General features: G+C 45.8%; 1 pseudogene; it reads left to right on the top strand.

Moving 5' to 3' along the window:
- The first annotated feature begins 33,893 nt into the window (after positions 1-33,893).
- Positions 33,894-49,916, top strand: LOC140454388 (beta-1,3-galactosyl-O-glycosyl-glycoprotein beta-1,6-N-acetylglucosaminyltransferase 3-like; annotated as a pseudogene).
- Positions 49,917-72,089: the final 22,173 nt, after the last annotated feature.

The following is a 72,089-nucleotide window of genomic DNA, read 5'->3' as shown; positions in this document are numbered from 1 at the left end:
GTTGGGCCTGGCACAAAGGAAGAAGGTTGTGATTGTTGGTGGTCAGTCATCACAACGAAAGAACATTTCTGTTGGAGTTCCTCAGGAGAATGTCCTCTGCCCAACAGTCTTCAACAGTTTATAAATGTACATCCCTCCATCTTTAGGATGTTAGCCAATGTTTGCACAATGTTCAACAGCATGTGTGACTACTCAGATACTGAAGCAGCCCTTGGCAAGTGCAGTAAAACCTGGATAATATCCACGACTAGGAAGAAAAGTGACATTCGTGCCACACAAATGCCAGACACTGATTATCTCCAACAACAGAGAATCAAACCATCATCCTTTGATATTCAATGGGATTACCGTTGCTGAATCCTCTCCTGTCAACACCTTGGGGTTACCATTGACCTGAAACTGAATTGTACAAGTGATATAAATACAGTGACAACAGACCAGGTCAGAGGCTCGGAATACTGCAGTGAATGACTCACCTCCTGATCCCCCACAGTCTGTCCACCATCTACAATACACCAGTCAGGATTGTGATGGAATACTCCCCACAGGCCTGGATGGGGGCAGCTCCAACAGTATTCCAGAAGCTTGACACCAGCCGGGATAAAAGACCCCACTTGATTGCCACGACATCCACAAACGTCCATGTTATTTTCCCCACTGACCCACAGGAGCAGCAATGTGCACCAGCGACAAGGTGCCCTGCAGAAATTCACAGAAGCTCCTTAGACAGCACTTTCCAAACCCACAACACATTCTCAACAACCACGAGGGATGAGCAATAATTGCCGGCCCAACCAGCGATGCCCAGGAATGGATTAGAATTCATTTAAAATGTTACCCAATCACAACCAACGGTGGGCACTGGGTTTTAGGTTTTGTGAGTGTAAGCTGTTTGGGTCCAGGCTGTAACTTGTTTGTTATGAAGACCTGAAGAGAAATGCTGTCTGGAACAATCTGTCAGTCTTTCAGAGACATGGCCTACATATGTAGCATCACACAGACACTGACATTCATGTACCAGATTACTCACACGGGAGAGAGGTGGAAGCAATTTAAAATGTATTTGTATCTGGACTGAAGAATATTTGGAAACACAATTAAAATATTGTCATGAAAACAATTTGATAAGGAAGTTATTTCCAAATTGGATATTTTCAAAGTGCTTGACCTTTATAATATTTTGATCTGGGTGTGATAACCAGGCATGTTTGTGCACTTTGTCTTCAACAGATTTGAGTCTGAAAATTAAACCAAACGAATGCGTGGCCCTGTGATTATTGGACAATTAAAGTGGACACGGTTAGGATTGAAGAACAATCATTGGACACAAAACAATTTCTCTTCACAGATGCTGCTGAGCTTTTCCAGCAAGTTTTGCTTTTGTTTCTAATATAAGCATCTGCAGTTTTTTTTGGATATGGTCAAAAGATTTATGACCTTGAATAATTAGACTTTGCTGTTGAAGGTCAGGACAATCTTGAAATCAGTGACATTCTGACTTGAGTCACACACAAAGATGTTGGCTGGGATTATGGCGGACATCAATGTAAATGCACAGTTCTGTTTGGACCCTGAAGTTGTGGAGCTGACATACACTGGATATGGTTGATGAGGGATTCAATGTAAGACCCCATGTGCTGCAGTATTCCATCACCTTTGTAACACCTTCATTAAGGATCTGGGGCAGAATTACAGAGGCTTTATTGGTCAGTACATTGAGTGTAGGAGTGTGGCTGTACATGACATTGGTTAGGCCACTTTGGGAATACTATATTCAATTCTGGTCTCCCTGCTATAGGAAAGATATTGTTAAACTTGAAATGTTGCGGATGAAATGTATAAAAATGTCACTGGGGCTCCAGGGTTTGAGCTATTGGAGGCTGAGAAGTGACCTGTTGGTGAACAAAGAGACCTTGGAGTGCAGGTTCATAGCTCTCTGAAAGTGGAGTCGCAGGTAGATAGGATAGTGAGGAAAGCTTTCCTTTATTATTCAGAGTATTGAGTACATGAGTGGGGAGGTCAATTTGCAGCTGTACAGGACATTGGGGAGGCCACTGTTGGAATACTGTGTGCAATTCTGGTCTCCTTCCTATCGGAAAGATGTTGTGAAACTTGAAAGGTTTCAGATAAAGTCTACAAGGATATTGCCAGCTTTGGAAGATTGGAGCTATAGGGAAAGGCTGAACAGGCTGGGGCTGTTTTCCCTGGAGTATTGGAGGCTGAGGTGTGAGCTTCTAGAGATTTATAAAATCATGAAAGGCATGGAAAGGATAAATAGACAAAGTATTTTCCCTGAGGTGGGGGAGTCCAGAACTAGAAGTTATAGGTTTAGGGTGAGAGGGGAAAGATATAAAAGAGACCGAAGGGGCAATTTTTTCATTCAGAGCTGGAGTGAGCTGCCAGGGAAAATGGTGGAGGCTGGTGCAATTGCAACATTGAAGAGGCATTTGGATGGGTGTATGAATAGGAAGGGTTTGGAGGGATATGGGCTGGGTGCTGGCAGGTGGGACTAGATTGGGTTGGGATGTCTGCTACACATCTTTCTGACTCTCTGACTCGATGACCTCAGAGACGTTTGCTAAATCATGAAGAGCGTGGATAGGGTGAAGAGCCAAGGTCTTTTCTATGGGGAAGAGGGGTCCATACTGGTGCACACAGGGTTAAGGTGAGATGGGAAAATTTAAGATGGACCTAAGGGGCAACTTTTCTCAAATACAAGTCAGTGCGTGCATGGAATGAGCTACAAGAGGAGGTGGTGGAAGCTGGTACAATGACAGCATTTGAAAGGCATCCGGATGGTTATATGAATAGGAAGGGTTCAGAGGGATTGGGGCCGTGTGCTGACAAATGGGACTAGATCTGTTCAGGGTGAATGGGTTTAACGGAGCGGTCTGTGTCCATGCTATGACAATTTAACTCTCAGTCATCAGCATAGAGAAAACGGTGAGACACGGTTGTTGGTAGATCATTTGTCTGAATGTTGAAAAGTGTTTAGATCAACCCTGTGTCCAACCCTTGGACAGTCTGCCCCATGCACTTTCTACCTTTCATAGAGTCATAGCGTCATAGAGATGTACAGCATGGAAACTGACCATTGGTTCAACCCTTCCATGTTGACCAGATACCCAACATTGTTCTAATCCCATTCGCCAGCACTTGCCCCACATCCCTCTGAACTTTTCCTATTAATATACCCACCCAAATGCCTTTTATAGGTTGTAAATGTACCAGTCTCCACCACTTCCTCTGGCAGTTCATTCCATACACACATCAATCTCTGCAAGAAAAAAACTGCCCTAAATTCCCTTTTAAGTCTTTCCCCTCACACCTTGTGCCCACAACTTCTCGTCTTGGAAATAGATACTTCCCCTGTCCATGCCCCTCTTGATTTTATAAATTTCTGCAAGGTCACCCCTCAAACTCCAACGTTCCAGGGAAAATAGCCCCAGCCTAGTCAGCCTCTTCCTGTAGCTCAAAACCTTCAATCCAACAACATCATTGTAAAGATTTTCAGAACCCTTTCAAGTTTTATAACCTTCATCCTACAGCAGGAATTGAATGCAGGATTTCACTAATGACCTAACCAATGTCATTGACAGTGACAACATGATCTCCCAACTCCAATATTCAATGCACTGATTATAAAATCAAGCAACCCCGGCATTGCAAAGTAGAGAGAGTGGGAACCGGCAGTATGACAGAAAGAGAGAGTGGGAGCAGGCAGTGTGAGGGAGAGAGAGTGGGAGCAGGCAGTGTGAGGGAGAGAGAGAGTGGGAGCGGGCAGTGTGAGGGAGAGAGAGAGTGGGAGCAGGCAGTATGAGGGAGAGAGAGAGTGGGAGCAGGCAGTGTGAGGGAGAGGGAGTGGGAGAGGGCAGTCTGAGGGAGATAGAGTGTGAGTTGGCAGTGTGAGGGAGAGAGAGTGGGAGAGGGCAGTGTGAGGGAGAGAGAGAGTGGGAGCTGGCAGTGTGATGGAGAGAGAGTGGGAGTGGGCAGTGTGAGGAAGAGAGAGTGGGAGAGGGCAGTGTGAGGGAGAGAGAGTGGGAGTTGGCAGTGTGAGGGAGAGAGAGTGGGAGAGGGCAGTGTGAGGGAGAGAGAGTGGGAGCGAGCAGTGTGAGGGAGGGAGAGAGTGGGAGCGGACATTGTGAGGGAGAGAGAGAGTGGGAGTGGGCAGTGTGAGGGAGAGAGAGTGGGAGCGGACATTGTGAGGGAGAGAGAGAGTCAGAGTGGGCAGTGTGAGGGAGAGAGAGTGGGAGCGGGCAGTGTGAGGCAGAGAGAGAGTGGGAGAGGGCAGTGTGAGGGAGAGAGAGAGTGAGAGCGGACATTGTGAGGGAGAGAGAGAGTGAGAGTGGGCATTGTGAGGGAGAGAGAGTGGGAGCCGGCAATGTGAGGAGGAGCCAGAGTGGGATCCTACATTGTGAGGGGGAGGGAGTAGGAGTGGGCAGTGTGAAGGAGAGAGAGTGGGAGTTGGCAGTGTGAGGGAGAGAGAGAGTCAGAGTGGGCAGCGTGAGGGAGAGAGAGTGGGAGCGGGCAGTGTGAGGCAGAGAGAGAGTGGGAGAGGGCAGTGTGAGGGAGAGAGAGAGTGAGAGCGGACATTGTGAGGGAGAGAGAGAGTGGGAGTGGGCAGTGTGAGGCAGAGAGAGAGTGGGATCGGACATTGTGAGGGGGAGGGAGTAGGAGTGGGCAGTGTGAGGGAGAGAGAGTGGGAGAGGGCAGTGTGAGGGAGAGAGAGTGGGAGAGGGCAGTGTGAGGGAGAGAGAGTTTGAGTGGGCAGTGTGAGGGAGAGAGAGTGGGAGAGGGCAGTGTGAGGGAGAGAGAGTGGGAGAGGGCAGTGTGAGGGAGAGAGAGTTTGAGTTGGCAGTGTGAGGGAGAGAGAGAGTGGGAGCGGGCAGTGTGATGGAGAGAGAGAGTGGGAGAAGGCAATGTGATGGAGAGAGAGAGTGGGAGACGGCAGTGTGAGGGAGAGAGAGTGGGAGTTGTCAGTGTGAAGGAGAGAGAGTGGGAGTTGGCAGTGTGAGGGATAGAGAGAGTGGGAGTTGGCAGTGTGAGGGAGAGAGAGTGGGAGCTGGCAGTGTGAAGGAGAGAGAGTGGGAGTTGGCAGTGTGAGGGAGGGAGAGAGAGAGTGGGAGCGGGCAGTGTGAGGGAGAGAGAGTGGGAGAGGGCAGTGTGAGGGAGAGAGAGTGGGAGAGGGCAGTGTGAGGGAGAGAGTGTGAGTTGGCAGTGTGAGGGAGAGGGAGAGTGGGAGCGGGCAGTGTGATGGAGAGAGAGTGGGAGAAGGCAGTGTGAGGGAGGGAGAGTGGGAGTTGGCAGTGTGAGGGAGAGGGAAGTGTGAGGCGACAGTGTGATGGAGAGAGTGTGAGTGGGCATTGCGAGTGAGAGAGAGTGGGAGAAGGCAGAGTGAGGGAGAGAGAGAGTGGGAGAGGGCAGTGTGAGGGAGAGAGAGTGGGAGCCTGCAGTGTGAGGGAGAGAGAGTGGGAGCGGGCAGTGTGAGGGAGGTAGAGAGTGGGAGCGGACATTGTGAGGGAGAGAGAGAGTGGGAGTGGGCAGTGTGAGGGAGAGAGAAAGTGGGAGCGGGCAGTGTGGGGGAGAGAGAGAGTGGGAGCGGACATTGTGAGGGAGAGAGAAGTGTGAGCCGGCAGTGTGAGGCAGAGAGAGAGTGGGAGAGGGCAGTGTGAGGGAGAGAGAGTGGGAGAGGGCAGTGTGAGGGAGAGAGAGTGGGAGCCGGCAATGTGAGGGAGAGCCAGAGTGGGAGCGGACATTGTGAGGGAGAGGGAAATGTGAGCCGGCAGTGTGAGGGAGAGAGAGTGGGAGCGGGCAGTGTGAGGGAGAGAGAGAGTGGGAGAGGGCAGTGTGAGGGAGAGAGAGGGTGGGAGCGGGCAGTGTGAGGGAGAGAGAAAGTGGGAGAGGGCAGTGTGAGGGATAGAGAGTGGGAGCGGGCAGTGTGAGGCAGAGAGAGAGTGGGAGAGGGCAGTGTGAGGGAGAGAGAGAGTGAGAGCGGACATTGTGAGGGAGAGAGAGAGTGGGAGTGGGCAGTGTGAGGGAGAGAGAGAGTGGGAGCCGGCAGTGTGAGGGAGAGAGAGAGTGGGAGAGGGCAGTGTGAGGGAGAGAGAGTGGGAGAGGGCAGTGTGAGGGAGAGAGAGTGGGAGCCGGCAATGTGAGGGAGAGAGAGTGGGAGAGGGCAGTGTGATGCAGAGAGAGAGTGGGAGCGGGCAGTGTGAGGGAGAGAGAGAGTGGGACTGGGCAGTGTGAGGGAGAGAGAGAGTGGGAGTGGGCTGTGTGAGGGAGAGAGAGTGGGAGCGGACAGTGTGAGGCAGAGAGAGAGTGGGAGAGGGCAGTGTGAGGGAGAGAGAGTGGGAGAGGGCAGTGTGAGGGAGAGAGAGAGTGGGAGAGGGCAGTGTGAGGGAGAGAGAGTGGGAGCCGGCAATGTGAGGGAGAGCCAGAGTGGGAGCGGACATTGTGAGGGAGAGGGAAATGTGAGCCGGCAGTGTGAGGGAGAGAGAGTGGGAGCGGGCAGTGTGAGGGAGAGAGAGAGTGGGAGAGGGCAGTGTGAGGGAGAGAGAGAGTGGGAGCCGGCAGTGTGAGGGAGAGCCAGAGTGGGAGCGGACATTGTGAGGGAGAGAGAGTGGGAGAGGGCAGTGTGAGGGAGAGAGAGTGGGAGCGGGCAGTGTGAGGCAGAGAGAGAGTGGGAGAGGGCAGTGTGAGGGAGGGAGAGTGGGAGCGGACATTGTGAGGGAGAGAGAGAGTGGGAGTCGGCAGTGTGAGGGAGAGAGTTTGGGAGCGGGCAGTGTGAGGGAGAGAGAGTGGGAGAGGGCAGTGTGAGGGAGAGAGAGAGTGGGAGCGGACTTTGTGAGGGAGAGAGAGAGTGGGAGCGGGCAGTGTGAGGGAGAGAGAGTGTAAGCGGGCAGTGTGAGGGAGAGAGAGAGTGGGAGCCGGCAGTGTGAGGGAGAGCCAGAGTGGGAGAGGGCAGTGTGAGGGAGAGAGAGTGGGAGCGGGCAGTGTGAGGGAGAGAGAGTGGGAGCGGGCAGTGTGAGGGAGAGAGAGTGGGTGCGGGCAGTGTGATGGAGAGAGAGAGTGGGAGCCGGCAGTGTGAGGGAGAGAGAATGGGAGTCGGCAGTGTGAGGGAGAGACAGAGTGGGAGCGGACAGTGTGAGGGAGAGAGAGAGTGGGAGCGGGCAGTGTGAGGGAGAGAGAGAGTGGGGGGGCAGTGTGAAGGAGAGAGAGAGTGGGAGCGGACATTGTGAGGGAGAGGGAAGTGTGAGCCGGCACTGTGAGGGAGAGAGAGTGGGAGCGGGCAGTGTGAGGGAGAGAGAGTGGGAGCGGACAGTGTGAGGGAGAGAGAGTAGGAGTTGGCAGTGTGAGGGAGAGAAAGTGGGAGCCGGCAGTGTGAGGGAGAGAGAGTGGGTGCGGGCAGTGTGAAGGAGAGAGAATGGGAGCCAGCAGTATGACGGAGAGCGACAACGGGAGTTGGCAGTGTGAGGGAGAGAGAGTGGGAGAGGACAGTGTGAGGGAGAGAGAGTGTGAGTTGGCAGTGTGAGGGAGAGAGAGAGTGGGAGTGGGCAGTGTGATGGAGAGAGAGAGTGGGAGTGGGCAGTGTGAGGGCCAGACAGAGTGGGAGCCGGCAGTGTGAGGGAGAGGGAGAGTGGGAGCGGACAGTGTGAGGGAGAGAGAGAGTGGGAGTGGGCAGTGTGAGGGGGAGAGAGAGTGGGAGCGGGCAGTGTGAGGGAGAGAGAGAGAGTGGGGGGGACAGTGTGAAGGAGAGAGAGAGTGGGAGCCGGCAGTGTGAGGGAGAGAAAATGGGAGCTGGTAGTGTGAGGCAGAGAGAGAGTGGGAGCGGGCAGTGTGAGGGGGAGATTGAGCAAGTTATCCAAAATTGTGGAACAGGCACATTCTGCCCATCTGCTCCAGGCTGGCCATTTTCCTTTCTCTCTCTCTCCTTGTAGTATGTATTTTCCTTCATTTCTGGAATTCTGTCGGGAGGCAGCAGTGGTGATGCATTGTGGGAAGTGTGCCAGTGGCTGTGGGTCCTGAGTGCTGTCGGATGGCCATCTGGGGTGTGACCATAAGACATAGGACGTAGGAGTGGAAGTAAGGCCATTCGGCCCATCGAGTTGTGGATGTGACTGTGGGCCCGAGACGAACATGGTCAGAGCAAGCCCAAAGTGGCAATGAGGGAGATACATAAATGATGAAAAGAGGTGGACCCAGCACCAATCAACGTGTCACACCACTGGTCACAGGTCTCACAGGTTTCCATCACCACCCTCTGTCTCCTACCTTCTGTATCCAAATGGCTAGTATTCTACTTGCATTCCACGTGACCTCATGTTTCTAAACAATTGACCATGCAGAACTTTGTTTTACTCGGTGAAAGTGAGGACTGCAGATGCTGGAGATCAGGGCTGAAAAATGTCTTGCTGGAAAAGCGCAGCAGGTCAGGCAGCATCAAAGGAGCAGGAGAATCGACGTTTCAGGCATAAGCCCTTCTTCAGGAATGAGAACTTTGTTTTATGCCTTACTGAAGTACATATCAATCACATTCACCACCCTGCCTTCATCAATCCTCTTCATGACATCCTTAAAAATCTCAATGCGGTTAATGAGACATGATTTCCCACCATGTTGACAAACTCTAATCTGTCCTTGCCTTTCCAAATTTATGTAAATCCCCAGGATCCCTCAGGATCTCCCCTCAATATATTGCCCACCACCAATGTCAGGCTCACCGATCTGTAATTCCCTGGCTTCTCCTTCCTACATTTCTTAAACAATGACAACACGTTCGCCAACCTCCAGTCTTCTGGCACCTTATCAGTGACTATTGATGATATAAATATCTCAGCAAGGGGCCCATATAATCCTTTCCCGAGCTTCTCACAGAGCTCTCGGGTACACATGGACAGGTCCTGGGGATATGTAAACTTTTATGTGTTTAAAGATGTCCAGCACCTCTTCTTCTGTTATATGGGCATTTTGAAGATGTCCTTATTACAGATATTTACTTCCCCAAGTTCTCTAGCTTCCATATCCTTCTTCACAATCAACACTGATGCAAGATGCTCATTTAGTGTCTCCCACATCTGCTGCAGTTCCACAGGTCGGTTTGTTGATCCACAGGTGGGTTTGTGGATCCACAGGTGGGTTTGTTGATCCACAGGTGGGTTTGTGGATCCACAGGTGGGTTTGTTGATCCACAGGTGGGTTTGTTGATCCACTGGTGGGTTTGTTGATCCACAGGTGGGTTTGTGGATCCACAGGTGGGTTTGTGGATCCACAGGTGGGTTTGTGGATCCACTGGTCGGTTTGTTGATCCACAGGTGGGTTTGTTGATCCATAGGTGGGTTTGTTGATCCACAGGTGGGTTTGTTGATCCACAGGTGGGTTTGTGGATCCACAGGTGGGTTTGTGGATCCACAGGTGGGTTTGTTGATCCACAGGTGGGTTTGTTGATCCACAGGTGGGTTTGTTGATCCACAGGTGGGTTTGTGGATCCACAGGTGGGTTTGTTGATCCACAGGTGGGTTTGTGGATCCACAGGTGGGTTTGTTGACCCACAGGTGGGTTTGTGGATCCACAGGTGGGTTTGTTGATCCACAGGTGGGTTTGTTGATCCACAGGTGGGTTTGTGGATCCACAGGTGGGTTTGTTGATCCACAGGTGGGTTTGTTGATCCACAGGTGGGTTTGTGGATCCACAGGTGGGTTTGTTGACCCACAGGTGGGTTTGTGGATCCACAGGTGGGTTTGTTGATCCACAGGTGGGTTTGTTGATCCACAGGTGGGTTTGTTGATCCACAGGTGGGTTTGTTGATCCACTGGTCGGTTTGTTGATCCACAGGTGGGTTTGTGGATCCACAGGTGGGTTTGTTGATCCACAGGTGGGTTTGTTGATCCACAGGTGGGTTTGTTGATCCACTGGTCGGTTTGTTGATCCACAGGTGGGTTTGTTGATCCACAGGTGGGTTTGTTGATCCACAGGTGGGTTTGTTGATCCACAGGTGGGTTTGTGGATCCACAGGTGGGTTTGTTGATCCACAGGTGGGTTTGTCGATCCACAGGTGGGTTTGTTGATCCATAAGTGGGTTTGTTGATCCACAGGTGGGTTTGTGGATCCACAGGTGGGTTTGTTGATCCACAGGTGGGTTTGTGGATCCACAGGTGGGTTTGTTGATCCACAGGTGGGCTTGTTGATCCACAGGTGGGTTTGTTAATCCACAGGTGGGTTTGTGGATCCACAGGTGGGTTTGTGGATCCACAGGTGGGTTTGTTGATCCACAGGTGGGTTTGTGGATCCACAGGTAGGTTTGTTGATCCACAGGTGGGTTTGTTGACCCACAGGTGGGTTTGTTGATCCACAGGTGGGCTTGTTGATCCACAGGTGGGCTTGTTGATCCATAAGTGGGCTTGTTGATCTTTCAGGGGGCCCTATTCTCTCCATAATTACCCTTTTGTATTTAATGTATTTATAAAATCCTTTTGGATTCTCCTTAGCCCTATTTGCCAAAGCTATCTCATGTCCCATTTTTTCCCTTCCTGATGTCCCTCTTATATATACTTCTCCTGCCTTTATACTCTTCTTGAGATTCTCCCGATCCCTGCTGTCAAAACCTGACATATGCTTCCTTCTTATTCTTGAACAAAACCTCATTTTCTCTAGTCATCTCTCATTCCCTACACCTACCAGCCTTGCCCTTCACTCTAACAGGAACGTACTGTCTCTGGACTCTCATTATCTCATTGTTGAAGGCTTCCAACTTTCCAGCCGTCCTTTACCTGTGAATACCCACCTCCAATCAATTTTTGAAAGTTCTTGTCTAATATCATCAAAATTGGCCTTCTTCTAAATTTAGAACTTTAACTTTTAGATCCAGTCTGTCTTTTTCCATCACTATTTTAAATCTAATAGGATTAGGGTCACTGGCCCTGAAGCACTTGCCCCACTGATAGCTCAGTCACCTGTCCTGCTTTATATCCCAAGAGTAGGTCAAGTTTTGCTCCTTCTTTCGTAAGTAATCCAAATACTGAATCAGAATATTTGCTTGTGCACACTTCACACATTCCTCTCCATCCAAACCCTTAACACTATGACAGTCCCAAGTCTCTGCTTTGGAAGAGATTCCAATGATCCAAAAATATGAATCCTTCTCCCCAATACTAGCTCCTCAGCCGCACATTCATCTGCTCTCCCCTCCTGTTCCTACTCCCACTGGGACACGGCACTGGGAGTAATCCAGATATTACTGCTGTAGGAGTGACCGCTGTCTCCGAGGCAAGAAGACTCTGAAGGCCTGGGCAATTCAGCAGGAACAGCAGTTTATTCCAGCGGGAATCGATTACAGCCAAGAGAGGAACTCCAGACCATCACACAGGACAATCGAGCTCTCTCTGTCAAACACCCACACAATACCAATCTTACACTTTCTGACATCAAAGTTATGTCAGTCTACAAGCTAACTGTTCGTGTGCAATTGATCATATCAAGTCCACAAGTCAATCAACTGGGCGATGATTCCATCAGGTCTGTAAATCAGTTGGCCAGGCAGTTAATTCCATCAGGTCTGTAAATTAATTACATCCAATTAATAATCCAATTAACTGGGCATTTTGATGACATCAGGTCAGTGTCTATTACATATCTCCCAGTCAGGGTCAAACACACGGGGCCTGTTCGCTGATGTGGTCACTTGTTTATCTTGTAACCTTTGTCCCTGAATACCCTGTGATCTGCTGAGGTTCTGCCCTGCTCCCCCATATCAGTTAATCATTACCAATGTCTCCGTGGGCTAGCTGGCGTGTCTTTACTGATGCAGAGAGTCAATCACCTTCAAACATCTTATTCTATGGTTTTGTGAGATATTGTACTATATGTTTCTTTATTTTTGTATTAAGGCCCTTTATTTACCAACCCACTCACAATCGCTCGGTATTTACACCTTCCGCATTTCATTCAGTCATTCATCAAACTGTGGTCTCCCCACTCCCCAGCGCACTATCTCACCCGAAACTATGAAAAGATGAGAATACTAATCCCCCTCAGAACCATCTACCGGGACTTGAACAGCTTGCAGGACACCAAACAAGTTGTCTCCATCAGCACGGACCTGTTAGATACAGATTGAATGGGGTCTCTGTCCCCTTTAAGAAAGTTACTGTCAAATCGCGCCTCCGTGAAATGGAATGAATGAGGGAGGAGACCGACAATAGGGAGTGAAATCTCAAAACCCAGCCTCGGGAATCCGTTTACTCACCCCTCTGCTTTTATTAAGTACATCTATAATTTCTGATTTGGTTAAATCATATAAGCCTGATATTCTTTCTCATACTCTCTACCCTAAAAGGACTCACACCCTCATCCCCCTCCTACAACTACCCTCGGGGATTGACTTTTTAAGTTCCCGCCTAAATTCCTATTTTCTCGCCCCAGAACCTCGTCCTTTTCCCATCCTGTATCATGGGTTCCAATGTGTACAGCAACATCCTGCTGGTCCCTCTCCCCTTTGGGAATATTCTGCACCCTCTCTGAGATAGTTCTGAATTGTCTGGAGTGAGGGGATATTTGAATAACTGCCTGGACCCAGTTTGGAAGCTCTCTGGACAGATTTCAGATCCCATCATTGACTCACTCTTTATTGGAGGGACAGTGAGGTGCAGCAGCACTATATTTGAATTCAGGCCTTTCCGAAGCCGTTTTCAATGTATTTGGTCGGGCAGTGTGTTGGGAAGGTGACCCAGCTGGTTACTGCAGTTATTGAATTGAGTTGTGTACTCGGCTTATTGAAGTGAAAAATAGTTAAATTGTCTTCAACTGAAAAAGATAGTTTGGTCCGGCCTGATTTTAAAATTGAAAGAAATCAAGACATGTTAACTTTTTATTGTAGAAAACATAAAATTGCCCTGCAGTCTATTCCTCACAGACTAATTGAGCAACAATCGAACATAATAGTCACACTCACAGAATCCCACTTTACAGACAATGTCCCAGACAACACAGTGACCATCTCAGGGCAGGTCCTGTCCCACTGGCAGGACAGAGCCAGCAGAGGGAACAGCTCCGTGGTATACAGTCAAGAGGGCTGTGCTCTGGAAGTGCTCAGCATTGATGGCAGACCCCATGAAGCCTCATGACATCAGGTTAAACATGGACACGGAAACATTCTGTTTGTCTTAAAAGGTATTCAGGTAAATAAGTCCCTGGGTCCTAATGGGATCGATCCCAGAATATTGAGGGAGACAAGAGAACAATTTGCTGCAGCATTGACAGACATCTCTCTATTCTCTCTGGCCACAGGTGAGGTCCCAGAGGACTGGAGACAAGCTGATGTTGTCCCATTGTTTAAGAAGGGTAGCAGGGATAACCCTGGGAATTACAGACCTGTGAGCCTTATGTCAGGGTAAGGGAAATGATTGGAAAACATTCACATGGACAAGATCTATTCGCATTTCGAAGAAAGTGGATTAGTGACAAACAGCATGGTTTTGTATGGGAGAGGTCGTGCCTTCCTAACTTGACCACGTTTTTTGAGGAGATGATGAAGATGATTGATGAGGGAAAACCAATTGATGTTGTCTACATTGACTTCAGTAAAACAAGGTCCCTCATGGCAGACTGGTACAAAAGGTGAAGTCACATGGTATCGGGGATGAGCTGGTAAGATGGATTTTCCTATTTAGAACTGACTCAATCATAGGAGACAGAGGGGAGTGGTGGAGGAAGCTTTTCAGAATGGAGGGCTGTGACTAGTGGTGTTCACAGGGATCAGAGCTGGGACCTCTACTGTTCATGGTCTTTATAAATAATTTGGAGGAAAACGTGATGAGTCGAATTGGTACATTTGTGGATGATACAAAGATTTGGACGATACAAAGATTGGTGGAGTTGCGGATAACGAGGAAGATTGTCAGAGGAACGTAGATCAGTTGGGCAGAAAAATGACAGATGGAGTTTAATCTCAACAAATGTGAGGTGATGCATTTTGAAATGTCAAATACAGCTGGCAATTATATCGTGAATGGCAGAACCCTTCAGAGCATCAACGTGCAGAGGGATCTGGGTGTACACATCCACAGATCACGAAAGGTGGCAGTGTCACAGTGTCATAGAGTCGTAGAGATATGCAGCATGGAAACAGTCCCTTCCATCCAACTCATCCATGCCATCCCAAAACAGTCTCGTCCCACCTGCCAGCACATGGCCCATATCCCTTCATTCCTGAAGAAGGGCTCATGCCCGAAACGTCGATTCTCCTGCTCCTTGGATGCTGCCTGACCTGCTGCATTTTTCCAGCAACACATTTTCAGCTCTGATCTCCAGCATCTGCAGTCCTCACTTTCTCCTCATATCCCTCCAAACCCTTCCTATTCACATACCCATCCAGATGCCTTTTCAATGTTGCAATTGTACTGGCCACCACCACTTACTCTGGCAGCTCATTCCATTTACAGAAAACCCTCTGAATAAAAAAATTGCCCCCTAGGTCTCTTTTATATCTTTCCCTTCTCACCCTAAACCCATGCCCTCTAGTTCTTTACTCCCACACCCCAGGGATAAGACTTTGTTTATTTATCCTATCCATGCCCCTCATGATTTTATAAACCTTCATAAGATCACCCCTCAGCCTTCGATGCTCTAGGGAAAGAAGTCCCAGCCTATTCAACCTCTCCCTATAGCTCAAATTCTCCAACCCTGGCAACATCCCTTCAAATCTTAACTTAATCCTTTCAAGTTTCACAACATCTTTCCAATAGGAAGGAGACTGGAATCGCACACAATATTCCAGCAGTGCCTTAACCAATGTCCTGTACTGCCACAACATGACCTCCCAACTCCTATATTTAATACTCTGACCAATAAAGGAAAGCATAACAAATGCCTTCTTCACTAACCTATCTACTTGAGATTACCCTTTCATAGAACTATGAACCTGCACTCCAAGGTCTCTTTGTTCAGCCAGACTCCCTCGGACCTTACCATGAATCTGTATGTCCGGCTAAGATTTGTTTTCCCAAAATGCTGCACCTCACATTTATCTAAATTAAACTCCATCTGCCATTCCTCGGGCCATTAGCCTCAGTGATCAAAATCCCATTGTAATCTTCACTGTCCACTACACCTCCAATTTTGGTGTCTTCAGCAAACTTACTAACTATACCTCTTATGCTCACATCCAAATCATTTATATAAATGTTGAAATGTAGTGGACCCAGCACTGATCCTTGTGGCACTCCACTGGTCACAGGCCTCCAGTCTGAAAAATAACCCTCATCCACCATCCTCTGTCTTCTACCTTTGAGCCAGTTCTGTATCCAAATGGCTAGTTCTCCCTGCATTCCATGAGATCTAACCTTGGTCACCAATCTCCCATGGGGAACCTTGTCGAACACCTTACTGAAGTCCATATAGATCACATCTACCGCTCTGCCCTCATCAATCCTCTGTTACTTCTTCAAAAATGATAAACAAGTTTGTAAGACATGATTTCCCATGCACAAAGCCATATTGACTATCCTTAATCAGTCCTTGCCTTTCCAAATACATGTACATCCTGTCCCTCAGGATTCCCTCCAACACCTTGCCCAACACCGACATCAGGCTCACTGGTCTATAGTTCCCTGGCTTGTCCTTACTACCCTTCTTAAACAGTGGCACCACGTTAGTCAACCTCCAGTCTTCCAGCACCTCACCTGTGACTATCGCTGATACAAATATCTCAGTAAGAGGCCCAGCAATCACTTCCCACAGATTTCTCAGGTATACCTGATCAGGTCCTGGGGATTTATCCACTTTTATGCATTTCAAGACATCCAGTACTTCCTCCTCTGTAATTTTTCAAGATGTCACCATTTATTTCCCTACATTCTATATCTTCCATGTCCTTTTCCATAGTAAATACTGATGCAAAATACTCGTTTAGTATCTGCCCCATCTCCTGCAGCTCCACACAATGGCCATCTTGCTGATCTTTGAGGGGCCCTATTCTCTCCCCAGTTACCCTTTTGTCCTTTAATGTATTTGTAAAAACCCTTTGGATTCTCCTTAATTCTATTTGCCAAAACTATCTCATGTCCCCTTTTTGCCCTCCTGATTTCTCTCTTCCGTATACTCTTCTAAGGATTCACTCGATCTATCCTGTCTATACCTGACATGTGCTTCCTTTCTTGCTGGTGGATAAGGGAGTAAAAAGGCCTATGGCATGCTTGCCTTCATTGGAATGGGCATTGAGTATAACAGTAGTCCAAAGATGTGTGGCTTAGGTGAATTGGCCAAGGTAGATTGCCGATAGCGTTCAGGGATGTGTAAGGTAGGCGCACTATTCAGGGGAAATGCGGAATAATAGGGGAGGGGAAATGGGTCTGCGTGGGATATCTTCAGAGGGTGGGTGTGGACTTGTTGGGCCAAATGGCCTGCGTCCACACTGTAAGGATTCTATGATTTCTATGATAGGCAAGTTATGCTTCATCTTTGTAGAACTTTAGTTTGGCTGCACTTGGAATATTGTGTCTAGTTCTGATCACCACACTACTAGAAGGACGTTGATGCTTTAGACAGGGTACAGAAAAGGTTTGTCAGGGTGTTGCCTTAGTATGAGTGGTTTTAGCAATGAAGAAAGTTTGGATAGACTGGATTTGTTTACATTGGAATGTAGAAGTTTATAAGATTGTGAATGACATTGGATGAAGTGGAAATATGAGGCTTTTTCACTGGTTGGGGCGTCAATTACAAGGGACACAGGTTCAAACCACAAGGAGGGACGTTTAAAAGAGATGTGCAAGGCCCGTTTTTCACACAAAGGGTGGTGAGTGCCTGGAATGTACAGCCAGAGGAGGTGGTGGAAGGAGACACATTAGTAGCATTCAAGGGAATACCTGGACAAATACACAAATAGGAAGGGAATAGAGGGATACGGATCCTGGAAATGAAGATGGTTTTAGTATGGAAGGGCAGGCTTGGAGGGCCGAAGGGCCAGTTCCTGTGCTGCATTGTTCTTTGTTCTTGTCTGTTCAGTGAGCTCTTCCTGCATTTAAAACACTGCAACAGGGATGCTATGAAACAACTCCAGGTCACTGAGATACAGACCCACCTTGGAGGATACAGTCCCAGATGTGGCTTTCCCAGACTAGTGCACTTGGAAGTTTGAATATTGAGTTTTACTTTTAAAAAGACACCTCCGCTGGATACTATTGAGACAAAAATATCAGTGCAATCACATTTTCAGAATTCCAGTGGCTTTCCAGTCAGATCACTACTTCGAATCCCTCGATTAGATTCCAGTCTGTAACTCACTCCGAGGTATTTATTATTCTAGATATAAACCTCTTGGAACACACCAAAAAGAAATCACTGGAGAACCGCAGCAGGTCTGGCAGCATGTGTGGAGGGATAGGAGAGTTAATGTTTCTAATCCAGGTTAATTGGAGTTTTGAAACAAGGATCCCTTCCTCCCAGGAACTGAGACTTCTCTGAACTGCTTCCAATGCAAGTATATCATTTTCATAAAGGAAACCAAAACTGAGCGCAATACTCGATGTGTGGTCTAAACAGTGACCGTGCAGTTGCAGTAACCTCCCTCCTTTTATACACTACTCCCTCCCTGAGAGGTAACATTTTCATGCAGAGGGGGGGGTGTGTATCGAATGAGCTGCCAGAGAAAGTGGTCCGGGCAGGTACAATTACAACATTTCGAAGACATTGGACAGGGACATGAATAGGAAAGATTTAAAGAGATAAATAAATATTGAACTATTTCCAGAATACTGAAAGTAAATGTAATCTTGAACAACTCTATTACAGTCCTTGTCCAGAATTGCATGTGAGACAATCCATTTTACTGAGTTTGCCAGTGCCAAGGATGTGTTTATGGGATGTTACGCTATTGGAGCAGTTGCTGTTTATGAGATAAATAACCCATTATCCTGCTAAGTTTTCCAATAGTTATTCCAACTCTTTTTTCTTTTGTCTGTAATTTGATTTTGATTTTATTGTCACGTGTACTCAGTACAAAGGTACAGGAATACAGTGAGAAGTGTATAATGTCACCACACAATGCACCATCTTAGGGACAAATACCTCGGCACAGAATCTTAAGAAGAAGGTATGAAGAAAGAACGATATTAAAAATTCAACACTTTTTATTTTTAAAGTAAATATACTAAAATATAAAACACATGATGTAAGTTTAAAAGTTACACGTTGCAGACATTCTTACTTTTAAGTGGAAAATAAAGGAATAAAGATGCAGGTTCAAACATTACAGTCTTTCTTAAGTGCTTAATCTCAGTTGGACCGCACTTCAAAGAATCACCTTGAGATCAGAGGTCCGTGCTAAGGCGACAGCTGGCCAAGAGACTGCACATGCTGGGCTGAGAGATCACCACACTGGACCGAGAGATCACCACACTGGACCGAGAGATCACCACACCGGACTGAGAGATCATCAGATTGGGCTGAGAGATCAACAGGCTGGACCAAGAGATCACCACTGCTTGAGGAAACTTTCATGAATGCATTTAACAAATTCATTTGCTCTCTTGAACCTATTCCACTCTTTCATAAGTTTATGGCTGATAAGTCTATGTTTTGAGTTCCCATCTTCCCAGTTTAACCTTAGATTCTTGTTATGCAAGGGAATAAATCTACCTGTGACTTAAAAATATCCACTTTCTGGGACAGACAATTCCAAAGTTACACACCCGAAAAAAGAATTCTCTTCATCTCTGTCCAAAAAGTGTGACCCCTCACTAATTTTATAAACATGGTCCCTAATTCTGAACTCACCCACAAGAAGAAACATCCATTCCATATTCACTGTGTCAACATCATGAAGAGCATCTATACAGTTTGATCAGATCACTCTTAACTCGTCTAAACTCCAGCAGAAACAAACCCAGTCTGAGCACCTATCCCGATTGCACAAGCCACTCATTCAAAATATTCATTGAGTAAACCTTATCTGAACTGTCTTTAATGCATTTACATCCTCTTTCAAAATAAGGGACTGTTGAAATGAATTTACGGTCAGGGTTAAATAGAATTATTATACCGTAGTAATAGAAAACAGCAGGTTTCAATTAATGAACCTTGTACCAAGTGAACCTTATGCATCCTAGAGGTTAGTGTCTGCGGGAGTCTACAAACAGCAGTTAGTGCCATCAAGTCATTCCAGATAGGCCTTGGGGCCAGAAGAGGTTTAGAGGCAGGGAGGTGATGGTCACTGACAAGGGATGGGGCAAAACATTGACAGACTAAATGATCTCTGACTGAGTGAAGTCTAATGAATCTTGGGAAATTCAAAGAATTTGCATTAATGCATCTACAACCGAATTAACAACCTCTTTTAAGACTCTGGGATGAAGACAGAAGGTGATGAGACCTATTATCAGTTTGCTGAGTCCAGCCTCCTTAGTGACTGTAATTACATTGTGTTCATCCCTCCCTCCTACTTCCTGACTTACAGTTGACACTGAGGAGCACATGCAGTATTCTCTAGGGAGATACTTGCTCATTCATGGGTGAATGCGATTGGTTGAAGTGTTTCAATCATGCATCTTCTTTCCATGTCTGCTCAGTTTCACTGGATGTTGAGATTTGGAGGGATAGAGTGGGGGTGGGAGAGAAAGTCTGAGGGTGAGAGAGAGATTGTGACCTGGAGAAGAGAGAGATTGATGTCCAGTCTGATGGTGGTTGGGGCTGGTGGAGGTGGTGCGGAGAATGGTGGTGATGTTCAGATTCAGAGAGGAGGGGAGAGGGTGAGGGAGATTGGGATGATGATGCAGACAATCTGGAACTGTGCATGTGCTCAGTTCTGAGTCAGCATGCAGACACAGTTAGCCTGAAGTTTAAATGTCAGCAAAACAGTGTCTTACCACTATTACTGAAATGCTTTTTGTATCTTCTATAGTGAAGATAGAAGCAAAGTACTTATTCATTTAATTCACCATTTCCTTAACATCTATGGTTGAAGGATTTCTGCCTGAAACATCGATTCTCCTGCTCCTTGGGTGCTGTCTGACCTGATGTGCTTTTCCAGCTCTGCACTTTTTGGCCCCTATCATCTACCAATAACTCAATATTCTCACTCCCCAGAGGAGTGACACTCACATTGCGTACATGTTTTGTTTTTAAATACCCATGGAAACTCTTGCTTTGTTGTTTTTAAGATTTTGAGTTGGGTTCTGAGATTCCAATTTCCTCCTTCAAATTAACCTTTTTCTGTACCATGCTTTATTTTTTAATCAATCATCTGACCTGCCACCCATCCTCAAGTTGGATGGTTTCTTCAACTTTTCAGTCAACCACAGATAGTGAGTCCTCCCTTTAAAGTCTCTTGTTTCAGTCAGAATATACTTCTTCTGAATATTCTGAGGTATCCTCTTAACTCTCTGCCATTACTGTCTCTACTGATCTCTCTCCGAGCCAGTTATGCCATTCACTTCAGCTGGCTTAGTTTACATGCCCGCAGAGTGGACCTTGTTTAAGTTTGAAACACTTACCTCAGAGTCAATCTTCTTCAATTCAAATTGGATGGAAAATTGAATTATATTGTGATGGCTGCTACGTAGGAGTGCCTTTGCACTGAGATTGTTTCATAAATCCTGTCACATTACACAGTATTAATAAGATGATAATAACATAACCTTCTGTCTGGTTGCTCCAGAACACGCAGCTCTAAGATACTTTCTCGAAGGTCATCAATAACCTCTCATCCACGTTACTGCTGTCAACCTGATTTACACAGTCTTTGTGTAGATTCAAGGCAGCAATGATGATTGCCATCTCACTATCACAAGCAGCCAATACCTCTTCATGTCTAACATCAGGGGGCCTATCGATCAGCCCCTTGAGTGGCTGCTATCCCTTAACTGTCCTCACGTTGTATTTATTTACATCAATGTGTGCTATGGATTTGTTTAAGTTGACACAAAAGCTGTCCACATTCAGATACAGAGCTATTATTTTGATTTGTTTAAATACAAACATATTGGACAGGCTCATATGAACAGAAACCATTTATATTTGTATCATGGGAAAACGGTCTGTCTTTATGTTGCCCCATCAAAAGAAGCCAAAGCCTTTTCAACAGGGCAAATGAGAGGGATTTAACTTGCACGCCCATTTCCAAAACACAAACTTTCATGTCTGGAAACTGAGCTGTCTGAGTTGATGTTACTCAGCAAATGAAGATTAAAATATCTGCTCCAAAATGGGGGTGGCAGAGCTGCTTATTGAAGCCAGTGGAGAGAAAGGAGAGTTAACATTTCAAGTCCAATTCTGCAAAAGGGTCAAAATGTTAACTCCACGGGTCTGGCAGCATCGGTAGAGAGATTGCAGAGAGAAATATCCAGCAATTTCTATTTGTGTTTCAGAGTTCCAACATTCACCGTTCTTTCTTTTATATTATTGAAAATAGTGACTGTCCATTTGATTATCTCCTGTTTACAATATCTAATTTATCCAGACTGCGTCTTAATCCAAACTTTTAGCACCAAATACCAATGAGCATTCAATGGGCATTCAATACTGTCTCACATGCCACCTGACTTACTGTCTGTCTGGCCTGTTGCATTAGCCCTTGAGTAAGTCAGTTACGCAGCACAGGGACAAAGAGAGTCAGTATTTCACAAGTTTACAGGTTCACAAGTTTACTGTTCGTCTCTGTCTCGTAGTGATTGGCTATTTGAAAATTTTATATTGGACAAATGCTGAGCATTCAGGTCCTTGAAATTAAATAAAATGGAAGGAACTGCAGATACTGTAAATCAGAAACAAAAACAGAAATTGTTGGAAAAGCTCAGCAGGTCTGGCAGCATCTGTGCAGAGAAATCAGAGTTAACGTTTTGAATCCAGTGACCTGAAACCAAACTTTGGTCTCAAGAATTCTGTTTGGAAATCCATCGAATGTGACAATTCTGTCCCCGACCCAGAGTTCCGATCTCTCAAACACTCCAGAGCAACTTGATGGAATATGACTGTGACAGATTCATCGCACATAATCATGGAATTCTGTCGCCCAGCTGATACAGAGCTGCAATTTTCACAGAAGATTTTTGTCAAATCTATGTGTTTCCTGAGTCACATCCTTCCTTCACATTTCAGAAGATGGCTTTGATAAATAAATGAAGATTGGATAATGCAGATTGCTGAGCTGGTACAAGGATGAGCTGGTCATTCTGCCTTGAGTGTATCCGGGTCGTTGGGAAAAGGAGCTGTATATTCAGGCCTGAGTCTATTGTGTCAATGCATTTCAATGGGGGTAATTGTGTCTGTTTGGGGGCAAAAGCTGGATGGTTGAGGTTGAATTGCAGAATCCAGTTGGTGGGAGTAATTAGAATGTGTGGGTGGTTGTATTTTCTGGTCATGGAACATAGAACATAGAACAATACAGCACAGAACAGGCCCTTCGGCCCACGATGTTGTGCCGAACTTCTAACCTAGATTAAGGTCCCATCCATGTACCTATCCAAATGCCGCTTAAAGGTCGCCAATGATTCTGACTCTACCACTCCCACGGGCAGCGCATTCCATGCCCCCACCACTCTCTGGGTAAAGAACCCACCCCTGACATCTCCCCTATACCTTCCACCCTTCACCTTAAATTTATGTCCCCTTGTAACACTCTGTTGTACCCGGGGAAAAAGTTTCTGACTGTCTACTCTATCTATTCCTCTGATCATCTTATAAACCTCTATCAAGTCACCCCTCATCCTTCGCCGTTCCAATGAGAAAAGGCCGAGAACTCTCAACCTATCCTCGTACGACCTACTCTCCATTCCAGGCAACATCCTGGTAAATCTTCTCTGCACCCTCTCCAAAGCTTCCACATCTTTCCTAAAGTGAGGCGACCAGAACTGCACACAGTACTCCAAATGTGGCCTAACCAAAGTCCTGTACAGCTGCAACATCACTTCACGACTCTTGAATTCAATCCCTCTGCTAATGAACGATAATACTCCATAGGCCTTCTTACAAACTCTATCCACCTGAGTGGCAACCTTCAAAGATCTATGTACATAGACCCCAAGATCCCTCTGTTCCTCCACCTGACTAAGAACCCTACCATTAACCCTGTATTCCGCATTCTTATTTGTTCTTCCAAAATGGACAACCTCGGACTTGGCAGGGTTGAACTCCATCTGCCACTCCTCAGCCCAGCTCTGCATCATATCTAAGTCCCTCTGCAGCCGACAACAGCCCTCCTCACTGTCCACAACTCCACCTATCTTCGTATCATCTGCAAATTTACTGACCCACCCTTCGACTCCCTCATCTAAGTCATTAATAAAAATTACAAACAGTAGAGGACCCAGAACTGATCCCTGCGGAACTCCACTTGTAACTGGGCTCCAGGCTGAATATTTACCATCTACCACCACTCTCTGCCTTCGACCAGTTAGCCAGTTTTCTATCCAATTGGCCAAATTTCCCTCTATCCCATGCCTCCTGACTTTCCGCATAAGCCTACCATGGGGTACCTTATCAAATGCCTTACTAAAATCCATGTACACTACATCCATTGCTCTACCCTCATCCACATGCTTGGTCACCTCCTCGAAGAATTCAATAAGACTTGTAAGGCAAGACCTACCCTTCACAAATCCGTGCTGGCTATCCCTAATCAAGCAGTGTCTTTCCAGATACTCGTAAATCCTATCCCTCAGTACCCTTTCCATTACTTTGCCTACCACAGAAGTAAGACTAACTGGCCTGTAATTCCCGGGGTTATCCCTATTCCCTTTTTTGAACAGGGGCACAACATTCGCTACTCTCCAGTCCCCTGGTACCACCCCCGTTGCCAGTGAAGACGAGAAGATCATTGCCAACGGTACTGCAATTTCCTCTCTTGCTTCCCACATAATCCTAGGATATATCCCATCAGGCCCGTGGGACTTGTCTATCCTCAAGTTGTTCAAAATGTCCAACACATCTTCCTTCCTAACAGGTATCTCTTCTAGCTTATCAGTCCGTTTCACACTCTCCTCTTCAACAATACGGTCCCTCTCATTCGTAAATACTGAAGAGAAGTACTTGTTCAAGACCTCTCCTATCTCTTTCGACTCAATACACAGTTCTGGTTTGGAGGATGGTTCTAACAGTCAAGGTGTTTGACAGGTCAGATAAGGGGAGGGTAAGGGGTGGAGCTGAAATCGAATGATCCATCATGTATGTTTGTAATTTCAGCTGACAGGGTTCGGAGGGTCTGGAGGTTTGTGGGGCTGGATCTGGAGGTTAGCTTACTCACTTGGTCACTGAGTATTCAGAAGGTAATGTGTGGGTTTAGATAGTAATCACATGGGCAAAGGAACAGACTGATAGATGGGAATGTTTAAATAAACCAAGGTAAGATATCACAGGCTGGGGAGCTGGTACACAGGGAGCTGGGAGTTAAGCCTTGGGTGTTCTTGATGGTCAGGGAGAAGGTCGACAGAGGGTCATGGGAATTTGAAATGTGCAAGTCATATCATCAGGATTTCCATATGTATCTTACTTACATATCTAATCTTTAGTGATCCAGGGACCATGATAGTTCCAAAATATCCCATATCACTTCCATCTGTGTTTCAAATGTCAGCACAGAGAAAATATTCACTGTCCTGTGTCCTCAGCAAGATTTTATTGCTCACTGTACAAAGTATTTATTGTTGAAATAAAACCAATTCTCGAAGCAGGTGCATTGTTCATTGCAGTTTTATTATGTTCAGAGGGAAGGGCAGACTAACCTCAATAATGAAACATTCTTGCAATCAATTTATTTTGTTTGTTTGCCTTGTTCTGAGCCAATGGAAATACATTATTTTCAATTGTAGCTTGATTTGGCTTGGTAGCTGGGCTTTAATTGCAAAACTCTCATATTCATTCCCCAAAATTTACACAGGCTTTAACTGCTTAAACTGTAGCCATTTGAGTAGGATCTGGCCCTTGTACAAAACTTGAACATGAACATCAGTCCTGAGCTTCCAGAACAGAACTAGGGGGAGGTTCTGTCATTCAGAGGAGACCTTAAATTGTCATGAAAACTGAACATTGAACTCAAAATGTTAACTCTGTCTGTCTGTCTGTCTCTCTTTCCACAGACGCTGCAAACTTGCTGCATTCCCTCAGCACTTACTCTTTTTCCTTGTTTTAAATTGTCTCCCACCTGCACTCTCAAATGTCTTTATTGTTTAATGTATCAGCCATGGATTACTTGTGAACAGTGTGCCCTAAGACACAGATATGAACGGCTTTATCTTAAGATCTGACTAAAGGCAAAAACTGTGGATGTTGGAAATCAAAACGAACATCGAAAATGCTGGAGAAACTCAGCAGGTCTGACAGCATCCGTGGAAAGAGAAACAGAGTTCTGAGGAACAGTCACACTAGACTCAGTGTGAACTGTGTTTCTCTTGCCTCAGATGTTACCAGAGCCTCTGAATTTCTCAGGCATGTTTTGAATTTGATTCTTTCAGATCTCCAGTTCCATCTGCAGTTCTTTGTTTTCCTTTCTATTTGCAATATATTATAAAATATTTCAAAACACAAAATAAAGCCCCATTTCCTGTTCAAAAACTGCAGTCATTCCAAAAACAAAAAAAACTCAGCAGGTCTGGCAGCATCTGAGGAGAGAAATCAGGAGTTAATGTTTTGGGTCCAGTGTTCCTTGCTCAGAACAAAATCTGTCAATGATTTTTCTTACAAACGAGCACAATATAACAAATAACCATTAATATTCCAGGGGGCACATTCCACCTTTAAGTCAAGGTTCCAGAAAGACATACCTGGATAATTATTAAGTGCTTTCAAATAATTAGGACAAAACATATTTGTCATTAGTTCGAAACCCCATACATTTTACACACACAGATATTTTACATCGGGTCTTTTGCAGCATCTCCCAGTTGAGGCAACCTGCAAATGCATCCAAGCTGTCACTGATGCCTCTTTCTCCAGATTAGACTTGTTTATATCAAGCAACCCGGGCAGTGGGATTCTCTGCCATTACTACCTTCCCCCAGCTGTAGGGTGCCATAGCCTGTACCCATGTTGCTTTCAGACTGCCCTATCACCAACCTGCAGAGCTGGAGAGTGGAAAGGTTTATCACTTCAACAATGTTTAACTTATATGGAACCATCGATGCCAGAGTTTGGAGGATTGTTTCAGACTGTCTTGGAGCTGCCATGATGTTGATGGAGAAGACAAGTCCTGAGATTCTGCCTCCTTCCAAAGACCTTGGGCCACAGAAGAAGAGCTGCAGGGAATTAAATGAAAAATTCTCTAAATTTGGTTCATAACATGTTTTTCTTTTCTAATTATTCTCTCCAGGGATGTGGCTTTTTTTGGTAAGGCTGCCATTTGTTTTCCATCCATTATTACCTTTGAACTGAGTGTCTTACTTGACTATTTCAGATGTCAGTTAAGAGCCAACATAATTGCCATGGATCTGGAGTTTCACTAATAAACCTGTAATCTGAGAATCAACAGTGATTATATGGTCATCATAGGCTAGGTTTTAAATCCAGATTTTATTGATTTCATATTTCACCATCAGCTGTGGGAGTATTCGACACCATGATTTCCAGAACAGTGGGTTAGTGCTCAGGATGACCACATGACAATAATGCCATAAGAAACAGAAGCAGGAGTAGGCCCTTAAGCTCTTGATCCTGCTCCACCATTCAATAGGATCGTGACTGATCCAACATTCCTCACTTTCACCTTCCTATGCTTTCCCTGGAAGCCTTGATTCCCTGACTGATCAAGAATCTATCCATCTCAGCCTTAAATATACACAAGGACTCTGCCCCCACAGGGGGTACTGTGACAAGGACTTCCAAAGACACAAAGAGAAGAAATTCTTCCTCGTTTCAGTCTTAAACTGGCACCCCTTGATTCTGAGACCATGCTTTCTGGTCCTCGACTCCCCCATGATGAGAAACCTCCTCCTAGCATTTTCCCTGTAAAACCCCTCAAGAATTCCATATTTTTCAATTAGATCATTCTTCTAAGTTCCAGTGAGTAGAGTCCCAACCTGTTTAGCATTTGCTATTTAGACAATCCTTGCTCTCTGGGGATTAGCCTAGCAGACGTTCTCTCAACTGCCTCCAATGAAATTTCCCCAAACAAAGGGACCAAAACTGCCCACATTATTCAAGACTGATAGAAGTTTATAAAAGAATGATGGGTATGGATAGAGTTAATGCTAGTTGTCTTTTCCCAAGGGTGGGCATTTCAAGACGAGGGGGCACATTTTTAAAGTGAGAGGAAAGAGTTTTTAAAAAGATGAGGAACTTTCTTTATGCATAGGGTGGTTTGCATGTGGAATGAATTTCCTGAGAAAAGGGAGGATGTGGGTACAATTATAAGGTTTAAAAGACATTTGGATAAGTACATGAGTGGGAAAGGGTTGGAGGGCTATGGGCCAGGAGCGGGCAGGTGGAACGTGTTTAGTTTGGGATAATGTTTGACAAGGCTTTGTTGGACCGGATGGTCTGTTTCCATGTTGTATGGCTCTATGTGGTCTCACCTGTAAGTATTCCCTACTCTTACACTCCAATCTCCTTGAAATAAGGGTCTATGAATGTTATCAAGATGCTAGTGCATCCCTGAGGCAATGGCAAAATGAAGATACAACACAGCCCATGCTTCCACCAGGGCCATAGTTGAACAATCATAACTCAACCACTTCAAGATGAGTTGGAAGCTCCAGTGGGGCATTGCAGTATCGATCAGAAATGGGGCACTATGCCTTTCTCAAGTGCAGTCGACAAACAGGGTGTGGACTGTAGGCAGAGGAAATAGGGGATCAGCAGTAATCTTCTGAGAGTGAAAATGAAGATAAAGACAAGGACATAGAACAGGGTGAACATACATGAGCGCAGGCTTATCTACATTATAGCGTAATGCACTGTCAAAGACAAGAAAACAGAAAGAACCGAATTGCAACACACTTCTAGGATGAATAAACTAGGTTTAGACTTCCTCATGTATAATTGTTTTTGGTTATATGGTAACAACCATGGTTCAGGCAAAATATATGTGGACCAAGTTATTTTTGTAATCATCCAACATTCTGTTGTTGAGTAAATGTTTTCTTAATCATATTAATGTATGCTTGGTGAAGGTAAAGGTAAAGTCCACATAGTCTGAGTAGACCATGGGTTGTTCTCATTACAGAGAGATGTGTATACTCAGTTTGGACTGTTTAGTATCTACACATCATAGACCCTTCAAACTGTTGAGAAGATAGCAGCAGCAGTCAGTGAGAAAGGGACACTAACATAGCTTGCTGCTAAAGTTCGGTAGTTTTATAGCCTGCAGTCAAAATATGTAATTCAGTGTAATGTCATCTCTCACAATAGTAAGTTAAGAGCATTCCTGAAGCATTTTATAAGAATGATCCCAGGAATGAAAGGCTTGTCACATGAGGAGTGGCTGAGGACTCTGGGTCTGGACTCAATGGAGTTCAAAAGAGTGAGGGAGATCTGATTGAAACTGACAGAATACTGAGACCCAATGGTAGACTGGATATGGAAAGGTGTTTCCACGAGTAGGAGAGACTAGAACCAGAGGACATAGCCTCAGAATGAAAAGGTGATGCTTTAAAGCTGAGAGAAGCTATAGACCGGGAAGCCTGACATTGGTGGCTACTTGGGTGCCCATGTGGGTGCCCATGGGCCCCAGCTATGCCTGCCTCTTCGTAGGATATGTGGAACAGTCCATCTTCCGCAGCTACACTGGCACCACCCCCCACCTTTTCCTCCGTTACATCGATGACTGTATCGGCACTGGCTCGTGCTCCCACGAGGAGGTTGAACAATTCATCCACTTTACCAACACCTTCCACCCTGACCTCAAATTCACCTGGACCGTCTGAGACTCCTCCCTCCCCTTCCTAGACCATTTCATTTCTATCTTGGGCGACCGAATCAACACGGACATTTACTATGAACCAACCGACTCCCACAGCTTCCTAGACTACATCTCCTCCCACCCTGCCCCCTATAAAAACGCCACTCCATATTCCCAATTCCTTCGTCTCCGGCACATCTGCTCCTAGGAGGACCAGTTCCAATACCGTACAACCCAGATGGCCTCCTTCTTCAAAGACTGCAATTTTCCACCCGAACATGATCGACGATGCCCTCCACCGCATCTCCTCCACTTCCCACTCCTCCGCCCTTGAGCCCCGCTCCTCCAATCGCCACCAGGACAGAACCCCACTGGTCCTCACCTACCACCCCAACAACCTCCATATACAGCATATCATCCGCCGTCATTTCCGCCACCTCCAAACGGACCCCACCACCAGGGATATATTTCCCTCCCATCCCCTATCAGCGTTCCGAAAAGACCACTCCCTCCGTGACTCCTTCGTCAGGACCACACCCCCCACCAACCCAACCTCGACTCCCGGCACCTTCCCCTGCATCTGCAAGAAATGCAAACTTGCGCCCACACCTCCCCCCTTACTTCCCTCGAAGGCCTCAAGGTATCCTTCCATATCCGCCACAAATTCACCTGCACCTCCACACACACCATTTATTGCGTCCACTGCACCCAATGTGGCCTCCTCTATATTGGAGAGACAGGCTGCCTACTTGCGGAACATTTCAGAGAACACCTCTGGGACACCCAGACCAACCAACCCAACCACCCCGTGGCTCAACGCTTCAACTCCCCCTCCCACTCCACCAAGGACATGCAGGTCCTTGGATTCCTCCATCGCCAGACCATAGCAACACGACGGTTGGAGAAAGAACACCTTATCTTCCGCCTAGGAACCCTCCAACCAGAAGGGATGAACTCAGATTTCTCCAGTTTCCTCATTTCCCCTTCCCCCACCTTGTCTCAGTCAAATCCCTCGAACTCAGCACCGCCTTCCTAGCCTCCAATCTTCTTCCTGACCTCTCCCCCTCCACCCCCACTCCCACTCCAGCCTATCACCCTCACTTTGACCTCCTTCCACCTATCGCATTTCCAACACCCCTCCCCCAAGTCTCTCCTCCATACCTTTTATCTTAGCCTGCTGGACACACTTTCCTCATTCCTGAAGAAGGGCTCATGCCTGATCGTCGATTCTCCTACTCCATGGATGCTGCCTGACCTGCTGCGCTTTTCCAGCAACACATTTTGAGCTCTGATCTCCAGCATCTGCAGTCCTCACTTTCTCCTCAATTGAGTCAAGATTAGGTTAGGAGAACTGGTTGGCATGGACGAGTTGGATTGATGGGACTGTTTCTGCATTGTACATCTCTATGACTCTGTCACCCCCTCCACCCAGTACACTCCTCCCTATCTCTGTAACCTCATCCAGCCCTGACACCATCCCTATCTCCAGAACCTCCTCCACCCCCTACACCCCACCCTATCTCTGAAACCTCCTCCAGTCCCAATAACCCTGTCTTAGCTGTAACATCAATGCTCATCATCACTCCATGATGTCAGCCCTCCTGCGATTCCAGCCTCTTGACCATCCCCTGATTCCATCACTCCACCAGCCTTCAGCTGCTTGGGCCCCCCATGTTATCATCTCATGAGATTTTGAGCAATTTGCCTTTCCCTTCTCTGATGAATCCTGTCCATTTTTTCCAGGAAACAATGTTATACCTGTTGTGGATTTACTAGAGTAATTCAGGAAGGGTCCCTCAACAGCACCTTGTAAACCCAACATCAATATCACCTTGAAGACAAGGCCAGCAATATGATGCAACACCACTCCTTCTGCAGTAACTCTCCACTTCACCCTTAATCCCAACTTTGAAAATAATCATCCTTCCTTCAGTTTTTCTGGGACAGAATCCTGGAACTGTCTCCCATGTGACTTTGCATTTGTGGTCAGGGTTCTTAAAACACAAGGACAGTGGAGTTAAAGAGGAGAGTTCGTTATCATTTATGCCGGAGAGATTAGGGGGATGGGTGACAAGGTTGTCCCAGTCAGTGATGCCCACTTCATGTGAATCCACAAACAAGTATGTCATTGTGATGTTGCCATGGGAATGCACATTACATTCCTGTTCTGAGGGATACACACGAACAGTAGGAAATGAGACTTGGTCGAATCAGTCAAAGAGCCAAGATGTTTCACATCAGTGTCCCAGCGAGATGTGGACAGTTACTAGGTGAGTCAGGGTGAAACAATACCTGCTGGAGTGTGATGACCTTCATTGTTCAGCTCTCTGAAGACTGGAGTTGGGATGGTGTGCTGAGATTGGACAGGAAGTTGGTAAGACCAGTTCTGGAAGACTGTGTCCTGTTCTGCTCACGCTGCTGTAGGAAGGATATTATTAAACTGGAGACGGTTCAGAAAAGATTGACCAGGATGATGCCAGGAGTACAGGGTTTGAGATATAAAAATAGACTGGGGAGGCTGGGGACATTTTACAAAGAACATTACAGCACAGGAACAGGCCCTTCAACCCTCCAAGCCTGCACTGACACATTTTGCCTTCCATATTAAAACTGTCTTCACTTACAGGATCCGTATTCCCCTGTTCCCTTCCTATTCATGCCTGCTGCTGGATGCTTCTTGAAAACTCCAATTGTGTCTGCTACCATTGTCTGTTCTGGCAGTGTGTTCCATGAACTCACCACCCTTTCCATGATAAACATGCCTCACATATCTCTTTTAAACACCCCCCTGACCCCTCCACCTTGAACCTGTGTCCCTGAGTAACTGACTCTTCCACCCTGAGAAAAGGCCTCATACTTTCCACCCTATCCATGCCATTCACAATCTTATAAACTTCTATCAGGTCGCCCCTCAACTTCCTGCATTCCAGTGAACACAAACTCAGTCTATCCAATCTTTCTTCACAGGTAAAATCCCCCATTCCAGGCAATGTCCTGGTGAACATTTTTTGTCCCCTCTCTGAAGGATCCACATCAGAACTGTATGTGTTTTTCACTGCAGCACAGGAAATTGAGGGGTGACCTTGCTGAGGTTTATAAAATCATGACAGTGATTGATATGGTGAATGACAAGGGTCTTTTCCCTCGTGTGGGGGGAGTTCAGACTCAGGGCCATGTTTGTAAGGTCAGAGGAAAAAGATTTAAAGATTGAGGAGCAACTCTTTTTTCCCAGAGTGGTTTGTGATGGAACGAACTTCCAGATGAAGTAATGTATGTGGGCACAGTTACAATGTTTAAAAGATGCCATCTCTTGTTGCTAGTCGTATTTTTCCCCATTCTGTGCTACTGAATGCCCAAATTGCTGTGACATGCATTTCCGGAGGACTAACATGGCAAGGGATTACACGTTAAATAGGAGGACCCTGGCAAGCACAGAAGATTAGACGGATCCTGGTTTGTGTGTTCCAGCCATCCGTGAAGGCAGCAGGATAGGCAGGTAAGGGAATTAAGAAGGATCAAAGCCACTGAATACATGAGCAGGGAGGTGTCATGTTGGAGCTTTACAGGATTTTGGTGAGACCACAGCTGGAATACTGTGTGCAGTTCTGGTCACCACATTATAGGAAGGATGTGATTGTACTGGAGGGGGGGCAAAGGAGATCCACCAGGATGTTGCATTAGATTGAGCATTGCCTAAACCTGCAGGAGTGTGTGTGTGTGTGTGTGTGTGTGGCTATGGTAACCCACTCAGCCTGCACATCCCTGGACATTATGGGCAATTCAGCATGGCCAATCCATCTAACTTGGACATCTTTGAAATCAGAGCACCCGAAGGGTACCCAAGCAGACAACATGCAAAACTCCACAATCCACCCAAGGCTGGAATCAAACTCTGGTTCCTGTGCTCCAGCAATGCTAACCTCTGAGTCACTCTTGGCCAGTGGAATGTTTTTTGGATCCATATCAACTTGCTGTGCTCAGATTCACAGCTTTATTATGAACGGTCAAATCACCATAATTCCAATTTCGCATCAGACAGAGAGAGAGAGATGACGGGTGGTGAAGTTTGATTTAATTTGATTTATTATTGTTACTTTTTTTCAAATAAATTCATGGGATGGGGGCACCGTTGGCCAGGCCAGTGTTTATTGGCCATCCTTAATAGCCCAGAGGGCAGTTAAGAGTCACACTACAAACAGGTCCTTCCCGTCTCCTGGTCCTCTCTTCATCCAAGGGTTACCCCTCCCACATTGTTGTGGGCTCGATGGAAGGTTCCTTCCTGAAAGAGCATCTCAGCCCAGGCTGGGGCGTGGGTTATTGGACTTGGCTGGCTCTGTGTCGCTCTGGTAGTAGGTTCTCCGATCCAGACTGTACACCATCGCGATCCTCTCGTTTACTTCACCCGGGTGACACCGGTCCAGGAACGGCTGAAGAGAAGCAGAGACCGGGGAAGGAAACGCCTGTTGCCAGGCAGGCAGACAGGAGCGAGAGGAGCCTGGGCTCCGACAGAGAAACAACGGAACTTTGGCTGGGTTTCATCCAGAGGAGGGCGGGAGGAGTTACTGAGAGCGACAAGGAGAGGGAGAGGAGTTACCGAGAGAGGGAGGAGAGGAGTTACTGAGAGAGACAGAGAGAGGGAGAGGAGTTAGTGAGACAGAGAGAGAGAGAGGGACGAGTTACAGAGGGACAGAAAGAGAGGAGGAACGAGAGAGGAGTTACTGAGGGAGAGGGATGAGTTAGTGGAGGAGAGGAATTACAAAGGGAGAGGGATTATAGAGGGAAAGGGATTACAAAGGGTGAACGGAGAGAGGGAGATGTGTTAAAGTGGAAGAGGAATTCCAGAGGGAGAGCAGTTCCAGGGGGAGAGGGAGTGAAAGTTGGAGTCATTCGTTGAATCTTGGGGAAAAGGAAAGACAAGAGTCTAACAAGGAGAGGGGACTGGCTGGGGCGACCTCTCCAGCAAATTGCAGTCACTCCTTCCCCACGGCCTGGTGGAGGCAGTGCTGTCCAGGACAGAGAGCATCCATTCTGCATTTGCCTATCGCCGGTAGGCTGGGTACACTGCCCTCTGGAAAGTGCCATGCCCAAGCTGAGCCAGCGTTGTGCCCACTGGTCGTGCCTCAGATCAGCGCTGTGTGTGCTCAGTGTGGTCTTGTTGTGCCAATGGCTGCTGGTCCAGAGAGGAGGGGGCCGGCTGACCCTCAGGCTGGTGAAACCAGGCGCCAGTCCAATGCAGGAACACCTCCTGCTGGTCGAGGAGAACTCCACCTGCTGGCAGATCATCCAGGGGGACAGGCAGGAGGTGGAAAGGGCCCTCCTCAACTCCATTACTATCTCCCTCAAGCACCAGGCCGTCACTGAGGGAGATTATCTGAACATGACCCGAAATTGCAGATCGTTTGTGAGGACCCGCAAGTATATCACTGTCTCCCTGAGCCCTGAGGAGGAACACTTCCCCTTGGCTTACTCCATGGTCATCCACCAGAGCATTGAGATGTTCGAGAGGCTTCTACGGAGCATTTACGCCCCACAGAATGTCTACTGTATCCACGTGGACCGCAAATCCCCGAGTCAATTTCATGCAGCCGTTCGGGCCATCGCTTCGTGTTTCCACAATGTCTTTGTCGCAGCCAAGCTGGAGTGGGTCACCTAATCTGGCTGGAGCAGAGTTCAGGCAGATCTCAACTGCATGAAGGAGCTGCTGGAGAGCCCTGTCCCCTGTAGGTACTTCATCAACGTGTGTGGCCAAGACTTCCCCCTGAAGACCAACCGGGAGATAGTCCGCAGCCTCAGAGCTCTGAACGGCTTCAACGTGATTGAGTCGGATCCTGCACCAGGGTTCAAAAAGGTAACCGCCTTCCTGGCTGCTGGGCCTCTCTCCATCCAAGTGTTTTCCATCCTCCCTCCAACATCTCTCTCTCTGTCTCTCCACCCCCACCCCCCCACCCAGTTCTTCACTCCTGCCTGTTACAAAGGGGAAACGGAAGGGTAACCCCTTTGTAACTCCTCTCCTTCTATAACCCCTCTCCCTTTTGTAATCCCTTTCCTCCACTAACTTATCTCTCTCCCTCAGTAACTCTTCTCTCTCCCTCTGTAACAAAAGAGAGACAGGGTTGTTAAAACAGTTCAATTGCATGGAGGGAGGTTCAGAATGTACAAAGGAATATAGGAGGAATTGGAGAGTTGAGCTGCAAACAGAATAGAAGGGCAATTGACGTTTCAGGTCGGAAACATGCATCAGAACCCGGGGAGAGGAAGGGGCTGCAGAATGGGGGCGTGGGACTGGGAAAGGTAGGTGGGATGGCGATTGGTGGATGTAGGGAGAAGGTGGCTGTGATTGGACAGTGGGTGGAGTGGAGCAGATGGGTGGAAGGGAAGGTGGTCAGGTGAAAGAGTTGGGTTAGAAAGATGGGCTGAGCCTGGGATAAGGAGGGATATGGACTGATTACGAGAGTATACAGGAATGTAGATAGGTTAAGAGTGTAGGAGAAAATGAGGACTACAGATACTGGAGATCAGAGTCAAGCGTGTGGCACTGGAAAAGCACAGCGGGTCAGGCAACATCTGAAGAATCAATGTTTTGGACATAAGCCCTTCATCAGGAATGAGGTTTGTGGACCAGGGGGCCGAGAGATAAGTGGGATGGGTGTGGGGCTGGGGGTGGTAGGTAGCTGGGAATGTGATAGAAGAAGGTATCGGGGGGGGGGGGGGGGGGGGGAGGTGGGGAGGTGGAAAGTCAAGTGGACAGGTGGGAAGGAAGATAGACCAGTCAGGAGGGTGGTTCTGAGTTGGAGGCTTGGGACTGCGATAAGGTGGGGTGGGGAAATAATGAAACTAGGGAAATCAACATTGCAACCAGACGGATCAGGGTTCAAAGGTGGAATATCCAGGCGTCAGGACCTGCATTCCCTTGGTGGGAGGGGGAGTTAAAGTATTCAGGCACGGGGTGGTGGGGTTGGTTGGTGTGGGTTTCCCAGAGATGTTCTCTGAAACAATCCGCAAGTAAGAGTTCTGTCTCCCTGATGTAGAGGACACCACATTGGGTGCAATGGATGCAGTAGATGACATTGGTGGAGGTACAAGTATATTTGTCAGATGTGGGAGGATCCTTTGGAGCCTTGGACGGCGGTGAGGGGGGAGGTGTGGGTGCAGGTTTTGCACTTTTCAGAGGTCAGGGAAGGTGGGTTGTTGAGGGGTGTGGATCTGACAAGGGAGTTGCAGAGGGAATAGTCTCTGAAATGCAGATGGAGTGCAGAGGGAAATATGTCCCTAATGGTGCAGTCTGTTTGTAAGTGGCAGAAGTGGTGGAGGATAATGCAATGTATCTGGATGTTGGTGGGGTAGAAGGTGAGGACCAAGGGGTTCGGTCCCTGTTGCATTGGGAGGGGTGTGGTTCAAGGGTGAAGGTACAGGATATTGAGCAGATGAACTGGAGGGCATTGTCAACCATGTGGGAGAGGAAGTTGTAGTTTTTGAGGTAGGACACCATCTGGGATGTTCTGTGGTGGAATTGGTCCTCCTGGGAACAGATGCAGCAGAGGCAGAGAATAAGGGATAATGTTTTTACAGGGGTAGGGTGGGAGGAGGTGTATTCCAGGTAGCTGTGGGAGTTGGTGGGTTTGTAGTAGATGTCCACGGTTAGTCGGTTGCCAGAGATGGAGAGGTCCAGGAAGGGGAAGGAGGTGTCCGAGATTGTCCGGGTGAATTTGATGTCAGGTTGGAAGGTGTTGGTAGAATTAGAATTAATGAACTTTTCAACCACCTCATGCAAATACGAGGTAGTGCCAATCCAGTCATCAATGTAGTGGAGGAAAAGGTGGGGAATGGTGCTGATGGATGAAGAGGCAGGCATATGTGGGTGATTATGGCTACCCCTTAAGAGTTAAGAGTGAACAAAAAAGAATGTAAGTTTGGTTCAGAGCATGTAAAGGATTGTTCTTAGGTTGATAGTGAAATAGTCTCACAAACTTGATTGAGTTTTTTGAAGAAGTAACAATGAGGATTGATGAGGGCAGAGCGGTAAATGTGATCTATATGGACTTCAGTAAGGCGTTCAACAAGGTTCCCCATGGGACACTGATCAGCAAGGTTAGATCTCATGGAATACAGGGAGAACTAGCCATTTGGATACAGAACTGGCTCAAAAGGTAGAAGACAGAGGGTGGTGATCTAGGATTGTTTTTCAGACTGGAGGCCTGCGACCAGTGGAGTGCCATAAGGATCGGTGCTGGGCCCTCTACTTTTTGTCATTTATATAAATGATTTGGATGCGAGCATAAGAGGTACAGTTAGTACGTTTGCAGATGACACCAAAATTGAAGGTGTAGTGGACAGCGAAGAGGGTTACCTCAGATTACAACAGGATCTGGACCAGATGGGCTAATGGGCTGAGAAGTGGCAGATGGAGTTTAATTCAGATAAACGCGAGGTGCTGCATTTTGGGAAAGCAAATCTTCGCAGGACTTATACACTTAATGGTAAGGTCCTTGGGAGTGTTGCTGAACAGAGACCTTGGAGTGCAGGTTCATAGCTCCTTGAAAGTGGAGTCGCAGGTAGATAGGATAGTGAAAGCAATGTTTGGTATACGCTCCTTTATTGATCAGACTATGAAGTACAGGGGTTGGGAGGTCATGTTGCGGCTGTACAGGACATTGGTCAGCCCACTGCTGTAATATTGCGTGCAATTCTGGTCTCTTTCCTATTGGAAAGATGTTTGAAACTTGAAAGGATTCCAAAATGATTTACAAGGATGTTGCCAGGGTTGGAGGATTTGAGCTATAGGGAGAGGTGGAACAGGCTGAGGTGGTTTTCCCTGGAGTGTTGGAGGCTGAGGAGTGAGCTTATAGTGGTTCACAAAATTATGAGGGGCAAGGATAGGATAAATAGACAAAGTCTTTTCCCTGGGGTCGGGGAGTCCAGAACTAGAGGGCATAGGTTTAGGGTGAGAGGGAAAAGATATAAAAGAGACCTGAGGGGCAACATTTTCATGGAGAGTGTGGTACGTGTATGGAATGAGCTGACAGAGGATGTGGTGGAGGCTGGTACAATTGCAACATTTAAGAGGCATTTGGATAGGTATATGAAGAGGAAGGGTTTGGAGGGATATAGGCCGTGTGCTGGCAGGTGGAACTGGATTGGGTCAGGATATCTGGTCGGACCGAAGGATCTGTTTCCATGCTGTACATCTCCATGACTGTAAGTGGGTACTGCAGATGCTGGAGATTACAGTCAAGATTAGAGCAGTGTTGAAAAAGCACAGCAGGTCAGGCAGCATCAGAGGAGCAGGAAACCCCTACATCAGGAATAACTTCACAGAGGCCATTATCCAGTCACCAACTCACCATTTTGTTTACACATGGAGTCCTTGACACGGATCCAGCTTCCTCAGAGCCAGCTCAGAGTGAACAGAACATCTGATCATCCTGTTTATTTTTTTTCAGAAGCAGCCTCAGGAGTAGCAGTCGAAGTCGTCCCCAGGTGTAGGTAGGCCCAGGCAGCAGCAGCAGGGGTGCAGGCGAGGTCCAGGCTTCAGTAGCAGGAGCAGGCCCAGACTATAGCAGCAGTGGTGGTAGTAGCTGCCTGTACAGCTGAGCACAGCTTCAAATTAACAGAAATAAGCAGAAAGAAACCCAAGAAAACAATCACAACAAACCATGAAAAAAAATTAAAAATAAACTCCTCCTCAGTAGGAAGACACCAACAGCAGCACATAAGACACACTGAGGCTGTTTCGAAGTCAGTCTCCTCAAGAGGATTGAAGAGTCCTTCATATGCTGATCCAGCTCCCCTCGAGCCAGCTCTCAGTGAGCAGATCCCTTGACATGCCTGTTTATTTTTCTTCCACTACCACCCGACAGCAGTCATACTTATTTTTCCCTTGTACCCATGTCATATATGTTGGTGTCAGATGCAGTGAAAAACAACAAGTGTGTAAACCTTAATTTATGTGGGAAATAGAACTCACTCACTTCAATAATTTCAGTCCAAGACAAGATCTTGCAGCAGCAATATCATCTGATATACTCTTGCAAGAGTGGTGTCTACAAGATAGGCACACAGTCCAAAACCTTGAAACAATTCATTTCCCTTTCCCTCCTCCCACTACTCTAAACCCAGTGCCCATTCCTCTTGTTTATCTCTTGCCTTATCTGGCCTTGTGCGTAACAGTACAGGTTTTGCTTGGCCATTTCACCACATCCCTCCGTGGTCTATTGTTAACGTATATCCTCCTTCACTGCCATCTGCTTCCTTGCTTGCTAAAGCAACATTTCCTCTCATTCTTCATCCACGCTGAGCCTTATGACCTCTTGATTGTGGTTTTTGTTTTTGCAGAAGTGGGAAACAGATGCTTATAACTGTTTGTACAAGTATATCCAGCTTAACCTACACTCCCCTTCCTCTTTCATGATTCAGCTTTGTGATTTTCGCAGACAACATTTATAATTGCTCCTCATAATTTATATTCCATCACCAGGAAGAAAGGAAACAGACAGTCCTGTTTATTTATATTTTATTAAACAATTCACAGTTTATACAAACAATTACATTTACAGCTGTATACAGAGAAACAGCAATTTTACAAGGGAGGGGAATGACAAAGCCAAGCCCCAAACCCTGACATTCAACCGGTTTTCAGGGAAATGAAGACAAACCTCAAACCCCAGTTTCAATCATTACCAACAGTAACAATGACATTCATACATATAAGACATTCCAACTGTGTAAGAAACAGTCCATACAATACAGACCCCCAAAAAACCAGCAAGTCTTCCCACCCCCCCACCCCAATCCCTCCCACCTTCCGGCCGCTCTAAGGCAGCCCGCCCCTACGTACCTTCCGGCTCTCGGTCTGCCATGACATACCTTTCGACCACCTCTAGGACAGCCTGCCCCGTTACCCGCCTGGGGCAGCAGCGCTGAGGACTGCTTCTGGCTCTCTGTCTGCCCCTACTTACCACTGGGTTCTCATCACCCCAATGCACCGTCCGGCCAGTGGACTACGCCGACACACCTTCCGGCACCTCTAGGACAGCCCATCCCCTTCCCAGGGAAGGACAGCGTGCAGGGTAGCCCACAAGCCTTCCGGATCTCAGCCTGCCCCTATGCGCCTTCTGGCTCTTGGCTGCTCTGAGACATCTTCCGACCACCTGTAGGACAGCCCATCCAGATGACCCCTTCTCAGGACGACTGCGCTCAGAATGGCCTACCCATCTACTGGCTCTAGGGGCAACTGGCATCAGGGTGGCCTACCCACCCTCTGGTTCTCGGGGTGACAGCTTTCAGGACGACCCATGAATGTCCCAGCTCACAGTAAGGCCTGCCAGACCCAGGGGCACACAAGACAGTGCAGGTGATAAGCCCAACAAGAAACACAATAGAGTTAATTGTGAAAAAACAGAGTCCTTTCTGGTACACAGAGACTAAATATAGAGTCTTCAAAAAAATAGAGTTCTCAGGAACAGAGTCCACTCCAGTTTACAACATGTGTTGTCAGAAATAGAGTCCACTGCTAAAAAACAAGGTCTACAACCAAGGGCAGAGGCCACTCCCAAAGGCAACAAATGCACACCCCACAGCACATAGGTGTTCAGTCTCCATGGAGTCCTGGCACATCCTTGGAGAGCCAGGCCCACTCACAGGAACACAGTACATTGTAAAGGTGGTTAACTCACAGGGGTTTTGGTCAACTCCTGAAGGGAAGGTCTTCTCCCAAATTCCAGGATACAGCAAGTGTCTTGTTGGGTCTGCATTGTCTGCACTTTTTAACGTAACAGGATTGTCTTATGCATAAATGTCATTGTTGCTGTCTTTTCATATTTGAAACTGGGATTTGTGGTTTGTCCTCAATTCCCTGTAAACTGGTTGAACGGTAAGGTTTGGGGCCTAGCTTTGCTGCTCCTCTCCCTTGTAAAATTGCTGATGTACACAGCTGTAAATGTTAACTGTTGTGCAGTAACCTCTTTTTTGTACTTGTTTAATAAAATAAACAGGGGAATGCTCCTCTCCCTTGTAAAATTACACACACACAGGTGTTCAATCTTCAGAGGCCCAGTCTCAGGGCTGGGCCTCCCCATAGGAACAGGTCCTCTGGTAAAATGTATGTCTTCCACAAGGACTCAGTCCAAACAGTGAGGACACATACAAAAAACAAAACTAGAGTCCAAGGGCTAAGCCCTACCACAAAATTAACATTGTCCTTTTCTCAAAAGTGAAGAAAAGAGTAACACACAGACTATAACCAGTCAGTGAAACAACAGTCCCCTAATGAGAACAGAGTTACACCTGAAACACGGTATGTGCATCAGGAGTTTAACAATCAGTCCTCCCTAAAGGAATGCCATTTAACAAACTGGCTAAATAATTCAGCCAGTTCAGGAATCAGGTTTCCCCCACACAAAAAACAAGCAGAAACCAACAGTAACACACTGACTGTGAACCAGCCAGTACAGAGTCAGTCCCCTCAATCAAGAAGACCTCTGAATCTCCTGTTTATAAATTTTGTTAAACAGTTACAAAACAATTTACAAAAACAGTTAACATTTACAACTGTATACAAGAGATAGCAATTTTATAAGGGAGAGGAGCATTCCCCTGTTTATTTTATTAAACAAGTACAAAAGAGAGGTTACTGCACAACAATTAACAGTTACAGCTGTATACAACAGCAATTTTACAAGGGAGAGGAGCAGCAAAGCTAGGCCCCAAACCTTACCGTTCAACCAGTTTACAGGGAATTGAGGACAAACCACAAAACCCAGTTTCAAATATGAAAAGACAGCAACAATGACATTTATTCATAAGACAATCCTGTTACATTAAAAAGTGCAGATAATACAGACCCAGCAAGCCCCCGTCCCTCCCACCTTCCGACCACTCTCAGGCAGCCCGCCCCTACATGCCTTCCGGCTCTCGGTCCGCCCTGACACACCTTTCGACCACCTCTAGGATTGTCCGCCCCAGTACCCACCTGGGGTGATAGCGCTAAGGACGGCTACCCACCTTCTAGCTCTCGGTCTGCCCCTACGTACCATTGGGCTCTCACCCACCCCGATGCGCCATCTGGCCAATGGCTATCCTGGCACACCTTTCGACCACCTCTAAGACAGCCCGTCCCCTTCCCTGGGACGACAGCGTGCAGGGCAGCCCACAAGCCTTCTGGATCTCAGCCCGCCCCTACACGCTTTCTGGCTCTTGGCTGCTCTGATACAGCTTTCGGCCACCTCTAGGACAGCCCGTCCCGATTACCCCTTTTCGGGACAATAGTGCTCAGAACGGTCTACCCACCATCTAGCTCTTGGGGAGACTGTCATCAGGGTGGCCTACCCACCCTCTGGCTTTCGGGACAGCCTACCAACCTTCAGGTTCACAGGATGGCCTACCCACCCTCCGGCTCTCAGGGTGACAGCTTTCAGGACGACCCACGAGCCTCCCAGCTCACAGTAAGACCTGCCAGACCCAGGGACATGCAAGACAGTGCAGGTGATAAGCCCAACAAACCATATGACAGTTAATTACCAACAAACAGAGTCCTTTCTAGTCCAGAGTCTATTAACACAGACATTTTTGTTCAAAATGTAGAGTCCATTTCCAGACCTGAGGGGTGGAGAGAGTGCCACATAAGGCCTTGATGAGACCACATCAGAATTAGTCTGTACATTGTTCTCTCATTTAAAACATAAAATAATTACATTGACAGCAAGTTTCACCTGCCTTTTTCCTGGGAATTAAGGGTTTATCTTATGAAGGAAGGTTGAACAAATTGGCTTTCACACATTTAAGTTTGGAAATCTGAGAGATCTTTTTGAAATGTATAAATTTCTCTGAGGGGACATGGTAAGGTGGTTGATGGGACATTGCTTTCTCTTGTAGGTTTGACAAGATGTTCTGTAGAATAAGATATCGTCAGAGTCCTACAGCACCGAAACAGACCCTTTCGTCCAACTCATCCATGTTAACCAGGTATCCTAATTGGAACTAGTCCCCTTATCCTGTCTTTGGTCCATATCCCTCTAAACTTGTCCTATTTATGTCGTCTGTTAAATCTTGTGATTGTACCCACTACAACAATTCTTTTTGGCAACTTGCTCCGTATTTGCACCACCCTCAGGTCTCACCTTAAACCTATGCCCTCTGGGTTTGGACTCCCCCATCCTGGGGCGATTCACTTTTATTGATTTCCCCCACAATTTTATAAACTTCTATATAGTCACCCTTCACCCTCCAATACTCCAGTGAGAAAAGTCCTAGCCTATCTAGCCTCTCCTTATAACTTCAGTCCTGGCAACATCTTTGTAAATCTATTCTACATCCTTTGCAGTTTAACAACACCCTTCTAACAGCAGGGTGATCACAAGTTTATCCAATACTCCAAAAGTGGCCTCACCAATGCCTTGCAGAATTATTTTCCCCTGAGAGGGCTGTTGCACTGTGTAAATCTCTTCTGTACGAAGTTGTGAAGGCTGAGTTGATGAAGTTATGAAAGGGTGAGCAAGGTGACCTTTTTTTAAAAAAAAGATAAGGACCCGGGGCAAACGATAGAAATGTGGAATTGAAATTGCAACCAGAAGAGCAGTGATCTTCTTGAATGGTGGAGCAGACTTGAAGGGACGAATGGCTGACTTATGCTTTGATATTGGTGGAGACAGGTTATGCTCTAGTTCAAATAAAGAGTAGGGAGTTTTCTGACCACTCAGCTAAGGGCTTTGGTTTCCCTCCTGATAACATGAACCTTGAAGTTAATCTCCCTCTGCGCCAGTCACAGAATTAAAGAATTCTTGCGGAAGGATGCCATTCAGCCCATCGTGTCTGTAATTATTCCACATCTAGTACCAATCTCCTGCATTTCCTCATTCAGCTCTGGCAACATCTTGTAAATCTTTTCTGAACCTTTTCAAGTTTCACAACATCCTTCCTATAGCAGGGAGACCAGAATTGCATGCTGTATTCCAGAAATTGCCAAACCAATGTCCTGTTCAGCCACAGCATGACCTCCCAAATCCTACACACAACGCACTGACCAATAATGACAAGTGTAGCAAACGACTTCTTCACTACCCTGTCTATCTGCGACTCCTTTTTCAAGAAACTATGAATCTGCATTCCACGATCCCTTGTTTCATCATCACTCCCCAGACTTTTCCATGAAGTGTATTATTCCTGCCCTGATTTGCCTTTCCAAAATGGAGCACCTCACATTTATCGACATTAAACTCCATCTGGCACTCCTCGGCCTATTATCCCATCTGATCAAGATCCCATTGTACTCTGAGGTTGACTTGAAATATTACTCTGGATGTAGGTTTGCTCGTTGAGCTGGAAGGTTCATTTTCAGATTTTTTGTCACCATACTAGGCAACATCTTCAGCGAACCTTCCAACTCAGCGAGCAAACCTACATCTAGAACCTCAACCTGAACTACAAACCTTCTCAAACCTTGCTGATATATTACTGTCATGTATAATCGAGTTACAGTAAAAAATGTTGTCTTATGTGCTTTACAGTCAGATATCGATCGGTTAAGTTGGCAAAAATGTTGGCAAATGGAGTGCAATGTGGGAAAATGTGAAATTGTTCATTTGGAAGGGAAATCAAAAGAATAGAATATTATTTAAATGGAGAAAGCTTCAGAAAGCTGCAACACAAAGGGACTTGGGGGAAGTAGTGAATGAAACATGGAAAGCTTGCACACGAGGGCAGCAGGTAATTGGGAAGACTAATGGAATGTTGGACGAAAACAGAAATTTCTGGAGAGACTCAGCAGGTCGGGTAGCATTCATAGAGAGAAAACAGAGTCAGTGTTTCGAGTTTGGTGACCTTTCTTTAGAACTGAAGTGGAATGTTTGCCCTTATTTGAAAGGGGGTTGGAGTATAAAAGTCAGGAAGTCTTACTGCAAATGTGCAAGGTGCTTGTGAGAGCACATCTGGAAGACTGTGAGCACTTCTGGTCACCTTATTTCAGAAAACATGTTGTTTCATTGGAGGAAGTTAAGAGAATGTTCAGTGGGATGGCCCCATTATGGAGGGAAAGTCTTAAAAACAAAAGGCTAAACAGGATTCTATTCACTGGAGTTTAGAAGAATGAGAGGTGACCCCATTGAAATGGACAGGATTAAGGGGCTTGACTGGGTAAATGCTGAAAGGATGTTTCTCCTCATGGGAGAGTCCAGGACTGGGGGGGGGAGGGTATTGTCTCAGAATAAAGGGGCACCAGTTTGAGACTGAGATGAGGTGGAATTTCCTCTCTCAGAAGGTTGTGAATCTTTGGAATTCCTTGCCACAGAGAGCTGTCCTTGTATATATTTAAGGCTCAGATTCTTGCTCAGTTGAGGAATTAAGCGTTACGGGGATAGGGCAAGAACATGGACTTGAGGAATGTTGAATCAGCCACGATCCGAATGAAGCTGGCTTGAGGGACCAAATGGCCGACTCCTGTCCCGACTTGTTAATGGTCTTACATTTACTGATGAACCTGTTCAAAGATATTATCGCACAACTCTGGAACAGAAGCGACTTGAACCTGGGTCTCCGAGGCTCACACCGCATGGATCCTAGTTTACTTTATATCATGCACTTGACATTCATGCTGGTAGTTATGGCTGCAATTCGCACCAACCTGCCTTAGATCAAATTAATGAAGCAAAGCCAGTGCAGGTTTTCAAAAGGTAAGTCTCCAACCTCGCATCATGCATTGATGAAGTAGCTGAGAATTTGAATGCAGAGAATATTGTCTGAACTGGATTCAATGAAGTGTTTCACTAGGCACTAGATAAAAACAGCTGAACAACAAAATTGACAACACAAGCCCTGATTCATGGATCTTGTTTTGGACGAGAGGTTGGTAGGTTGGTAGATGGGAATGATCCACACAGCTGGGACATATAAACATCAAGACCTGGAGCAGGAGAAGATGATTTGGCCCTCCATGAGGCCCACCATACTATATGATTGTGGCTAATCCTCTATCTCAATGCCATACTACCGCTTTACCCCTATGCCTTTGATGCTTTTGAAACCTAAATATTTGTTAATCGCATTCTTGGATATATTCAATGACTCAAACTCCACAGCTTTCTGTGGTACAGAATTCCATAACTTCACTATCATGTAAGTTAAATGTTTCCGTTTCTCAGCCCTAAATAGACGACTGCTTTTATTCAATATGTCAGTGATATCAATCTTGGAGTATGTGGCAGAATGCCCATATTCGGGGCAATGATAAACCTGGAGGCTTGGCAAATGGTGAGGATGATGTGAATTGTCCAGAGTCATCACAGTGAACAGACAGCATCCAGTCAGAGGTGAATACAGAAGAGTGTAAGGTGATATGTTTTGGGAGAAGGATGTGGAGAGGTAATAGAAATGTAATGGCACAATCGTAAAGAGTGCGCAGGATTAGAGGGATCTGGCAATAAACATTCATCGACATTAGAAGATGGGGGAGGCCATAAGAGGGTAGAAAAGCAGAAGGCTTCATAAATAGAGGCATTGATGCCAATAAATGGTTGAGTTATGCTGCATGTCGAATTGGTTTAGCCCCAGTTGGATTGTTGTGGTCATTTCCGGTGACTATAAAACGATGTGAGGGCCCTCAGGACAGGGAGGAGATTTCGCAGAATGGTGCCAGGATTTAAGTTGGATGGCACAGTTGGAAAGGTCAACGATGCTCCCATTGGAACAAAGGAGATTGGGGTGAGGTTTATTCAGTGGGTACAGGGTGAGCACTCGGTAATGAAGACAAGGAAATATACTTCACTGTTCACCGATTGTACAAGTGCAATGGAATGCAGATGTAAGATTTTGGGTTAGAGGCATGGTGGGGAGATCTGAGGAATTGAAATGCAAATGAAGCCTAAACTACATTTGTATGAGATGATGGCAAGTTCCGATGTAAGTTGGAAAAAGAAAATCTGCTCCCATATATACAAGGAACAAGAGTAGGCCATTGGCCCTTTTGATCCTGTTCCACCATCCACATTCCTGCATACCATCTATCCTCCCCTTGGTAACCAAGGATCCATATCTCCCATGCATGATGCCACAAGGACCGAGGATAAAAGATATCTTTTGACACAATGTAAATAAAGTGTCTTGTATCTTGCGGAAGGGGTGGCACGGTGGCTCAGTGGTTAGCACTGTTGCCTCACAGCGCCAAAGACCTGCGTTCGATTCCAGCCTTGGGCGACTGTCTGTGTGGAGTTTGCACATTCTCTCCATGTCTGCATGGGTTTCCTCCGGGTGCTCTGGTTTCCTGCCACAATCCACAAAGATGTGCAGGCCAGGTAGATTTGTCATGCTAAATTGCCCATAGTGTTCGGGTACATTAGTCAAGGGTAAATATTGGGTAGGATAATGGGTGTGGATGGGTTGCTCTTCAGAGGATTGGTGTGGACTTGTTGGGCCAAATGGCCTGTTTCCATACTGTAGAAAATCTAATGTGTGGTGTCCTTCACTCTGAGAGAAGAGCTTTGGATTCAAGTCCTAATCCAGGAGCTGATGGCCATAGGAAGGTGTCTTCATTGCTTTTGTGAGACACTCAAGGGTATGGGCCAAGTGCTACAAAATGGGATGAGAATAGTTCGAAGCTGGTCTTTTTGACCAGTGCAGACACGATGGGCTGAAGGGCAACTTATTATTTTGGTGCTCTAAACCTCAATAACCAGAGACCATGGAGTCACAGCATCATACAGTATGGAACAGACCCTTCAGTTCAACCTGTCTGCGCTCACCAGTCATCCTAATCTGACCTAGTCCCATTTGCCAGCCTTTGGCACATATCTCTCTAACCTATTCCTATTCATGTCCACATCTAGATGCCTTTTAAATATTGTCATTGTACCAGCCGCCTCCACCACCTCTTGGTAGCTCATTCCAGGCACACATCACCCACTGCGTGAAAAAGTAACCCCTCAGGTCTTTCCCCTCTCAACTTAAACCTATGCTTCTAGTTTTGGACTCCCCCACCCTTGGGAAAAGACCTTTGGCTATACAGCCGACCTGGAAGGAATCAAAATGGGGCAAGAACAGAAAAGGAGGTCAGCTAAACAATTCTGAGCAGCAACAGAGAAGTGCAGCCAAGCACGTATGCAAGCTAGCTAGCTTACTGAAACTGGCTCCCATTAAGTGAGAAGGCAGGAAGACCGAAACAACACTCAACAGGTGTTGTAGAAGTTTAAGGTCAATGATCTACTGCTAAACGTCACGTACCTAGATCAGGATCTGATTGATCAGTTGTGTTGCTAAGGCTTGAAATCAAAATGTAATTCGTGAAAGGGGAACGCTGATTTGTGTGTAAAAGTGTGATTGCAACTGCCTGATTCAGACTCTCCAGGCAAGGGTGGGCTTTGACCCGGCTGGTTGAGTCTTCTTGCATGTATGTGATAAAGGAAGCTGTGTGAAGTGTACTATCATCCGGCTGATTATTTCAACATCTATCCATGCTCCTCCTGATTTTATGAACTTCTGTAAGGATACCCCTCAGCGTCTGACCCTCCAGGGAAAATAGCCCCAGCCTATTCAACCTCTTACTGTAGCTCAAGCCCTCCAATCTCGGCAACATCCTGGTAAATCTTTTCTGCACCCTCTCAAGTTTAACAACATCCTTTCTTTCGAAGGGCGACCAGAATTGTATGCAGTATTTTAAAAGTGACCTCACCAATGTCCTCTACAGACAATAGATCACACTTGGTAAGGGCAAAGGCATATCAGAGATAATCAAAGATACTCCTACTTATAGACAATAGGTGCAGGAGTAGGCCATTCGGCCCTTCGAGCCAGCACCACCATTCATTATGATCATGGCTCATCATCCACAATCAGTATCCTGTTCCTGCCTTATCCCCATAACCCTTGATTCCACTATCTTTCAGAGCTCTATCCATCTCTGTTACAGCTGCAACATTACATCCCAACTCCTATACTCAATGCACTGACCAATGAAGGTAAAGGTATCAAACACCTACTTCACCACCATGTCTATCTGCAATGCAACTTTCAAAGAACTATATCCCTGCACACCATGTCCTTCTCTCTAAGGCAAAAGCTCTGTGTTCAAGTCCCACTCCAGGAGTTGATGACCACAGGAAAGTGTCTCCATTGCACTGGTGAGGCATGAAAGGCAATGTTCCCAGTGCTGGAAAATGAGACTGGAGTAGCAAGGAGCCTGTCTTGCCAGCGCAGTCACGGTGGGCTGAAGGATCTATTTTTCTGGTGCTCTCAACCTTTATAACCAGAGGGCACAGCTTGAAGCCAGATCCAGTGGGAGAGCTTGAGGATGAGTTATATGTTTGCTCAGCGAATGAGCATTGGGAGATGGTTTGGGAGGCAGGGATATGGGGAAATTGGCAGGTGACTGGCACTAGGCAATAGGAGTGAGAAAGGCCTGAGGGGCTGAATGGCCTTGTTCTCCACTGTAAGGTGAGTAACTGAGAGAAGGAGTGTGCATGGATCTTGCTGGAGCTGGGGGCGAGGAGAGTGCAGAGGAGTTGGGGAAGGAAAAAGCCATAGGTTAAGTTGAAAAGCTATCATTTCTGCTTTCTCGTCTCTCTCACTCTCTCTTGCACTTGCCTTTCAGAAACGTCAGCAATACCACAATGATACCCTCGACCAAGTCATCTTAGCGCAACTGAAAGGCCAGCCGAACATCAGCCCCTCCATCTTCATGGGCAGCGCCTACTTCATGGTCTCCAGAGAGTTTGTTGGCCATGTGTTTGACAGTGCCGAGATCCAGGTCTTCCTCAAGTGGTCGGAGGACACCTACAGCCCAGACGAGCACGTGTGGGCTCCCCTGCACAGAATGCCCAATGTACCAGGCTCCATCCCGTACACCCAAGCAGCCACCAGGACACTTGGCCGGGCAGTAAAGTGGTCCTTTGAGGCTAGTGACGTTGCAAGGGGTGCCCTATACCCTCCCTGCACGGGAAGGTATCGCCACTTGGTTTGTGTGTATGGGGCAGGAGATCTACATTGGGTGGTCCGTCAGAGATGTTTCTTTGCAAATAAGTTTGACCCCAACATGGACAACACGGCAGTACAGTGCATGGAGGAATATCTCCGAAACAGGACACTTGGTAAAACTGGGGCTGGGTTAGAGGTTGGGATGGAGTAAACCTCGGTGATGGTGGTAGGGGTGGTGGGTGAGACATTGGAAACACTGAGAGACTGAGCACTGTGAAACTGGGCACTGTGAGACTGGATAGTATAACACTGGCTGCTGTGGAGGACAGGCACAGTGAGACTGCATGCTGTAACATGGCCACTGTAACACGAGACAGTGTGAGGCTGGGCACGATAGTGTTGGGCACTGTGGAGATTGGATACCTTAATACTATCCACTGTAACACTGGGCACTGTGAGACTTAGCACTGTAACATTAGTCACTCTAAGAGTCAAAATGTGTGGTACTGGAAAAGCACGGCAGGTTAGGCAGCATCCGAGGAGCAGGAGAACCGATATTTCAGACATAAGCCCTTCATCAGGAATGTGGGGGAGTAAGGGGGTTGAGAGATAAATAGAGTGAGGGTGGGGCTTTTGGGGAAGGTAGCTGGGAAGGTGCTCAGTAAATCCAGATGGGGGGGGGGGGGTGATTGTGATTGGTCGGTGGGGAAGGTCGAACATATAGTTAGGAAGGAAGATGGACAGGTGAAGAGGGGAGAGCTGACTTGGAGGGTTGGATCTGGGATGAGGTGGGGGGAGAGGAGAGATTTGGAAACTAGTGATGTCAATGTTGATGCCATGTGGTTGAGGGTCCGAAGGCAGAAGATGAGGTGTTCTTCCTCCAGTCATCAGATAACTTGGATTTGGTGGTGCAGGAAGTGTCATTGTGGAGTGGGAGGGGGAGTTGAAGCGGTTGGCCACAGGTCGATGGGGTTACTTGTGCCCAGTCTCACAGGGACACATCCACCAATAATACTCAACACTGCACGAGTGGACACTGCATTACTGGAACACTGCATGAGTGGGCACTGCATTACTGGAATACTGCACGAGTGGGCACTGTACAGCTGGACACTGCAAGACCAGTGTTGTGACCATCACTATTTTTTTTATTTTTCTCATTTTGGTTTGGAACTGAGTCCAAATTGAGAATTGAACTTTGAACAGTGGCGAGTTCTTCTTTTAAAAAAAAACTGGAGAGCCAAAAGACTGATGTTTGCTGTGAGGATCTGGCCAGGAAAGGTAATGCAGGTGAATTACTGCTCTCTGAACACAGCAGACGCTTCAGCACCGAGATGTAGTTCTGCTCAGGGACTGACAGCTGGATGGATATTGAATGGGTCAGTCAGTAAGAGGAATGCTGCCAGGCAGGTAATCACAGAGAATGGTGAGAAAGAAAGCAAAAACCATGAGTGACCTCGCTCTGACTGGATTTTGGGCTTGGAGGAAGTGCTTCTTTGGAAGTTGCTGGACTGGTCTGATCTTCTTTTTGGTTTGACTTTGTCTAGATATTTCCCCAGTTGTTAACTTGTTAAAAGATCTGAGATGAGAATGTGAGTCTTTGGGAATGAGTATTAGTCTCCACAGGTCTGCAGAATTTGTTCGCATTGACTGGTGACTTTAAGTTCAAACATGGTGTACAGTTCTTGTGCCTGTAATACAACCCAGCATCAAAGGATTTCATGATGGCCTACTATTTATCATTGAAACTGTTATCAACTGGCAAATTAAAATTTTAAACAAGTTTATCTCTTAATTGTCTGCTGGTGTGCGAATTGAGGGGGGGGGGGGGGGGGGGAGGGCGGTGCATGGGATTATGATCATCTGTGTTCTGCATAGTGCCATAAACAGAAATTAACAATCTATTAAGTTATAAACTTGACATCCAAGATCTGTTATTTGTAAATTCTGGTTAGGAACAATTGAACGATTTTGTGGGTCATTGAATGGTTGAATGTCACTGTGTTGCAAATCCAGCGATCGGGAGGTTGGTTGTGGTTCAGCTTCCTTTTCCTGTATCACTCCGGACACCGTACCTCCAGGCACAATAACTCTGGACACTGTCACTCTGGTTACAACACTGTCACTCTGGGCACTATCACTAGATACTTTGAGATCAGACTGTGACATTGGACAGTGTAATGCTGGACATTGCGATGTCAGATGTTTTAACTATAGGCACTAACACTGGAAATAGTGACACTGGATATCATTTGGATGCAGATAAAAAAGGAAAACAGTCAAAAAGAAAACAAATGAGATAGAATCTACTTGGAGAAATGGGAACTAAATGGGACTGAGTGAGAATGATTATGGCTGTTTAATGAACAGAAATCAGAACACTGCAATGATGTCCACATTTAATTGAGGGTCTCGGGGTGGATTGTATAAAGAATATCAGATATGGAGGAGTGCGTTTCAGACTGGAATCTAATCGAGGGGTTCAGGGTGGTTTCTGTACAAATGACGGAAGCTGACCTATGTGTGTGAATGTCCTGAGTTAGTCTAACATCCAGGGATTGTTTAATGGAGCTTGCTTCATACTTCAAGGACTCAGACATCTCCATTTTATCCGTCTCCCACCAAAATTGACAGGGCAATGACAGCAGAAGCTATACAAAGAGAAATGTTGTCTCTGTAATGCCACATGTAATGCCATCTGTATACATCCAGGGCAGTAACAATCCTGGGATTGATAAGAGTAAATCTCCCTGCACTCCATCCTCATCAAACACTCCCAGGACAGGGACAGAATGGTGTTAGGTACAGAGGAAGAACTCACCATGACATTGTTCCCATCATTGTTCCTTTGGCTATGGGTTTGAAATGCCATCCCCACACTGTCAATGACTATAGATCTGTCTCTGAATTTTGTTTCATCATTTAGGATGTATTCAGCCCAGTGAGCCCTCACATCTCTCTCTCCCTCATAGGCATAGACAGTGTGTCTGTCTCTCCTCTTCTGTCTCCCTATTTCTCTCCCTGTGTGTGTCTCTCTCTCTCTTTGCCTCTCACTTCTCTGCCTCCCTCCCTCATCTCTGCTTTCTGTGGTTTTTCTGTGGGTTCGTGACACCATTGCGATGTTAAGAGAGACTGTACTATGAATGTCACAGTGTTTGCTGTGCCCTGGAGGGTGGAGGACTAGCTGGTGGGCAGTAAACAATGTCATTTCCAGCTTGGTGAGCTAGTACCAGCCCAGCCTCAAATTTACCTGGAACGTCTCAGAATCCTTCCTCCCCTTCCTCGACCTCTCCATTTCTATCTCGGGGGACCGACTCAACACAGACATTTACTACAAACCGACCGACTCCCACAGCTACCTAGACTACACCTCCTCCCACCCTGCCCCCTGTAAAAATGCCATCCCATATTCCACATTCCTTCGCCTCCGCCTCATCTGCTCCCAGGAGGACCAGTTCCACTACCGAACAGCCCAAATGGCCTCCTTCTTCAAAGACTGCAATTTCCCCTCCGACGTGGTCGACGATGCTCTCCACCGCATCTCCTCCACTTCCCGCACCTCCACCCTTGAACCCTGTCCCTCCAATCGCCACCAAGACAGAACCCCACTGGTCCTCACCTTCCACCCCACCAACCTCCGGATACATTGTCATTTCCGCCACCTCCAAACAGACCCCATCACCAGGGATATATTTCCCTCCCACCTCTATCAGCATTCTGGAGAGACCACTCCCTCCACAACTCCCTCGTCAGGTCCACACCCCCCACCAACCCAACCTCCACTCCCGGTACCTTCCCCTGCAACCGCAAGAAGTGCAAAACTTGCGCCCATATCTGCCCCCTCACTTCCCTCCAAGACCTCAATGGATCCTTCCATATCCATTGCAAATTCACCTGCACCTCCACACACATCATTTACTGTATCTGCTGCACCCAATGTGGTCTCCTCTACATTGGGGAGATAGGCCGTCTACTTGCGGAACGTTTCAGAGAATACCTCTGGGACACCTGCACCAACCAACCCAACTACCCTGTGACTGAACACTTTAACTCCCCCTCCCACTCCGCGAAGGACATGCAGGTCCTTGGCCTCCTCCAACGCCAGTCCTTGGCCACACGACGCCTGGAGGAGGAGCGCCTCATCTTCCGCCTAGGAACCCTCCAACCACATGGGATGAATGTAGATTTATCCAGCTTCCTCATTTCCCTCCCCGCACCTTATCTCAGTCCCAATCCCCGGATTCAGCATCGCCCTCTTGACCTGCAATCTTCTTCCCGACCTCTCCGCCCCCACCCCCTCTCCAGCCTATCACCCTCACCCTCACCTCCTTCCACCTATCGTATTCCCAGCGCCCTTCCACCAAATTTCCCCCCTCCTTTTACCTCAGCCCGCTTGGCACACTAGCCTCATTCCTGAAGAAGGGCTTATGCACAAAACGTCGATTCTTCTGCTCCTCAGATGCTGCCTGGCTTGCTGCGCTTTTCCAACACCACACTTTTCAACTCTGGTCTCCAGCGTCTGTCGTCCTGACTTTCTTCGAGTTCGTACCCAGTGGGGCTGCCTGAAGGGTCACTGCTAAAGACACAGACACTTTCAATTGATAGCAATGAGTAGCTGAAGGGAACAATGTTTCCAGATTCACTGAAAAGACCTACAGTGGGTGGGAGAGAAAGCTGTGGGGACGACCAAAGATATGGGCAACTTCATTGAGTGAGGGAGGAATTAGCAGATGGAATATAATGTGCAGCAGATATTTCCAAGCTAACTTAGTGACTGATTAAAATTCCCATTCCTTGCCCAGTCCACCCTTCTATACCCAAAGGTGATTTGTCCCTGTGGGACAGCAGTGTAGGTCAAACTGCGGGATATGAAGATGGGAACTGTGAAGTGTTCCCAGTCTGAACCACAACATGAGGAGCACAAGGATTGAGATGATTATTCTGTCATGGAAGTTGAATGAGTTTTGGAAACAGGGTCCCTGTGATTGACAACACTATAAACCTGGCAGCATCCAGAACCAAAGTAAGGCATCAGAGGAATCACAGATGGAAGTGGGAAGGGACTGGGCAAGGGTAGAAAAAATCGAGTCAATGTTTTGGGGACATGAGTTTGAATCCTACCGTGGCAGATGGTGGGAATTGAATTCAATTTCAGGGGAAAAGGAAGGAGTCTTCCCCATTAAAACATTGTTGTGAAAACCCATCTGATACACTAATGTGCTTTCGGTAAGGAAATTTGCCATTTGACCTGGTCTGGCTTACATGAGACACCAGAACCACAGCAATGTGCTTGACCTTTAACTACCCTTTAGGCAATTGGGGATGGAAAATAATGCCGGCCCAACCAATGATGTTCCCATTTGTGAACAAATTTAAATAAAGTTCTCCAGCTCTGGTACCCTCCTGGTAATCTTCCTGTGCCAACTCTCCAAAATTGATGAAGTCTTTGGCAATGCAGTTCAGTTCAGTTCCTAGTTCAACGTTTAGCTCAATTAACAGGGTTTGTGTAGCTCTAACTTTAATGTTTGCTTTAATGCTTAATTGCATTAGGTACTTATCTGTGATCGTCACTCAACTTGTCGAAGATCATAGAATCCCTACACTGCAGAAAGAGACCATTTGGCCCATTGAGTTTGCATCGACCCTCCACAACCCAGGCCCTGGTCATGACACGGGCTGCTTCAGGCACAGCCAAATCCATTTTCAGCTTGTCTTTCTTCCTGCCTCACAATTATTCATCCCTTTGTCTGCCAGACTGCTCTTCTCTCTCTCTTTCTGGGCTCCATCTTTTCGAGGAGTGGACACAAGTAAGTTGTTCTCTCTTACTGGTTCCCTTCATGCGAGTTTCAGGTCTAATCTGGTTGACAATGTCCTCACAAAGTGATGAATTTGGTCCCTAGTGCTGCTACTGCGAATCTGAAGCTCCCCAGTCAGAATCTGTTCTCCATCCTTGCCATTTGAAGCACGTCTTTGAGGTGGTGTTTAAAGGGCAATCAACATTTAGGAGTGAAGTGATGTAATAATCAGCAAAAACAACCTAGACCATGTCTGTCTTGCTACCAGTTGTTAGGAAGAAGTACTTTACTGTGTTGCCAATTTCAATGTCGAAGCTGAAACTGAATAGTATTCCTGTTTTCATTCCTCACTCATGTCTGAAACATACATCTTTAACCCTACATTATATATCAGTCAGAGCTATTTAATGTCTTCTGAAAACACTTCTGGGCCAGACCAGATAAGATTCCCAGATTCCCTTTGGTGAAGGACATGAGTGAAGCAGATGTGTATTTCCAGCAATTGGTGTTAGGTTCTGTAATGGGACTATGAAACTAACTTTCAATTCCAGATGGATTAATTATTTGAGATTAAATTCTGCCAATTGCTGGTATTTATATCCTGGGTCACTGCAGCACAAGTCCAATGAGGTTCCCCCAGTCCAACTACATCACAATTCACATTATTCCCCAAATATCAACACCTTAGTTTCCTACAGCACTGTCTGTGTGTGCAGCAGCTCATTTGATTCTCTCTCCCCCACCACTTACACCCATCTATTACTGTGTAGCTGCGACAGTTTGATTTCAAAATGTGTGCATTTCAGTTGGAAAAATACAAATGATTCTGTAATTTTAACTTTATTAATTGGTTGGTTATTAATCATTTATTTCATTCTTAGATTATGGATTAATCAGTTCATTTCAGATGGAAAGAGGTAGCTCTGATCACTGAGATAATGCAGGGCTGGTGTATTTGTGTGATCAAAGGATCAAGAAGTGCCAACTATTTGGACTCGATATTACAGTGTGGTGTATTTTTCTCACCTCTATAAAGGATAAAGCAAAACACATGAGACATTACATTGACTCAAGAAAAACAACTCCTGGAATTCTGAAATAAAATGGGAGCGATGTTGATTCTTCCTTGTTTCAACAAGACTCAGTGGAAAATTTCAGTAGCAGCTGGTGAGCGTTGGGGTGTGGGTGATAGTCACTGTCAAGCAGAGGGAGATGGAGCTGTGATTGTGAAGGGTTTATAGAATCCTAGAGGTCTACAGCATGGAAAAAAACAGGCTTTCAGCCCAATTTGACGATGCCACTCAGTTTTCACTGTTAAATAGTCCCATTTGGCTGTGTTTGACCCATATACCCTACCCCCACCCCCACCCCCAACCCCACCGCCCCAGTTGTCCCTCACTCCCAGAGAATATGGATAAAGAGGACTCAGTAATAGCAACGCCACTGAATTTCATGATAAAATGGTGAAACTTAACAATAAGTCTCTATACAGAAAGTAATCCTTCATATCAAGGAAACAGCAGTAATGAGGTGAGGTGATGTAATGCACGTGTGCAGGACAAACAAGACAAGGAAATACACGATGAACAATAGGACCCTGGGAAGCATTGACAATTAGAGAGATTTGGGGGGAATGTACACCAGTCTCTGAAGGTAGATAAAGAATGGAGATAATATACTTGCTTTTATTAGCCTGACATCTTGTTTGTGTCTTTGGGATTTTCACTTGCGATCTCTTCCTCGCTTGAACTCTCTTTCACTCATTCCCTCCCTCTGACTGTCACTATCTCATTCTCTGTCAGTTGGTTCTTCTCTTTGTCTCTCAATGCATTTTCTCTCCCGCTTTCTCCCTGGGCCTTCTGCTCTGTCCCAGTGGCAGGGAAGGGGGATTGGGAAGATTTGGACTTAGTGCCACAAGTTGCTGTACAGTTAATGCAGTAGGATACACATTTCCCCTGTCTCTCCCTGGTTTTACCCTCATGGTTGTCCAAACCGGGCCAAGGGGTGGAGGGATGAGTGGAAGGGGCATAAAGTACCTTTCTCATTGAGTGTGTGATCGGTTGGCTGCAGACTAGAATCTTGCTGTGCATTACAGCAGTCAGTCAAAAGACCAGTTAGTCTCTGAACATACTCACCATGTCCTTCAGCCCAGGGGTTGTGAGTCTATGAGGGGAGGCGGAGTAGCCATGCCCCTGAGTTCTTTAGCGGAGGAATGGGAAGCAAGGAGGTGGTGGGAGAGAGCCAGGGAGAGGGGGAGTGTTTGATGGGTTTTGAGGGGGAAGGGGCTGTTTTAGGAGAGAGAGAGATGGAGGGGTGAGAGGACAAAGAGGCAGAGTATGAGACAGGGTGGAAGAGCGGTCTCCCCACGTAGGGGAGTAACAGTGCCATTCGGGACAAGGCCTGAGTAGCTGGACAGCACCAGGATCACTTAATGGAGGGTGTGGGAGGAGGATGGGGGGTTGTTGGTGGTTGTGGTGGTAGGGAGGCATAATGGGCTGAAAGGATTATCTGTGTGATGTGAAGCTTCCATAATTCTGGAACTGGGATCTTGCTGTGCACGAAAGCAGTCAGCTACAGGCCAGTTAGTCCAGGCAAACTCATTAATCTCTGCGCCAGGGAGTGGGGCTCAGCATGATATGGGGGACAGCAAAATATTTGTGAGGGTACACATTTGGTTAGGAATATATTTGTGAGGGCAAAATAATTGGGGAAGGGCAAACATTTGGGAGGGGAGTAAAATGGGAACAGAATAGGGGGATGCAATATTGTGTGGGCACTTTCAGATCGAAGAGAAAAAGACAGGGTGAAAGAGAAAATGAGAGAAAGAGACAGAGGGAGTGGTGTGAATCACCATCACTGCTTGGACAGACATCCCATGTGACAATCGGTGCAATGATGTCCCACACCATGAAGCAAAGAGCATCTTGTAAATCACAGTTGACAGATGATTCATATTCTTTTAGCAGTGTGCTGCTGATGGACTATGAATCAACTGGTGATCCATTTACAGTTTCCAACCCACGAGTCTCTCAATGTTGAATTTCAGTTCAACTGGAGGGCACAACAGAGAGAAAGCACTGCAGATGCTGGAGATTAAAATGAAAGAGTGTGGTGCTGGAAAAGCACAGCAGGTCAGACAGCATCCGAGGAGCAGCAGAATCAACATTTTGAGCATAAGCTCTTCATCAGGATTACACAATAGCAGCACCGACTTTCACTCTGTCAGGCCAAATGTTCTTGATCCTGATTGGAGCCTTGAAGCAGCACAAAAATATCAAATATCCTAAATCACACGTCAGTCACCATAAACCAACTTGACTTTCATCTGTGAAAAATCCTTTTGGGCAAACCAATTTCCACAGTGGTGAGGCCTCTGGACCAGGTCCAATAACAGAGATTTCACAAAGTTGATGGAGTACTGCATCAAGGTGTAACACTATGGACTCACAATGAATTGGTCTAAAAATATATCTGGGCATTTATCTCTAAAATGTCAGTACCATCAATGTAATAATAACAATAATAAATACTTCCGCAAATTAATAGCCTAAAATGAAATAACAATCCCAAGCAAATGTACATGGGGAGTATCTTCACATAGACCATTATCGTTTGGGGAACATCAAAGGATAACAGCAACAAAGGGCAAGATGGGAAACGTTATGTTTGACAAAGTTGTTTGATCCTCTTTGGGACAGCTGCTACCACAACACTCCAGATCTCAGTGTTTGTCCTGTTAAACTGTGCACCACAGCACTATGCCTCTTTCTACAAATAGCATAACTCACATGTCTTTTGACAAACAAATATTTCAACAATCCACATCATAAATGGAACCCTGTGCTTAACACCGCTCCCATTGAGCTGTCCTCACAAATATTATGTCCGCACACATCCATTGATTGATGAAAACATGCAGATAGTCAATGCCATCCGTGCTCGCCATCAGTTATCACTCCATAATGACTTGCTCAACTCACCTTTTGCTAATATTGTAGCTTGCCTCCCATTTGGAGCAAGCTGCCTGAGCAAGATCCACTAACAACATCTCTTTCCATCAAGGAATGGGAAACACCAGGTGTCACTGAGAAGTGGGTCATGACAAAACCCATCTGAGAAATAGCAGGCTTTAAACTACGACAGGAAAGACTGTCTTGCTGAACACTTTCTGAACCAGATCGGGTCAGTGCTCAGCCAAATTCCATCAATGTATCCTCACTTTTTACACATTCTGTACAGCATAGAGAAACCCACAATGATGTGATATCATTGAGATTTTTGTTGGATTAATCTGATCCTATTAGGTCTCAAATGCTAATTCCAACTTGTATTCAAACAATAAGACTTGCAGATTTCACGCACTATCAGTCCCATCAATATTGAAATATCTTTCAATATTCTTTTCAGCGATGACCTTCATTTTGCTGAGGCTAGTCAGGCAATCAATACCTCATGTTGTAGAACACCCTGAAAGCTGTTTTACTAAGTACTGTTATCCCACTGCTTTTCTTGTTAATTCAGTTTTGCACTCGGAGAAAGTGAGGACTGCAGGTGCTGGAGATCAGAGCTTAAAAACGTGTTGCTGGAAAAGCGCAGCAGGTCAGGCAGCATCAAAAGGAGAAGAAGAATCGACGTTTCGGGCATAAGCCCTTCTTCAGGAATGAGGAGGGTGTGCCAAGCAGGACTGAGAAAAGAGAGAGGGGAAATGAGGAAGCTGGAGAAACCCTCCAACCACCAGGGATGAATGCAGATTTCTCCAGCTTCCTCATTTCCCCTCCCCCCACCTTTTCTCAGTCCCAACCCTCAGACTCAGCACTGCCTTCTTGACCTGCAATCTTCTTCCCGACCACTCCACCCCCACCCCCTCTCCAGCCTATCACCCTCACATTAACCTCCTTCCACCTATCGCATTCCCAACGCCCCCTCCCCCAAGTCCCTCCTCCCTACCTTTTATCTTAGCCTGCTTGGCACACCCTCCTCATTCCTGAAGAAGGGCTTATGCCCGAAACGTCGAATCTTCTTCTCCTTTGATGCTGCCTGACCTGCTGCGCTTTTCCAGCAACACATTTTTAAATATAGTTTTGCAACCCATTTAGGAAATTCTATCTGTGAATGAGCACTCTGGTACAGAACCAAAAGCTGATGTGGACCACAATAACTGCTAGAACTCACACTAGGAAATACTTTCTTAAAACAAATACAAAGAAAAACAGGAACAAATTCAGATCCTTATCCTCAGAATTCTCAAATGACACAATCACATCGAACAGAAGAGGCACTTTGGACCATCATGTTTGTCCCACCAAAATGACACTAAATCTACAACTGTCCCACTTTCCAGCACTTGGCCCATAGCCTTGAATGTTATGACATTTCAAGTGCTCTTCCAAGTACTTTTCTAAGGTTTACGATTTCAATTTCAGGTCCCTTACCAACCTCTAGGGGGGGAAGAATTTTGCTCATGTGCCCTTTAAACCTCCTGCCTTTCAGCTTAAAATTACACCACCCTGTTATAGGCCCTTTGACTAAGGGGAACAACTGCTTTCTATTCACCCTGTCTATGGACTTCATAGATACTCCGATCTCTGTTCTTAGAGAAGCAACCCGAGCTTATCCAGCCTCCCTCTTCACAGCTAAATTGCTACAGCCTAAGCAACATTCTGCTGAACCTCCTTTGCACTCCCTCCAATGCAAACACATCCTTCCCATGCTGCGGTGACCAGAACTACACACAATGGTCCAACTATGGCCTAAACAAAGTCCAACAGCACTTCCCTGCTCTTATAACCTACGTCTTGACTAGTAAAGGCACATATCCTGTACACCTTCTTAACTATCCTATTAGTCAGTCTTGCCACCTTCAGAGACGTGTTAACAAGCACCTTAAGATCTTTTGGTTGCTTTATGCAGCCTGGGTGTCCTCCCATTCACTGAGTACTGCCTTGTTTTGCAACTTCTGGCAAAATGTATCACTTCAGGGTTTATCAGGATTAAATTTTATCTGTCGTTGATCTGCCTGTTTGACCAATCTACCTATTTTTGTTTGTAGCCCAAGAATATTTTCCTCACTGCCAACCACCCAGTCAATATTTGTGTCATCCCAAACTTACTTAGTATCCCCACCCCCCCAACGACACACACATTCACCCACATACATGAATACACACATGCAGACATACACACACTTACTCACATACACCACACACACACACCCTTTATCATCATTTACGAATATCACAAAGTTCCAAAATTGATCCCACTGGATACCAGTCTCCAATTACACTAACAGCCTTCTTTCAGCTTTGCCTCTGCTTCCTCTGACTGAGTCAATTTCTAATTTATTCTGAATTCCATGTGTTTTTACTTTAGTTGTTAATCTCCTAAACGTGGCTTTGGGACAGTTCAGTGAATTCGTGCTTAGTACTGCTGCCTCACAGCACCAGGGCCCTGGGTTCAATTCCAGACTTGGGTGACTGTCTGTGTGGAGTTTACACATTCTCCCTGTGTCTGTGCGGGTTTCCTCTGGGTGCTTGTTTTACTCCCACAGTCCGAAGGTGTGCAGGTTAGGTGAATTGTCCATGCTAAATTGCCCATAGAGACAGGTGCATTAGGTAGGGGAATGGGTCCGGATGGGTTAACCTTTGGAGGGTGAGTGTGGACTTGTTGGCCTGCATGGCCTGTTTCTATACTGTAGGGAATTGAATATAATCTTGTCAAAGGCTTTGCTAAAATCCATATAAACTACAACAATTGCCCTTCTCTCATTCAAAGATCTGGTCACTTCCTCGAAAAATTTCACCACACTTGTGATGCATTTTGTCCCTCTGACAAAACCACGCTTACAAAAAAGAACAAAGAAAATTACAGCACAGGAACAGGCCTTTCAGCCCTCCATGCCTCTGCTGATCCGGATCCTCAATTAAAACCCTTTGCCTAATTTCCAATGATCTGTATCCCTCTGTCCCCTGGCCATTCATGTAGCTGTCTAGATACATCTTAAGCAACGCTATCATATCCATCTCTACCTCCTCCCTGTGTAAAGAACTTTCCACGCATATTTCACTTAACCCTTTCCCATCTCACCTTGAACTTGTGACCCCTAGTAATTAAGTCCCCCACCCGAGTAAAAAAAAGCTTCTTGCTATCCACCCTGTCTATACCTCTCATGGTTTTGTTGACATCAGTCAGGATCCCCCGCTCAAACTCCATCTTTTTAATGAAAATAATCTTATTCTACTCAACCTCTCTTAATAGCTAGCACCCTCCATACCAGGCAACATCCTGGTGAATCTCCTCTGCACCCTCTCCAAAGCATCCACATCCTTCTGGTAATGTAGCAAACAAAACTGTCTGCTGTATTCCAAATGTGGCCAAACCAATGTCCTATACAACTGTAACATGACCTGACAAATCTTGTACTCAATACCCCGTCCGACGTAGGAAAGCATGTTATATGCCTTCTTGACCACTCTATTGACCTGCATTGCCACCTTCAGGGAATTATGAGCCTGAACACGCAGATCTCTCCGTATGTCCCCAGGGCTTAAGTGCAAAGATGTACAGATTGGGTGAATTGACCTTGCTAAATTATCCATCGTGTTCGGGGATATGTAAGCAAGGTGCATTAGATCGGGGAAGCCTAGACTAATTGGTGTAGGGGACTGGGTTGGTGTGGACTTGTTGGGTCAAGTGGCCTGTTACAACACTGTTGGGATTCTAATTGACTGTATAGTTTGCTTGAGAACTGGGTCTTCCAAAATGCATCACCTCGCATTTGCCTAGACTGAACTCCATCTGCCATTTCTCTGCCCAACTCTCCAATCTATCCATATTCTGCTGCATTCTCGGACAGTCCCCTTCACTAACTGATACTCCACCACTGGTCACAGTTCTTCATTTTGAGAAACTCCCTTCCACTATTACTCACAGTCTCCTGTTGTCCAGCCAATTCTCTAGTCATCTAGCTAGTACAGCCTGGATCCCATGCAACTTCACTTTCTCCATCAGCCTGCCTTGGGGAACCTTATCAAACGCCTTATTGAAGTCCACGTAAATGACATCTTCAGCCCTTCTCTCATCAATCAACTTTGTCACTTCCTCAAATAATTCTATTAAGTTGGTATTATCTCAGAGAATAGACAAGGGAGATCTAGTGGACGTGGGTATTTGGATTTTCAGAAATCTTTTGACAAAGTCCCACATAAAAAGTTAGTTTGCAACATCAAAGCAAATGGGATCAGGATAATATACTGACTTCAATTGAGAATTCATAGCAAACAGAACCTGTATTGTTTGGAGTGGAAGGTAATGACACTGGGTATTATAAGGATCAATGCTTGGGTTCCAGTTATTCGCAATAGCCTTCATGAGTTTTTTTTTCATTCATGTGATGTATATACTGGGTTCTCTCGACTACTCTCAGATATTTTGTTTATTTATTAATTGGATAATTAATATGACAGGATACTTCATCATTTCTTTGACTTGCAGTCTGAACTTGAACTGAGTGCTTATGCAGCAATTTAAATTCACCAGTGAAACGCCAACCATTGCAAATATAAATTCTGAAATGTTGTAATATCTCAGGTATGTTCCCTGAATGTTATAATAAAAGAATTCTAAAATTCTTGCACTGACCACAGAATGATGAAAATGTCGGATAATGACAAAAGTAAAATCACAGACTTTCTTCTGCTTTCCATCTCTGGGTCACTGGGATTCTCTCCTTTGCTCTGGCCCTTCAGTCTCTGATGGGCCCGACTTGTCACAGGAATGCGTCTCACTGTCAGTGCTGAGTGACAGAATTAAAGTGTATGGAACCAAGGGCATTAAAACCCAATCAAAACAGTCAAATCCCGCCCAACCGGCACAGAAAAATAATTCTGCTTTGGATAACAGAAACAATTGGCAATTACCTCTGTCGGTTCATATCTATAGTAGAAGGGGATGTTTTTAAAAATAGACCAGAATGCATGTTATTCAGAGGACAACAGCTGCATTTTTCTTGGTGCATTACTGTGTATCCACGTTCTGGAAACAGATGACAATTAAATCGATCAAAGGAGGAGGTAACTGTCAACCAGACAGAACAATTTTTGGCTGAATGAATCAGAACATTGTGAACACTACACAGTGGTGAGATCCAGGAAAGACAGGGGAAATTAATACATTTAATCTGCCACAGAATAACCTCTGTGAATATAATAAATAGATCTGCTGTCACCACAGCCATGAGGTAACGGCTGGTGCAGGCTGAGAGGCTGCACTTTCCTTCGGCCAGTCTCATAATTCCGAGTAAACAGGTCCTTCCCCTGTTTAAGATACCCCTTAAAATTCATGTCCTTGAATGAGTTATTGTCATCTTACGTAATATAGACAATAGGTGCAGGAGTACGCCATTCTGCCCTTCGAGCAAGCGCCACCATTCATTATGATCATGGCTGATTATCCTCAATCAGAATCCTGTTCCTGCCTTATCCCCAAAACCCTTGATTCCACTAACCTTAAGAGCTCTATCCAACTTTTTCTTGAATGTATCCAGAGAATTGGCCTCCACAGCCTTCTGGGGCAGAGCATTCCACACGCCCACCACTCTCAGGGTGAAGACGTTTCTCCTCAACTCTTTTCTAAATGGCCTACCCCTTATTTTTAAACTGTGTCCTCTGGTTTGGGACTCACCCATCAGCGGAAACATGCTTCCTGCCTCCAGAGTGTCCAATCCTTTAATAATCTTATGCGGCTCAATCAGATCACCTCTCAGCCTTCTAAACTCAAGGGTATACAAGCCCAGTCGCTCCAATCTTTCAAGTAAGATAGTCCCGCCATTCCGGGAATTGACCTCGTGAATCCAAGCTGCACCCCCTCAATAGCCAGAATGTCCTTCCTCAAATTTGGAGACCAAAACTGCACACAATATTCCATTTGCGGTCTCACCAGGGCCCTGCACAGCTGCAGAAGAACCTCTTTGCTTCTATACTCAATTCCTCTTGTTATGAAGGCCAGCAAGCTATCAGCTTTCTTCACTGCCTGCTGTACCTGCATGCTTGATGGGTCAAAATTAACTTCATTTAATTTGTCATGATAAAAGTGGGTGACATCGACATCAGGCCAGAATGAACTGAATGGAAACAGTCCAAGTAAAGTATTGCTGAAAATACATTTGCAATCAAAAGACACAGATTTTTAAAAAGTATGTGATTTAATCTTTATAATGGAGCATGTTGTCCTCTAAATTCTCAAAGTCAGATTACATTACAGTGTGGAAACAGGCCCTTCGGCCCAACAAGTCCACACCGACCCGTCGAAGCGCAACCCACCCATACCCCTGCATTTATCCCTTACCTGACACTACGGACAATTTAGCATGGCCAATTCACCTGACCTGCACATCTTTGGACTGTGGGAGGAAACCAGAGCATTCGGTGGAAACCCACGCAGGCACAGGGAGAACGTGCAAACTCCACACAGACAGTCGCCTGTGGCGGGAATGCAACCCGGGTCTCCGGTGCTGTGAGGCAGCAGTGCTAACCACTGTGCCACCACGCCACCCAATTCTCACCTGTTTACCTGTATTCAAAATCTTCCATGTTCATCATTAATTTATGTGCTTTCTTGGACAGGTATGAATCACGTTTTGTAAAATCTCTATGAAAGTGTTAGCTGTTCTGTTGTGATGTAAATGTTACCAGCTGGTGTGATTGTGAAAGAAATGACTGATTTCATAGAATTAAGTGAAATGAAATGCAGGTAAGAATGCCAGAAACAACAGTAAGTTTGACAATTGGGAACAATCCTGTGTCACTGCACTGTCCAAACTTCTCGATTCCTCTCTAAGTCCTTCTGATTATCCAACTCCGTCTCCTAAACCTATACCCTCTAGGTTTGCACTCCTCGCCCCTGGGAAAAAAGCCTTGGTGATTCACCCAATCCATGACCCTCATGATTTTATTAACCTCTATAAGGTCACCCCTCAGCCTCCAATACTCCAGGAAAAATAGCCTCATCCTATTCAACTTCCCCCGACAGCTCAAGCCTTCCAACCCTGGCAACATCCTCGTAAATCTTTCCTGAAACTTTTCAAGTTTAACAACATCTTTCCTACAACAGGGAGACCAGAATTGCGCACAGCATTCCAAAAGGTCTAACCAATGTCCTGTATAGCCGCAACATGACTTTCTAACTCTCATAGTCAACACGCTGAACAATAAAGGCAAGCACACCAAAAGCCTACTTCACTACCCTGTCTACCTGCGACTTCACTTTCAAGGAACAATGAACCTGCACCCCAAGGTCTCTTTATTTGACAACACTTCCCATTAAGTGTATTGGTCCTTTCCTGATTTGCCATACCAAAATGCAACACACACACTTATCTGAATTAAACTCCATCTGCCACTCCTTGGCACATTGGCCCATATGATGACGATTCCATTGTACTCTGACATAACCATCTGTACTGTCCACTACACCACCAATTTTGGTGTGATTTGATTTTTATTATTATTTTATTGTCATGTGCATTTTACATAAAAAATACAATAAAATACAGTGAAAACATTTCATTTGTCACCATGACACAGCACTATTTTGAATAATTTAAGAATAAGAAAAAATGGAAAGATATGGCTGAAGATGAGCCAGCTAAACACGGTAATCAATGCCTATGCAATCATCCTTTTTTCACCACCACTTCACCATCATCTGCAGTGGACCCAACCAACATTGAAGTTGCTGATCCTTAGACATGTACTGCTCGACCATTCCAAACCAATGGCTGCGCCAAACCTACCAACGTCAGAGCTGTATAACTCACCAGAAGACCCACCTCGTCGATGTTGCCATCGTGCCTTTCCACCACTGCACTGGTGCTAGTGCTGGACGCAACCAACAATAAAGTTGCCAAACCTCAGGCACGATCTTTTGCCTCTGGGTTGATCTCGCTGATGTCGTCTCCAATATGACAGACACTGATTTTAGGTCCTGTGCATGCTCTGGAAAAGTAAGTAGCGGCAGACTTGAGGTGTGTCCTGGGCCCACTCTTCCCTGTGTTGGATGCTTGCTGCCATGATACTGTCCAAGCTCAGGACAAGGTCAAGAAGAGAAATATAAAACAGAGAAGCAAAAGAAAGAAAGAGAAAAGCGGTCGGAGCAAATGAGTTCTGGCACAAAAGTCGTTCTGCCATATGGTGCTGCCATCTTAGGACAAAGCAAACTTGTTGCAATCTTACTAACCATACCTCCTATATTTACATCCAAATCATTTATGTAAAATGATAAAAAGTAGTGGACCCAGCACCAAATTCTGTGGAGCACCACTGGTCAGAGGCCTCCAGTCTGATAAACAACCCTCCACCACCATCCTCTGTCTCCTATTCCAAAGCCAATTTTGTAACAAATTGGCAAACCCACCCTGAATCCCGTGTGATCTAACTTTACTAACCAGTCAACCATGCAGAACCTTGTTAAAGGCTGCACTAAAATCCAAGTCAACAACTTCTGCTCTGCCCTCAATCTTACTGATTACTTCCTCAAAAAAACTCAAGCAAGTTTGTGAGGTAGGATTTTCCTCGCAAAAAATGCATGCTATCTCTACTCAATCCTTGCCTCTCTAAAAGCATATATAGCCTATCTTTCAGAATCATCGCCAACAACTTTCCCACCACTAAAGTTAGACCCACAGGTCTATAGTTCCCAAGCTTCTCCTCACATCCTTTCTTAAACAATAGCACAACATAAGCCAAACTCCAGTCCTTTCGTTCTTCACCCATGTTCATGGATATACAAATATTTCTACAAGGTGCCCCGCAATTTCCTACCCAACTTCCCACAACATCCTGGGACACATATAATCAGGCACTGGAGGGTTACCTATCTATACGTTTTCTAAGACCTCCAGTTCTTCCTCTTAAACTGTTTTTAAAATATCAATATTTATTTCCCGGAGTTCTCGAGCCCCCATTTCTTTTTCAACAGTAAAAATTGATGTGAAATATTCAGTTACCATCTCTCCCACCTCCTGAGGTTCAACACAAAGACAACATTGTTGATCTTTAAAGGGTCCTACTCTCTCTCTCTCTCTCTTTCATTGCTCTCCTGCTCTTGAAGTGTTTATAGAATCTTTTTTGGGTTATCTTAAATCTTACTTGCCAGGCTATCTAATTTTCCATTTTTGCCTTTCTGATTTCCTTTTTAAGCATGTTCATACCCTCTTTCTACCCTTCAACCAACAGGACCATATGCTTCTGAACTCTCATTATCACACTTTTAAAGACTCCCACTTATCAGTCATACTTTTACCTGTAAATGGTTTGCTCTAATCAACTTTTGAAAGTTATTGCATCATTCCCTTAAATTTTGCCTTATTTCAATTAAGAGCTTTAACTTTTTTGGAAGATTTATCCTTTTCCATAGCTATTTTAAAACTAACAGCATTACAATCACTAGTTCCAGTCACTTGCTCTGCCTTATTTTGCAAAAGATATTCAAGTTTTGCTCATTCTCTTCAGGAACATTTATATATTGATAAAGAAAATTTTCTTGAACACACTTAACAAATTCTTCACCAACCAAAACTTTAACACTACGACAGTCCCTCAGAAATATCTATTCTAATTGCAATAGTAATGTATTCCTTAATTAAATATGCCATTTCATTAAGGAATTAATTACTCTCTTACTATCCCTCCTATAACACCTAAAGCCTGAAATGTTGAGCTGCCTCTCTTGTCAATTCCTCAGCCAAGCTCCTGTAGTAGCTTTTGACATCCCAAACCCACATTCCCATACATGCGCTGAGCTTATCAGCCTTACCTGAGAGTTAAGTCATTCTCTGACCGCTCATGTCTGACTTTTCGAATTAACTTGCTCTTTTCTGATTCAGAACCATCCTCATATTTCTGTCTATGCACTGTGACTTAGAAGCTCCCACCTCATCACTCTAAAGATGTTGACAGGATCCGAAACTAGAACTAGCAAATCTCCCCAGTCGGATATTGGTCCCTTTCCATTTCAGGTGAAACCCATCCTTTTGAACAGATCTTTTATGTCCCAGAAGAGATCCCAACGATCCAAGAAACTGAATCCCTGCACATTGCACCACCTTTTCAGCCACTGATTTATCAATTCTATCCTTCCCTCAAGCGAAACCCCAAAAACGCAGAAATGCTGTGCCGTCCACAGTTCGAAAATAAGCCCTTCATCAGGAATGTGACTTGTTTTCAATAGATTCCAGTATCTGCAGTAATCTGCTCCTACATTTTCCCCAGTATCAGCTTTTATTTCTCCTTGTCTCACAATTATCCATCCCCTTTATCAGTGTCTCTTCTCTCTCTTTCTGGGCTCCATCTCCACCTATTACAGGAGTGAGAGCCACTAACTGCACTTTTTTCCGAGCTACTTTCAGTACTGATGAAGAGTCACTGAATCTGAAACGTTACCTTTGTTTTAACTCCACAGAAGCTGCCAAACCTGCCAAGTTTCTTCAGCGATTTCTCTTTTCATCCACATTCACTTCCAGATGACATTCCCAACACGGGACCGCACTTCTATTGGCTATAAGCACGAGATTGACAGATGTTCTGATCAATCAGAGCTGGATGAGAGTAAAGGCCCGCCCTGAGGGCTCACGCGGGGTCTCGAGACGCGGCCGTTTAACCGACTCTGCGCGAGCTCGCGGACTGGGGCCTCGCGCTGGAGAGAAATAAGAGTTTATTTTTAAGTCTTTCCAGTGAAGGTGAGAAAACATCTATGATACTAATCAGTAAATTGTTAATGTGCGGATACACTGAGGAGGAAAGTTTTTCTATCCAATTACCTGTCCAAATGATGTTGGCACTCGGGGTTAACAGGAAACCTGATCAGGATGAGATCCATCCAAGGATCCTGATTGAAGTGAGAGGGGCACTGGACACAACATTACAGTCTCCTCTGGACTGAGAGGAGGTGTCAGGAGACTGGAGGGTTATCAACATTATGACCTTGTTCTGTGAAGATTTGTAAGTTAATCCTGGAATTGACAGCCTTGTCAGTTTAATACTGGTGTTGGGAGAGCTTCTGGAAGCAACTATTGTGATAAAACTGATAATCACATGTGTGGGATATAGGTAAAGTAGTGTTACTTCTGCAAGCATAATTGCTTATACAATGTGAATGAACTAACCTACACCAGTGTATAATGGTTTCAGCAAAGAGCTGAGTTAGCTAAAATGTGCTTACAAGAATGGAACATGCATGCAAACACTGGAAGAGGTTACAGACAAGTTGATAAGTTGAAAAAGAACATCAAGATATTCTAAGCTCAGCAAATTTCCCTCATGCCAGCACTGAGGCGAGCCAAGTCACTTATAGGGGGGAGGGTCGCCCGGCTTGGAGTAGGGGGAGAAGTAAACAAGGGCAGAGCGCAGCTGGGCAGGGGCAGAACACAGTAAGGAATATTGATAGGTTTGAAGGCCAATGAGGTAAACGGGGAAGTACTGAGAATTAAACTGTATAAATTGTGGAGTAATTTCTGGATCGGGGTGGCTATCTGCTAGTCACCCCTTCTTGCAAGAATGTTTCAATAAAATTCACTGCTTCAGAATTTGACTCCGACTGAAATTTATTATATTGTGAGCTCTGTTTCTCACACATCAAAAAAGGAGAGTTGGTTAAAAAATGTCAAGGGGAAATTGTGTAAAACTATCTTGCTGAAGTTTTCTGATGACTTAACAGAAAGGATCGATGAGGGCAATGTTACTGATGTGATTAACATGGATTTCCAGAAGATAGCATACAACAAATTGTGCGGAAGATTATAAGTCCTGGTACAATAGGCACAGGCAACATGGATACAACATTAACTGAGTGATAGGAAAGAGAGAGTCAATGGTCAGTGGATATTTTTCTGGCTGGAGGAAGATTTGGAGTGGAGTTCCCAATGGGTCAATATTGGGACCGGCATGTTCCAGTAAGGAGAAAGGATAAGGATAGCAAGGTAAGGGAACCTTGGATTAAGAGGGAGGTTGTGAATTTACTCAAAAAGAAAAAAAGCAAATGGAGGGTTTAGGAAGCTAAAATTGGACAAGGACTGTAAAGAACATAAAGAAAGCAAGAAAGAATTCAAGCAGGGAATTAGTAGAGCATGACATTTGTATCTTCACTAGCCACTGGAGAGGTACTGGAGGACTGGCAAGAAGCTAATGTTGTTCCTCTGTTCAAGACTGCAATTAGGGATAATCCAGGAAGTTATAAACTGGTGAGTCTTTCATCAGTTGTTGGGAAGCTATTGACAGAATTCTCCAGGATCGGATTTAAGCACATTTGGAAAAGCACTGCCTAATTAGGGGCAGTGAGCATGGCTTTGTGTAGGGCAGGTCGTGTCGTACTAACTTGGTTGAATTGTTTGAGGAGGTGATCGATGAGGGTAGAGCGGGTGGATATTGTCTCCATGGATTTTAATAAGGTTTTTGACAAGGTCCCTCATGGATCGGCTCATCCAGAAGAGTATAATGCATGGGATCCACAGTAACTTGGCCACATGGATTCAGAATTGGTTTGCCCATAGAAGGCAGAGAGCAGTTGTGGAAGGGTGTTTTTCTGGCTGGAGAATGGTG

The sequence above is a fragment of the Chiloscyllium punctatum genome, chromosome 29, assembly GCF_047496795.1.
Source record: "Chiloscyllium punctatum isolate Juve2018m chromosome 29, sChiPun1.3, whole genome shotgun sequence".
In the NCBI taxonomy this organism is placed as follows: domain Eukaryota; kingdom Metazoa; phylum Chordata; class Chondrichthyes; order Orectolobiformes; family Hemiscylliidae; genus Chiloscyllium; species Chiloscyllium punctatum.
This window is presented reverse-complemented; position numbering and strand designations above follow the sequence as displayed.